General features: G+C 35.4%; 3 protein-coding genes, 1 long non-coding RNA gene, 2 other non-coding genes and 1 pseudogene across 7 annotated transcripts; 3 read left to right on the forward strand and 4 right to left on the reverse strand.

Annotated features, from left to right (window-relative positions):
• Positions 1 to 2914: 2914 nt before the first annotated feature.
• LOC112779878 (putative pectinesterase/pectinesterase inhibitor 28) lies at positions 2915 to 6071 on the forward strand. Its single transcript, XM_025824233.3, has 4 exons — positions 2915 to 3105; positions 3184 to 3691; positions 3940 to 4471; positions 5243 to 6071. The coding sequence occupies exons 2-4, from the start codon at positions 3209 to 3211 to the stop codon at positions 5974 to 5976; spliced, it is 1749 nt and encodes a 582-aa protein (XP_025680018.1). The 5' UTR covers positions 2915 to 3105; positions 3184 to 3208; the 3' UTR covers positions 5977 to 6071.
• An 18455-nt stretch (positions 6072 to 24526) lies between these two features.
• LOC112776368 (uncharacterized) lies at positions 24527 to 27860 on the forward strand. 2 transcript variants are annotated; one of them, XR_011877949.1, is made up of 3 exons: positions 24527 to 25132; positions 25214 to 25359; positions 27626 to 27860. It is a non-coding gene; the product is annotated as an uncharacterized lncRNA (long non-coding RNA). The 2 variants fall into 2 exon arrangements; XR_011877948.1 differs by having other exon boundaries at positions 24532 to 25132; positions 27640 to 27860.
• Positions 27861 to 28459: 599 nt separating this feature from the next.
• On the forward strand, positions 28460 to 37129 carry LOC112775404 (epoxide hydrolase 3). Its single transcript, XM_025818990.3, has 3 exons — positions 28460 to 29076; positions 36289 to 36533; positions 36650 to 37129. The coding sequence occupies exons 1-3, from the start codon at positions 28603 to 28605 to the stop codon at positions 36897 to 36899; spliced, it is 969 nt and encodes a 322-aa protein (XP_025674775.1). The 5' UTR covers positions 28460 to 28602; the 3' UTR covers positions 36900 to 37129.
• Positions 37130 to 38105: 976 nt separating this feature from the next.
• Positions 38106 to 40571, reverse strand: LOC112775405 (large ribosomal subunit protein eL18). Its single transcript, XM_025818991.3, has 5 exons — positions 40322 to 40571; positions 40129 to 40218; positions 38907 to 39035; positions 38617 to 38799; positions 38106 to 38500 (listed from the first exon to the last, which is right to left on the reverse strand). Exons 1-5 carry the CDS (start codon positions 40322 to 40324, stop codon positions 38342 to 38344), a joined length of 564 nt encoding a protein of 187 aa, XP_025674776.1. The 5' UTR covers positions 40325 to 40571; the 3' UTR covers positions 38106 to 38341.
• On the reverse strand, positions 39237 to 39320 carry LOC112781815 (small nucleolar RNA snoR53Y). Its single transcript, XR_003192572.1, has one exon. It is a non-coding gene; the product is annotated as a small nucleolar RNA snoR53Y (small nucleolar RNA).
• LOC112781816 (small nucleolar RNA snoR53Y) lies at positions 39694 to 39779 on the reverse strand (annotated as a pseudogene).
• LOC112781814 (small nucleolar RNA snoR69Y) lies at positions 39947 to 40050 on the reverse strand. Its single transcript, XR_003192571.1, has one exon. It is a non-coding gene; the product is annotated as a small nucleolar RNA snoR69Y (small nucleolar RNA).
• Positions 40572 to 72089: the final 31518 nt, after the last annotated feature.

Here is a 72089-nt window from a genome sequence, read left to right on the forward strand (position 1 = left end):
AGTTTTTAAGGACATCCACGCGTGTGCGTGGAGTACGCGTACGCGTGGCATTGTTTTCATGCCAAAGTTGATATTTGAGTTTTAAAAGCCAAATCTCATACTTCTAAGCCTCCGATCTCACCACTTATATCTTAAATCATTATGATATGCCTAGCTATTAGAAAAGGGCTAGTGAATGAGATAACTTGCGAGTGAAGCAAGGGGAAAATGAATAATCAATGAGGATCATTGAGGATTATGTGAGATGTGGAGGATGGTAGTGGAAGTGCTTGTTATGCCATTGGCCGAAGGGCCGTAATTGTTTATGAATTGGCTGGTTCTGGATTGAACCGTGAGCCGGAATAGCTGTGTATGCTATGAATATTGGCTGGTTATGGATTTAATCGTGAGCCGGATGGCTGAAATGGATGTTGATCCATGGATGAGGATTCATGCATGTTTATGCTGAATTATTGATAATTGTGAATTGCACTTCCACTATCTGAGATACGAGTTTTACCTGGGTAGTAGCAAGGGTTGTGGTACGTCCCGCTTGCTCCGGGTCAATGCTTGTGTTTTCTCTCTGGTTGCAAGGGTGACAGGGCACCGATACCCTCTAATGGCGACAGGGCGCAGATACCCTCTAATGGCGACAGGGCGCATATACCCTCTAATGGCGACAGGGCGCATATACCCTCTAATGGTGACAGGCATTTTAATTGATTTGGTTTTGGACAAGTGATTTGTTATTGAACCGTTTCTTTAAAGCTTTGGAAATGAGTTATATCGATTGATATTGAGTTGATTTTGAAATGGTATCTTTGAGATACGCCACTGAGGCGATTGTTGGATTTAGCTTGCTTTAAATTGATTTCTGGTTTTGAGCTGTTGAAAAGGAATGAGGGATGGTTTAGTTGGGACCCGAACCGGGTGGCAAAGGTCCAAGTTTTAGGGGAGGTGCTGCCGAAATTTCTACAAAATCCTAGTCTTATTTGAAAAGTTATTTAAAAAGGGTTGGATTTGAGAAATTGTATTATTTGATTTATTAAGAGAATATTTATGTTTTCAAGCTTAACTTATTTAATGAACTTTATGCGTTGAGTTCGGCTTATTTAGAAATGAACTATTTTTACCATTTGAATCACTGAAGGAAAGAAGGATGTTTTAATATTGATTTCAATATAAAATGGGGTTTTAGTGATTTTTAAAGGAACCTAGACTTTTGATTGAGTAATCAAGTTTGAGGCATTTTGGAAGAGTTGGAAAAATGGGTTCCAAAAAGAAACCTGAAAATGGTTTGATTCAAATGAACCGGTTCCGTTTCAAATGAGTTGATTTTTGGACCGGGTTGGAACTTGTGATTTTGTATGCTCGGTCTTATAATAAATTCAGTTTTATTTACTTGAACCGAGGATTTATGATTTTAAGAGTTTCAATGAATTTTAAGGAATTTATATAAGTTGACCTTCCCTAAAGACTTGGGACTCTGCCGAGAAACTTTTGTTATAAAATCCCATTGTTGGATGGGTGATTTTGAATGCTTTGAAATAAATCCTTAACTTGCCATGGTTTTGGAAGTTTTGGAAAGAGAATGCCAAGAGTGGCTCTGTTTTAAAAAGGGAACTCACTTTGAGTAAAATTTGGCTTATGAGCCTGAGATGATTTGAGAAAATGAGATCCTTTAAAGCCAAGGCTGAAAAGAGTTGAAATTTGATTTCAAAGTGAAATGGCTTGAGAAAAGTGAGTTATAGCTTAAATGCCGGTTTTATGAATTTGATGATGTTGAATGATGGAAGTACTGTTTTTGTTATGGGCCAGAATGGCTGTGTATGATTATGAATATTGGCTGGTTCTGGATTGAACCGTGAGCCGGAATGGCTGTGTGTGATATTGATTTATGGCGGATTGCCGAACGAGTTATAAGCCGTATGGCTGGCTATGAATTATGAATTTAAGCTGAAGGGCTGTATTTATTGATAAATTGGTTGGTTCTGAATTGAACCATGAGCCGGATGGCTGAGATGGATGGTGATCCATGATTGAATATAAATGCATGTATGCAATTGAATGATTTGTGAATTTAAGCCGAATGGCTGAGATGAAAGTTGTAAGCGAGTATGCTTGTGTTTTCTCTCTGTTGTTGGGCCAACCGTGGGGAGCTCTCGACAACCGGGGAGAATTCGGGGAGGAATCGAGTGAGAAAACATAAGATGAGATGACACCACATCCAACTCAAAACCTTAAGGTGTCAAGTTAATGGGTCTCTCATCTTATAAACTCCTCACTCTTCCATGCTTTCTTTGATGTGGGACTAACTTTAACACTCCTCACACTTGCAATACTAACAATCTCCCCCTCAAGTGTGAGCCTCCACATCAAGCACTAACTGTATTGTCCCTATTTGTTTTCGTAACATTTAAAAAGGGTGACGCATATGTTATACATGTAAAATGGACAATTACTTTACATGTCCACTTTTCAATTCCAACTTGTCCATAAAAAATAAACTTGTCATTTAATTTTAGAATTTTTAAAGTATTATTTGATTCCATGGCAGTTTACGTAATAAAGAGACCATGTAAGTATTAATAAATTGTTTATACGAGCGATGACATATATATACTTGCGGCCAGGGGAATTGATGCTTATTGATTAAGAGGAAAAGGTGAGGGGCATGGTCTAATATTAGTAACTGAGATGAACAATTCAAATAAGGCCTTGTCACTGTCAAATTAGAATAACCCGAAAAACCTTGCCAAAAATTAAAAAGGTTCTATATATCGTGTGGCTTCCTAGCCATCCATCCTTTCCTAACATGATAGCTAAACCATAGCTTTAGTCTTCAAATTAAAACAATACCTTTAGTACAACTAGCTTCTAAACCGTTCTTTCGTGTCTATATATATTTATATTTGAAAAATTTTCTATCAACCTGAAAAAGAATATTAAAACGAAAGGATTTTCTATTTTGCACATTCAATCACAAAGACGCACTCTCCAGAGGGCTTTGACGGAGGATCGCCACCGCGCCTCAGCAGGCCCTTTTTCCCATTCACTTCTCCCGGGGTGCAACTTCTTCTAATTTTACGTATATCCTAAAACAAAAAATTTAACATAAACAAAAAGGTACTTAATTTAATATGTTCTTTACAAAGTTGTAATTAATTGTGATATTTTACATGCATGACATTATTTGTAACCCAGGAGGAGGTTCTTAACAAATTCAAGAATGACGACCAACCTTGAAGAAAGTGCAGAGGCGAAGCGGAGAATCGCCGTCATAGGCATATCTACTGTCATACTTGTCGCTATGGTGGTGGCAGTTACCGTCGGTGTCAGTCAAGTCGACGGGGACGAAAAAAACACGAAAAACACAAACCATGTGGCTTCGACGGTGAAAGCAGTGAAAGCCCTTTGCCAACCAACAGATTATAAGGAAGAGTGTGAGGAAAGCCTAACTGCCGAAGCTGGCAACACCACGGACCCAAGAGAACTTATCAAGATTGCATTTAATGTAACCATTAACAAGATTGGTGATGGGCTCCAGAAATCACATCTCTTGCAAGAGGTTGAGAACGAACCTAGGGCCAAGATGGCGCTTGACACGTGTAAGCAGCTCATGAATCTCTCTATTAGCGAGTTTTCGAGGTCACTTGAGAGAATAGGACAGTTTAATCTCAACAACCTCGACGAAATCCTCACTAGCCTAAAGGTTTGTCATATTTTATTTGTCAAGGATGATAGTGTGTACGCCGAAAATCACCAACCAAAACAATCAACCAATATAGAATATAGTTAAAATATTAATTAAATGTTTAAATTAATTTTTAAAAGTGTTATCAAAAAATAATTTATGATACTTTATATAATCTAACTAACAGGGTCGTCTTATATCTTCAAGAGCAAATTGACGTAACATTTTTATGCGAATATAACACAATGTTTATATTTGGGATGAAGGTATGGCTCAGCGGAGCGGTGACATATCAAGAGACATGTTTGGATGGTTTTGAGAACACAACAAGCAAAGCTGGTGAAAAGATGAAGGAAGCGTTGACCAATGCGACGAAGATGAGCAGCAATGCCCTAAGCATAATCACGGAACTCGCAAATACTTTCTCAGAGTTGAACGAAACGCGGCAAGACAGCTCTCATCGTCGCCTCAAGGATGAGTTCCCATCGTGGGTTGACAATGGTGCTGGTGTACGTAGACTCCTTCTATCGAGTTCACGCAAGCTGAAGCCCAATGTGATTGTGGCCAAAGATGGCAGCGCAAAGTTCACTAGCATCAATCAGGCTTTGAAGAATGTTCCTCAGAAGAACATGAAGCCATTTGTGATATTCATCAAGAAAGGTGTTTACAAAGAGTATGTTGAGGTTACCAGGGAGATGAGACATGTCGTCTTTGTTGGTGAAGGTGGCGACAAGACACGAATCACTGGCAACAAAAACTTCATTGATGGGACCAACACTTATAAAACTGCTACAGTAGGTACGTGCCCTTTAAAAAGAATAAACAAGATTTCGTTTAAAATTATTTTATTTATCTTAAATTTTAAGTCTTAAATCATACTTTCTTAATTTTAAATTTTAAAATATAAATTTTAAACTCTAAATTTTCAAAAAAACAAAAACTAAAATTTTTAAAATTAAAAAAAATAATATTACATAGAACAATAAAATTTATCATTTTTGCTAATAATTAACCAATAAAAATAATTTTATACCAAATTCTAAATTCTAATAGTATAAATCTAAAGTGTTGGGCTATAATATTAGATGTTGACTAATATTGATAAGAAGTGTTGAACCCAAAAAATTTTTAAAACGTAGAGTAGTTATACAAATGAGTCATATTTTTTTTAAATATTTGTAGACCTATTATTATTATTATTATTATTATTATTATTATTATTATTATTAATTTGTTTCATTTGTTAAGTCGTGATGGACAATTAAAATGAAAAATTTTAAATTTTGTTAAAAGTTTAATTTTGATATACTAAAATAAATTTATAAGTACATCTAAATATATAATATTATATTAATAAAATAATTATCTTTTATATTGATTAAGTGAATAATTTTTTAAAAGAAATATAATTATAGAATTGTATAAAATTATACTCTTTTATTAAATCAAAACCAAAATTAAAAAGAAAACTTGGTAGAAACAGAAACAAAACTCCGTTGACTCTTATATCTATTAAATCTCATGTATATCATCAAGCTAATACCTAAGAATGGATGCAAATTATGGCAGCAATTCAAGGAGATTACTTTATCGCCATCAACATGGGGTTTGAGAACTCTGCAGGTGCCCATAAACATCAAGCAGTAGCAGTAAGGGTCCAAGCAGACAAGTCTATCTTTTACAAATGCTCGTTCGATGGCTACCAAGACACACTCTATGCTCACACCATGCGTCAATTCTACCGAGACTGCACCATCTCAGGTACCATCGATTTCATCTTCGGCGACGCCGTCACCGTCTTCCAAAACTGCACCTTCGTGGTCCGGAAGCCCATGCAGAACCAGCAATGCATCGTGACGGCGCAAGGCCGCAAGGAGAAGCACCAACCTTCAGGAATAGTAATCCACGGCGGCTCGATTGTGGCGGAGCCAGGAGAATCAAAGGACCACAAGAACGTGAAGTTCGATAGCAAGGCTTACTTAGCGCGTCCATGGAAGAATTACTCAAGGACGGTGTTCTTGCAAACATACATCGGAGATTTGATTGAACCCGAAGGGTACATGCCTTGGCAAGGGCCAGAAGGTAATACCGGCATGGATACTTGTTACTATGCAGAGTTCAATAACATTGGCCCTGGTTCAAATGCAACGAAGCGCGTGAAATGGCATGGTGTCAAGCACCTCACGGAAAAATCTGTAGGTGCTTTCTTCCCATCCAAGTTCTTCCATGGTGACGATTGGATTAGGTTTACTAAGGTTCCTTACTCCCCAGGCTTAACTAATTTCACGAAGCACAAAATTTAAAGGGCAATAGTGGTTAATTAATTATTACTTGTGCTTAGTCTTTTTGTATTTTTAATTAGTTTTTAGTCATCAGTGGAATGTAAAGGTTATTTTTATTTTCTAATTATTTGAGGGCCATATCCCTTAAATTGTAAATACTCATGTTATGTACGTAATATATTCTTGTAGGGTGTGTACTTTCACTTTTGGTGTGTGATCCCACTTTTAGGAATTTTATGCATGGTAGACTGATTACCAATCCCTCTTTAAATGTATTTTAAAGAAATGTGACAAAAATAGAAAATAATGTTAGGTAATCAATAATTTTTTGAAACAACATGAATAATTACTAATCAAATCAAAACACAATACATCTCTAAATTACCCACATAAATTTTAATAATAGAATAATTATCTGCACACCTAATAAAATAAATATCCGATACATCAATTATTCACATTGTTTAATATTTTTATTGTCTACCTATACTTTTTCTATGTTATTTAATTTCTTACTTGTTCTATGTCAAGCTCATGAATAACCGTAATCCTATACGAAGTTGGTCCCCATTCCAAATGCATATGTGAAGGATGTTGTGTCATAGAGAGTGAACTAAATTTGAAATATGACCTAAATCATGAGCAGCAGCATCCTATTATAGTTAGCAAAAGTGATATTTTCTAAATTCTAAACAAGAAAAAAAATCATAAATCCTTAACCTTACACCATAAATTAATTATAAAGTCTAAATTTTAAGATAAACTAATATTAACTAACTAAAAATGATTCTTTATATTTTCTTTACTTATACTATTTCTTCCTTTTTGTGGTTCACATTTATATAATTAGTTTCTAATTATGAATATTTTACAAAGAAAAAAGTTCAATAGCACTACCACAAAAAAGGAGTTTTATAAAAAATTATATTATTATATGACACGTGTGTAATGTGTCTTATTGTATTAATTTAATAAATATTTAATTAAACAATAAAATAAAAAAATTATATGATTATTTTTTAAATGTAACCAATTTGATAAAAGTTAATTTTTATGAAAAAAAATATCAAAATGCAGTCTTTTTTTCCTATTAATAAAGTCTTTTTTTTTATTGACCATCAATAACTTAATTGAAGAAAAAATTAAGAAAGTAAAAAAATGATAAAGTAAATTCTTTCTCATACCATTATCAATTTATCACCATGGATCAAGACTAGCTAGTAACTCTACTCTTTATTTCTATTTCTATTGTGAAAATCATAAATTTTAAAACTTTTTTCTTGTGATTAGTTTTATAATGTACACTAAAACTATATTAAACTAACATGTAGTATCAAAATTTTTAGATTGTGAAATTTATGATAGTCCATAAAAATGATATTTTTACTGCAAAATTGATATAGCATAACATCTGCAGTTATAAGAGTTTGTAACTATATTTTCAATTCATGTGATTTAGTGCATGATTGTTTAATGTATGGATATATATGATTATAATGGATAACCATGCTTGCACATATAAATGATCAACGCATGGCTATTATGTTGTGTTATTAGGGTGGTATATAAAATAACTAAATTATGATTAATCGGTTAAAAAATTATAACCATATTTTGGTCAACTATTTTAATAAAATAATTTTAAAAATTATATTCATAATATTAAAGAGTGATTAACTAAAACTAAATTTTAAAAGATGATTTTTAACTCGTTCACCAAAACTAAAATCAAATTTTATGTAATTCTTGTGTTCAAATTGGTTAACTGATTTTTTTATAAAAACTAGTTTTTAACCAGTTAAAATCGGTTTTTAATTTTTTTTTTTTGAAAAATCTAATTTTTTTATGTAAAAACTAATTTTTTAAAAAAATGGTTATTTTTTAAAATTGGTTTTTATTTTTATAACCAGTTAAAAACTGATTTTTAAATTTTATAACCGATTAATAACCAATTTTATCATATAAAATCAATTTGGTTTCCAAATTATAATTTTGGCTAATCCAAAAACGTCTGTTTTTGGATTAACCAAACCATGTACAGCCTACATGCTATTATGCTGTGCCCATATCGATATTGGTTTCGTGAAATTACGCGTTGTGCTATTATGCTTGCATATCCAATTTTCTCTCTTTTATTTTTGTAATAATAAAAGAAAGTTTTTGTACTAAAATTTTGAGATTTGTTAATTACTAAAGTGGTCAAATAAAAAAATTTAGTTAATATAATTTTGTATCAATTACATATAAAAAGATGCTAAATGATAATTATTTATATGTTAATTGAAGTTTATTGTTATGAGATATTTAAGGATCACTCAAAGGTTGATTAATTGATCTTATAATTAATGAACATGATTGTTAGCATATATATGTACTGTTACTAGTATCTAAATATCCAAATATATTAAATATTTTTAATTAGCGCATATATCTTTGCTAAATAAAGTTAAGTTTATTAGCATCATTGTGTTATTATATATTGATATATCATGCAAAGGAGAATATTAATATACTTTTGAATATTTTTATGAATGCTCTTTGTATTTGAATAATGTATTATCTTATGACTCAAAGTGGTAATTTTAAGTATGTGTTAATTGCAGCAATTCTTTCTGTCACATTGTATTCGCATACTATGTCTTTTCCAATGTTTAATGGGCAGAATTTTTTTTGTTGGTCTGAACAAGTCCATTTTTAGTGTCTTGCATCTTGATTTGACACTTCAAGTTAAAAAACCTGCTACTATTACTGTTTGTAGTAGCAATAAAGAAAAAATTTATTATAAAGCTTGGGTAAAATTAAACAGACTTAGTATTATCTTCATGCGATGAGCATAGGAAATAATATCAAGTCAGCTCTTCCCAAGTCTGACAATGCTAAAGAATTTATGAAGCTTGTGGAAGAGCGCTTCTAAGCTGCTGATAAGTCTCTTGCTGGGACATAATGGGTACTTTGATCACCATAAAATTTGATGGTTCTCGTACTATGCATGAGCATATCATTGAAATAACAAATATTGCAGCAAGATTTAAGTGATTGGGAATGAAAGTAAATGAAAATTTTCTTGAGCAGTTCATTTTAAACTCGCTACTGCTTGAGCATGATCATTTCTAAATGAACTATAATACCATGAAGGACAAATGAAATGTGCATGAGTTACATAGTATATTAGTTTAAGAAGAAACTAGACTTAAAAATAAAAAAAACCATTCTATCCATTACCTGAACCATCAAGCAATTGGAAAGAAGCATGAAAAAAGAAAGAAAAAATGACCATTAAAGACTACTAAGTCCTCTTCCAAATTCTAGAAGAAAGACAAGTGTCATTTCTGTAAGAAATTTGGACACTTTTAAATTGATTGTCCAAAGAGGAAGGCTTGGTTTGAAAAGAAAGGCAATAAACTTAATTATACTTATGTATGTATTGAATCAAACTTAATTGAAGTTACTCGTAATACATGGTGGATTGATTTTGGAGGTACAACTCATGTTTCTAAATCGATGCAGGAATTTCTTACAACTCGAACCCTAAGGTCAAATAAAAAAATTATCTACATGAAAAATAAAGATAAAGTTCCAGTAGAAGCTATTCGAACTTATCAGTTGGTTCTCGAAACTGGACATCATTTAGATTTTCTAGATACTTTTTATGTACCAAATATTTCTAGAAATTTAGTTTCTTTATCTAAACTTGATGTTGCATGATACTCTTTTAATTTCGGTAATAGTTATTTCAGTTTGTTTAAGCATAACTATATGATTGGATCTATCATACTTTTTAATAGTTTATATAAATTTAATCTTGATGATTTATATGTTGAATCACTTATGACTTTGCACATAAAGTTGGTACTAAACGTGGTTTAGTGAATGAACGTTCTGCTTACTTGTGGCATAAATGTTTAGGTTACATTTCTAAAAAAAGAATGGACAGGTTGATAAAGTATGACATCTTTCTAAATTTAGATTTCACTGATATTAATATTTGTGTGGATTGTATTAAAGAAAAGCAAACAAAACACACAAAGAAAGGAGCCACAAAAAGTATTTAACTTCTTAAAATTATACACACTGACATATGCAGACCCTTTGATGTAAATTCTTTCAATAAAAAAATATTTTATCACCTTTATTGATAATTATTCACGTTATAGCTATGTCTATCTACTTTATGATAAATCTCAAGCAATTAATATTTTAGAAATTTATATAAATGAAGTTGAAAGACAATTAGACAAAAAGGTAAAAATTGTTAGATCTAATAGAGATGGTGAATATTATGGAAGATACATTAAAAGAGGAAAAAATTCAGTCAGGTCCATTTGCTAAATTACTTGAAAAACTTGGCATATGGGCTCAATACACAATGCCAGGTACACCTCAACAAAATAGTATATCAAAAAGGCAAAATCGTACTTTAATAGAAATAGTTAGGACAATGATAAGTAATACATCTTTACCTATATAATTGTGAATGTATGCTTTAAAAACTACTATGTATTTGTTAAATAGGGTTCCTAGTAAGGCAATTTCTAAAACTCCTTTTGAGTTATGAACTGAGAGAAAATCTAGTTTAAGACATCTACATGTTTGGAGATGTCAAACAGAAATAAGAGTTTATAATCCGTAAGAAAAAAACTGGATGCAAGAATAATCAGTGGATATTTCATTGATTATCCAAAAAAATTAAAGGGGTATAGATTTTATTGTCCTACTCATAGTACAAGAATAATTGAAACTAGCAATGCACGGTTTATTAAGAATGGTGAGACTAATGGGAGTACAACTTCATAAAATGTTGATATTAAGGAAGTAAGAATACAAGTTCCTTCAACTTGTACTTCTTCTTCTAGAGTTAGTTGTTATTCCAAATGTTATTGAGCCTCAATCAACAGGAACAACAAATTATTGATCCTGTTATTATTGGACTAAATAACAATCAAACCTCATCCGTAGAATATTTAAATATTTGTCCGAGGGTAAATTAAACCTCACATAAGCATTAAGAATAAGGCAAAAGATCGATGCATCTGGCTTAACCACATCCGTAGATTGAACCTTTTTATCCTTCAAGCAAATGTAAGAGTCACAAACATAAGATAAATAATTACATGCAATATATGCTCCAATCTCTATCTTTACAAGGTGCAAGAAGACCAATTACAACAAATGCATAAGGGGCACACATCTGTTATCCAGAATTGTTCTTCTCTTTAACCACATGCAAAACCAAATCAAAAGCTTTTCTCGTCCAAAGATGATTAGATGAATAAAACAATTGAACAATGAGCTAGTTTAGCAAGTGAACCTCAGGGTACCCATACAATAAACCTTGAAAAAATTCACATCAATAACATCAAGGAATCAACCTTAAAAAAATAGAAAAAATAAATAAATTCTCACCTGTTGTTGCAGAGGCATAACGTAGATGACGAATAGCAGTTCAGGCAGTAAAACCACGAAAGAAAGGCAAAGGAGGGACAAGGCACAACGTGATGTCATGCAAGCACTCACCAAGAAGCGAGCACTCACCGCTGGCAATGAGCACGCGAGGGATGACGAGCAGAAGAGAGCACACAATGTGGTGGATCCATCGAGAGGCGCGGCGACAGAGGTGAACGTGCGGTGGTGGTTGTAAGAACCCGGTTTTTGGTAAACAGATTTTTCTGTCTATTTTAAAATTTATTTCGCAAAATCTAGAATCATGGCCCAATAAAAAATAGTGAAACTAACCCAATGGTAAAAAAAATGAAGAAAGAAAAAAAGAAAAAAATTAAAAATTAAAAAGAAAAAGGCCATTAATAAGGTCAAAATTGACTTTATGAGGATAATTAATTCTCCCTAAGTCAACTTTGACTAGTAAATAATAGATATTAGATTACCATTGGTTTATTTTCTCACTAGAGACTTTTTGAGCTGGAAATTCACTTTTAGTGACGATTTTGTGTGTGTCAAGAAAAACTCTAGTTACCGAAAACCTCGGAATCAGTGGTCAAAATAATTTTTACCCAAATAAATGTGGCTCAAAATTTATATTAGTTATTCATTCATAATTTACTCCTTTAAGAATAAATATTAGCCATTAATTATTTTATAGCACAGTAAAAGTTACCCGAACTTAATTTCTTACTAGTATTCCGTAAACGATTCCTAGAGCCACCAATTCTTCTTACTTGGCATCCAAGTAACTTGTATCTCCTTCTCAACCTTTGGGCCGAGATTATCTCAGACTTTCACCCCTCTCTGCTGTGTTTTTAACCTCGAGTAACTAACTGCGGTTAATTGCGGATAAGCTCGACACGCAAGGGCTGACCAAGCTTCCTCGTTTTCATGCCCCTTCTTCATCAAAATTCCATCCCTTGACCACGAAAATTCCAGCACATTTTACCATCATAAATTCACTAAGACTTTGATTTTTTTATTTAAGGAAGCATTTGCCACAAAATTCACAAAACATTATACATTTTTACACTCTTTTGACCAAATTCTTGAGAGAGAAAGAGAGAAAATTCTACACACTCTACCTGAGTTTTCAGCCTCTTATCTCACCATTCATACACTATTCTTCAAGTGTTCTTCAAGGACTCAAACCATACAAGCACAAACTCTTGTCCGTTTTCGCCAATCTTTGCATTTATACCAAATTCGGCTAGGTAAACTCGTGTTCTTTCTCCTTTTCTTATTCTTTTAAAAAGAAATAGTAATCATGATGAATTATTAATCTCCTCCATGTATAGAGAACTCCTCTTGAAGCACCCATGGAGCACGCTTAAGGAGTTAAGGAGTTTCGAGCTCACAGCGGTTAAATTTCGACATTTTTGCGACACTTTCGGCCAAAAACAAAACTGCACCATCACCATCTGTGCTTTTACCCTTGTGTGCACGTTTTCTAGTGTGTAAAAGGTTTAAGAACTGAATTCAATAAGAGGTAAGGGTTGGCATTAGTTAGAACATGTTTGTGCTTGTTCATATGAGCCACTTTGTGCTGATTTTGTGCTTGATTCTTAATTATAGAAAATCAGTGCTATTTTTGGACTATTATTTGAGTGATATATGAAGCTTATTTATCTCTGAAAATTGTATGAACTCACTGAAAATTATTTGGAGCACTTGGGATTTAAGTTTCAAGCTTTAAGAGTCACTAAAAATGGATAAAAATAAAAAGGTTTTCTTTTCTTCTTCCCCCCTTACTTTTCTATTATTCTTCTTATTTTTATATGTTATCTTCTTTTCTTTTCTTTTTACTTTCATTACCCATATTTTCTTTTTCTTTCTTTTTCCTTTTTACTTGATGTTGGAAATTTATTTGAGTCATTATTTCTCATTATATACTTGTGGATTGTTGTAAAATTGTTTGGCAATTATATATTACCTTTTTAAAGGGTTGTTTGCATGTTCACTTTAATACTTTCTATACCTTATTTACCATGCATGCTATGTGTTTGTGAAAAAGCCCATATGGCATCACGCATTTTTCTACATTATTCTATTCTACTATTCAATGCTTGCTTTTTACAAATTCCCTTTACTATTGTATTAATTGAATTCAATTGTCAATACAAACGTGATGGCTAGTTTGTTACGAGTGATAATACATTTGACTAATTAAATGCTTGATCTATGCTACTCATGCCTTTGCCTGCATGCCAATAAACCCCTTGCATTTAATTATCCTCCAATGCACTTGCTATATTTCCATTGATGAACTTTTCACATGCAGTCATGACCATGTGTTAACAACATTCTCTTTACCGTGCATTGTTTATCACTTATACAACCCTCTTCCTTGCTCTTTCTCTTTGAATTTACGTTACTTTCTTTTTTTCCTTTTCAGGATGGCCACCAAGAAAGGAAAAGAGAAAGCTACTCCCAAACCACCAGCAAGAAGAGGAACAAAAAGAGCATTAGTGGAAAAGCCCTCTTCAACTGCGGTTAAACCTTCAACAAAAAGAACTAAGAGGATTATAAAGGTTGATGATAAAGAAAAAGCCTTCCCAGCAAAGGACACTGCGCGATTTCCCAATCGCTACTGTGAGTAGATGTTCTCCATCCTGGCAGCAAGGAGTTACAACAACGAATACCTTCTTCTCCTCCCAAACCATATTGCTACCTTTGTTGAGCCGCAAATTGCACAAAGGGAATGAGGTTTCCTACAGAGATAGCCGAGGCAGGTCAATCTTTCTTGGGTGGTCGAGTTCTACTCCAACTTCCACCTGCCAACCCTGCAGTCTGTCTTTATCCGTCAGAAGCAAGTCCCCATTACAGAAGAGGCCATTCAAAAAGCTCTAGGTCTTCCCCCTGTTCCAGAAGGATTGGACGCCTTTCAAGAAGCCGCACTCAAGCGCCAAATGTATCAATTTGACTGGGACACCGTTCTCAGAGTTATCGCACTACCTGGCAGCCGTTGGATCTACGGATACCATCGTACCCGCCCTAAGGGAATATCGGCTTCAGCACTTACCTTGGAGGCTCACGTATGGGCACAGATCATGTCCCATTACATCTTTCCGAGCACTCACGAGTCCTCCTTCACTGCGGACATGGCCGTTCTACTATGGTGCATCCTTACAGACCAACCTTTGAACCTACCAAGACACAGCTGGAATGCCATGGGACACGTACAAATTGTGGGCAACTTACCTTTTCCCGCCTTGGTCTCAGACCTCGTCTCAACAGCCAGAATTTCCTACAGAGCTGGGGACACCAAAGCCATGCTCCCACGGGATGATCAGTATGTCCCTAACGGGAAATACATCAGACCTCCACCAGCTGCCACAAGCCATCCTACTGAATCGGTTGAAGATATTCCTTCTTCAACACCACAAGCACCTACAACAGACCAACTGCTCCATCAGATACTCGAAAGGTTGGATCGGCAGGAACACAAAGTTAAGATGAGAGAGCGCCGTAACAAGCGCTGATTCACATACCTCAAGGAGCTGATTATGGGAAAATTCAAGGACTCAGACACCCCGGACTCCACTTCCTTTACCAGCACAGGAAGCCATGATGGTCCTGACTGTGGAGATACTGCTACCAGCCCACCTTTGTTCCTGACAGATGGCACCGAGGATGGTACAAGGCCTTAAGTGTGGGGAGGTTGGTCAGTACCTGACTTCCGGAGGTAATTTCTCTTTTCTAAACACCAATAAATTAGGATATTTAGTTAGTTTTTCTTTTGTAGAATATGATAAATTACATAGTAATAGGTTAATTGCATGCATATTCTACTTGATTGAAAAGACAATAAGTTTTCCTCTAAGACCCTATTTTTGGAACAAAATTTCACTAACTTTAATTAAAACTTTTATGTTAAATTTGCTTGAAGTTGTATTTGGAACATGATTTTTAAGCTAAAGAATACACAACCTGTGAGATTTGAGCCTTTATGCATGGTTACATTATTTAACCATAATTATTCTATTCTTGTGTGTTTACTTCTCTATGATTGTAATCTATATTTTGTTTCATCCTATATGTCCAATGTTTATTATATTTGTATGCTTGCATATGATTGAGGCCATTATTTGTTTAAACTCACTTATCCAAATTAAACCTACCCTTCCAATTACCTTTGTTAGCCACTTTGAGCCTTTAAATCCCATTTGTTCTATATTTTACCACATTACTAGCCTTAGGCGGAAAAATAATTATATATCCCAAATTGAATCTTTGGTTAGCTTAAGATAGAATTGTGTGTGCTAATTAAGTATGAAAAATTGTGGGAACAAAAGATAATAAGGGAATGTGTCATGATAATACAATGAGAATTTGGATACCTACTCATGTGAAACTATAAGAATTAAAAATCTATGTGCATTGATAAGCTATGTTTATTTTTATGTTTATGTTAAAAAAAAACCTAAAAATATTCAATAAATAAATAAGGGGACAAAATTACCCCAATGCTAAGTTAAGAATTCAAAGATCAATGCATGTATGATAAAATTAAAATAAAAAGTTGATACACGAGTATGGAATGTGAAAGGAAAATTCTGGGTAGCTAGGTATGAATTCTAAAGTTATAAAGAATATATATAGGTTATGTTAAAGTTTGGGTTAATTAAAGATTCAGTTTATAAGCTTACTTAGCCACATATGTATCCTTACCATTACCTTGGCCCCATTACAACCTTGAAAAGACCTCATGATGTTTGCATTGGTATATTAAATGTTGTTGATTAGTTAGGAGAAGAACAAAAATTAGAGAGCATGATTAGAGAAGGATAGAGTGATTGCCCTATACACTAGAGATATTAGAGCGTACATACATCATCAGTGAGGGTTCAATGCTTAAAATTCTATGTTCCCTGCTTTCATGAGCTACCTTCTTGCATTTTTATCTATTCTTACTGTATAAGAATTGAATTAGTGAAATTTGATTTGTAATTATTTTGAAGAGCTTATTTACTATTGATCAAGTGGACAGGAATCATATAGTTGCATTCACATATATAGGTTGCATTGCATTGCATGAGTTTTACATGTTCCCACTCATTTATTTTATCTCCTTCAACTAAGCATGAGGACATGCTAATGTTTAAGTGTGGAGAGGTTGATAAACTACTATTTTATGGTTTATAATGTGTTTAATTGTGTGGTTTTATCATGATCTTTACCCACTTATTCATATGATTAGCATGCATTTATATTTCCTTCCTAAAATTATTACATGATTGAAAACTTGCTTCCTAGAGACTTTTAATTATGTATTTTAATTCTCCTTTATTCCATTCGATGTCGTGATCTGTGTGTTAAGTGTTTTAGGATTTATAGGGCATGAATGAGTTGGAGATTGAAAAGAAAGCTTGCAAAAATGGAAGAAACACAAGAAATTGAGGAGATCACCAGCGAGAAGTGACGCGGCCGCATGGCTCATGCGACCGCGCGAAAGAGAGGAAATCGCAGTGACGCGGCCGCATGGCTCACGCGACCGCGCGGATTGGAATAGCACAAGTGACGCGGAGGCGTGGACGGCGCGCTCGCGTGGCAGGGCAAAACGCCGAATGACACTGCCGCATGAATGACGCGATCGCGTGACGTGCGCGATCTGCATAATCTGCAGAATTCGCTGGGGGCAATTTTGGGCCCTGTTTTGACCCAGTTTTCGGCCCAGAAAAGCAGACTAAAGCCAGAGAACATGCAGAGACCGAAAAACAACATTTATTCTACACAATTTTTAGTTTTTAGATCTAGTTTTACTCCTCCTCTAGGTTTTCTCTCTACACATTCATAGTTCTTAGGATTTTTATTTCTATTGCTTTTTGCATTGGGATATTGAGAAGAGTTATTACCTCATCAAGACTTCGTCATTCTAGTTCGTTTTCTTTACTTGGCTCTTACTCTTCCATATCCTTTAATTTACTCAATTTTACTATTGAATTATTTTTAGAATTTATTAATACAAGAATTACTTTTATTTTTAATTGATTTCTTTGATTATTATTTATCATGACTTTCCTTAATTCCCTTTCCTATGTTATGAATTCTACATTCACAATGAGTGAGTAGTTCCCTAACTTGATGGGGAGTTGATTGAAAGGAACCCTTGAGTTGGAATGCTCAAAAGAAAAATTGTAATTGGGTTTATTGTTGGATTGCCCTCTAGTCACTGACACCAATTCCTTTTAATTGAGTGAGTTGGAACTTGTGAATAGAAGTAGCATTCTAACTTGTTTGACTTTCCCTTACCTAGTAAGGGATAACTAAACAGAACAACCTTCAATTATCAATTAATCTTGAGAGTACTCCAACAAGAATAGGGCTTTCAGCTAATCTACTCCCAGTCAAGGCTTTTATTTAAATTATCTAATTTCTCTAATTTAATTTCCTGTTTATTCAACTCAAACCCTTTTTGAAAACATATGATTAATAAAATAGCACACCTTTCTGCAACTCGTTGGGAGACGACCTGGGATTCATACTCCCAATATTTTTATTTTAATTTTTGTGACACCCTTCGAAATTGATAAGCAGATCTCTGGTTGGTTAAGAACGATACTTGCAACGCATATCTTATAACAATTCTTGACTCGCCAATTTCTGCCACGTCAAGTACCCTGCTGGAACCTTAGGTTCTCACCCCTTACTTTCCCATTCCGCAGATGCAAACCGGTGAGATCTTCTTTGAGTTTCTAGTTTTGGGACTAGCGAGCAGCAGTAGCATTACCGGAGGGTCAGAGCGACTTCTTTTACTTTCACACAGCACTTCCGTGTTTCTTCAACTACCAAGGATCGATGACCAGCAGTAGTTATAATAGTAGCAGTGGTAGTAGTTTTCTTTGCCCTCGCTTTGTATAGACTTTTAGAGGTCTAGGTGCTTCTGTAAATACCTATATAAACAAGTTAGAATGGGTCCCAGACTACAGTGACTCTTGTGAGTCAAGGCCTGTTAGTATAAATACAGAGTCTGTAAATATTTTCATGAATAAGCAACGACGCAAGTTGGTGTGAATTATGATGTACTAAATGAGCCTTCGGGCATATATGTATGATATTTCTATGCTTCATGTATATATTATCTATTTATCTATTATCTATTTCCTTATATCTATATATCTGACACGTGATCTCGATTAGCGCTACAGGCTCATATGTATATATTTAGTATAAGGTTTAGAGTCTCTAGGAACAGTCGTATAGTAGCGCCTATCGGCTAGCATTGTGCATGACGTGCTAGAAGCTGGATCGTTACAAATGGTATCAGAGCAGTTTGTCCTTGATAAAGCCTGGGGATGGACTGACCATGCTTCACCGCATGCTCTGCTTGTGTATTTCCATGCTGCTAGGGTATCTCTAATAATACATTTTGCATAATAGTCTGTGAGCATTCATTTTGGAAATGTTAGCACTTAAAATTGGATATGTTAAGACTGATCACCTTAATATTGATTGTTTAGTGTTAACAGGACCTCAATGTCTGCAAACTAGCGTAGCACTCGTCAATCAAGTCCGAGCTTCAAGCCGGTATTTGACCCGGCCGCCTTGTTAGAATCTATTAACACAATGGCTGCAGCTGTGCACTATTCTGTCGCTGCGACAAACAGAGTGGTGGAAAGAATGGAACGACAACAGGGGAACAGTAATGAGAATGGTCATGGAAATCAAAATAGATTGGAAAACAGCGTACCCGAAAGGGATAGGCTAATGACTTTAGCATCTTTCCTTAAAATTAATCCGTCCAATTTATCCGACCGGGGCAGATGATTGGTTTCGTGCTATAGAACGGGCTCTACAGGTGAAACATGTCCCTAAGGGACAACAAGTGGAGTTCACCACTTACATGCTGAAGGGGGATGCACAACATTGGTGGCAGGGAGTGAGCCAGTTGATAGGACAAGGAGGCGTTGAGATCACTTGGGTTGACTTTCGCACTGAGTTCTACAAGAAGTATTTTCCTCCATTCTCCCGCACTGCCAAAGAGTTGGAATTACTGCAGTTGAGGTAGGAAAGCATGACGGTGGCTGAGTACACCCGGATATTCGAGGACTTGTGTCGATTTTTGAAGGTTTGCCAGGGAAATCTTGTAGAATATGAGAGTGAAAGTGTATTAAATATGAGGGAGGTCTCAGGGAGGAGCTGTTAGCCTTAGTGGGTCCAATGGAGGTCAGAAACTTCGCTGAATTAGTCAATAAGAGTCAACTGGCAGAGGAATATTCAAAGAAGTTGGCAGTTGCATGAGCAAATCATCGAGGGGCTGCACAACTAAGTTTCGATCGAAGACTAGCCCCTTGGGGAAGAGATTTCAAATCTAATGGGCAGCAACAACACTAAAACTAACCTAGAGGTGACCTTCGTATTCGTTTCAATGGTAGTAAAAATAATCATGACCTAGGATGGATACAGGGAGAACAACCTCAGCAAACTCAGGATGGCTTCATATGCCCGAAGTATGGCAAAATTATTGCGGTAGGCTTTGCCGATTTGGTACAAATATATGTTACTACTGCAATAATGAGGGACATCTAGCAAGGAACTGCCGCAAGAGGATTACAGATAGGGCCTCTAGACCCCACCAACAGGATGGAGTTTTACCATGACTACTAATAAGCGCCACAAGACCCGGTCACTTCGCTTGAGGTGAGTGTTATGCTAATTAAGAACCTTAACCATGACACAAGACATGGATGTCCTTATAATTTTATGTGCATAGTTGAAATTTTGAGGACAATTTTCTTTAAGCAGGGTATAATGTAAGAACCCGGTTTTTGGTAAACAGACTTTTCTGGCTATTTTAAAATTTATTTTGTAAAATTTAGAATCATGGTCCAATAAGAAATAATGAGGCTAACCCAATGGTAAAAAAAATAAGAATAAAAAAATGAAGAAAGAAAAAAGAAAAAAATAAAAAAGAAAAAAGAAAAAGGCCATTAATAAGGTCAAAATTGACTTTATGAGTGTAATTAATTTCTCCTAAGCCAAGTTTGACTAGTAAATAATAGATATTAGATTACCATTGATTTATTTTTTCACTAGAGACTTTTTGAGCCGGAAATTCACTTTTAGTGACGGTTTTGCGTGCGCTGAGAAAAACTCTAGTAACCGAAAACCTCGGAATCAATGGTCAAACTAATTTTTATCCAACTAAATGTGCCTCAAAATTTATATTAGTCATCCATTCATGATTTACTCCTTTAAGAAAAAATATTATCTATTAATTATTTTATAGCACAGTAAAAGTTATCCGAACCGAATTTCTGACTACTATTCCGCAAACGACTCCTAGAGACCCCAAATCTTCGTACATGGCATCTAAGTAACTTGTATCTTCTTCTCAGCCTCTGGGCCGAGATTATCTCAGCCTTTCATCCCTCTCTGCTGTGTTTTTAACCTCGAATAACTAATTGCGGTTAATTGCGTATAAGCTCGACACGCGAGTGCTGACCAAGCTATCGTTTTCATGCCCCTTCTTCATCAAAATCCCATCCCTGGACCACGAAAATTCCAGCACATTTTACCATCATAAATTCACTAAGACTTTTATTTTTTTATTTAAGGAAGCATTTGCCACAAAATTTACAAAACACTTTACACATTTTTACACTCTTTTGACCAAATTCTTGAGAGAGAAAGAGAGAAAATTCTGCACATACTACCTGAGTTTTCAGCCTCTTATCTCACCATTCATACACTATTCTTCAAGTGTTCTTCAAGGACTCAAACCATACAAGCACAAACTCTTGTCCGTTTTCGCCAATCTTTGCATTTATACCGAATTCGGCTAGGTAAACTCTTGTTCTTTCTTCTTTTCTTTTTCTTTTAAAAATAAACAGTAACCATGATGAATCATTACTCTCCTCCATGTATAGATAACTCCTCTTGAAGCACCCATGGAACATGCTTAAGGAGTTAAGGAGTTTCGAGTTCACAGTGGTTGAATTTCGACGTTTTTGCGACATTGTTGACCAAAAATGAAACTGCACCATCACCATCTGTGCTTCTACCCTTGTGTGCATATTTTCTAGTGTGTGAAAGGTTTAAGAACTGACTTCAATAAGAGGTAAGGGTTAGGATTAGTTAGAATGTGTTTGTGGTTGTTCATATGAGCCACTTTGTGGTGATTTTGTACTTGATTCTTAATTTTAGAAATTCAGTGATACTTCTCTATTTTTGGACTATTATTTGAGTGATATATGAAGCTTATTTGTCTTTGAAAATTGTATGAAATCACTGAAAATTATTTGGAGCACATGGGGTTTAAGTTTCAAGCTTTAAGAGTCACTAAAAGTGGATAAAAATAAAAAGCTGCACTCCTAAAAATTTGGCCACTAAATGATCATGAAAGTCATGTGTATAAGGATTAGAAAGAGGTTAGAAAACTGATTTTAATCCAATGAAACAAAGGTGTAAAAATAAAAAAAGGTGTTATGGTCATTTTTAGATTAAAAAAGAGTGAAAAATGTAATTTAAATGAAAAATAAATAAAATTATGAACTTAGTATCATTAGGGGTAAAATAGTAATTATATAAATTAATTGAGTCAAAATTATAATTACAATAAAATTTTGGGCCTAAATAAAAGTTTTAGTAAAAGGTAGAAGTAAAACGGTAAAAAGTGGTAACTAGAATAAGTAAATAAATTAATAAAGGGTAAAATGATATTTTAGGTCCTAAGGGTATAATTAGCATTAGTTAAAAGTATTATGGATAATTTGGTCATAGAAAAATATTAGGATTAACGCGGTAACAATTTGACGGTAAATCAGGTTAAACGGTAAAATTAGAGTACTTAGGGGCATATTAGTAATTTTAGGCATAAAGTCAAATTAAAAATAATTTAATTAACTCAATGAAGGAGAAAAGGTCTATTAGAAAAAAATATGAGTGTAAAATGGTGAAGTAATAATACTAGTGGTAAAAGCGCCACTAAAAGCCTAAAGAAAACTAGAAAAAAAACGAAGTTATGTATAGAAAGGGTAAAATTAAAAATGTACAAAAATTCCATGAACAAATGGTAAAAATATGTGACAAGGCTGAGATATTTTAAGAAAGGGTCGGACATAAATTTTATTTAAAAAGAAGGACAGAGAAGTCCCTTAGAGCTAAAGTTTATTGAGATGTGCCGCAGAAAAAAGAACTATAAACCCCAAGGTGCTAGAGGTTGTTTGGAGGCGAGTATTTACCCACTGATTGCTAAAACTATGTTTCCCCTTTGTGCGTATATTATGGCATAAAGCTTTGCGACGATTGCCTGTTGTCACAGACTGGTGGTATGCTTAACCACATCGAGACATATACACGGACAGACGCAATTGGGAAACTATATCTAGGACTAGTTCCTAGGTAATGTCGGTTGCGGGTAGTCAACCGACGCATGAGCTCATGGCCTGCATAGGACCAGGCATGCATCATATTTGGTTGCTGCATTCTCTATATTTGTGATTGCTTACTTGTACCTATGTTTGTATTTTGTCTCTGCTTCTTGTATTCTGTGATTGATTACTATTCTGCTATATACTTGTGCTTGTACTTATTTGTGTGACTTACCGACCTAACTGCGCGAAGTCTTAGACTTAGGCTGCGGAACCCCTTAGGTTTTCTTGTGTAGTACCCTGCTGGAACCTTAGGTTCTCACCCTTTACTTTCCCATTCCGCAGATGCAAACCGGCAAGATCTTCTTTGAGTTTCCAGTCTTGGGACTAGCAAGCAGCAGTAGCATTACCGGAGGGTCAAAGCGACTTCTTTTACTTTCACACAGCACTTCCGTATTTCTTTAGTTACCAAGGATCGATGACCAACAGTAGTTATAATAGTAGCAGTGGTAGTAGTTGTCTTTGCCTTCGGTTTATATAGACTTTTAGAGGGTTAAGTGATTTGTAAATACCTATATAAACAAGTTAGAATGGGTCCCAGACTACAGTGACTCTTGTGAGTCAAGGCCTGTTAGTATAAATACGGAGTCTGTAAATATTTTCATGAATAAGCAACGACGTAAGTTGGTGTGAATTATGATGTACTAAATGAGCCTTCGAGCATATATGTATGATATTTCTATGCTTCATGTAGATATTATCTATTTAACTATTATCTATTTTCTTATATCTATATATCTGACATGCGATCTCGATTAGCGCTACAGGCTCATATGTATATATTTAATATAAAGTCTAGAGTTTCTAGGAAAAGCCGTATAGTAGCGCCTAGTGGCTAGCATTGGTCATAACGTGCTAGAAGTTAGGTCGTTACAGTGGTGAACCGATATGAGAGTGAGAAAGCAGGGAGGGGTGGCATTGTGCCTCTGTTTGTTCGAGTAAGAGTAAGGGAACTTGGGAGGTGGGTGAGGTGGGTTACTGAACACTTAAGACTAAGAATGTGAGTGTACGACAAAATGATAAGAATTTTTTTGTTATTTTCGAAATATGGAGGTGTCTTCAATTAGGTTTTCTACCTTAGTTATGAGAATATTCATCTTTTTAACGAAATTTTCTATTATTTCAAACGTTTTTGTCATAGTATAGACTAAAGTGAAAAAAATATTATATAGTATAAAAACTCAATTCTAAAAAAAAAACTTTAAAGAATTAAGTAAAAATTTAGTAAAATTATAGATCTACAAATAATTAAATGTACAAAATATTACATCAAAATATATTCTTTAATTTTTTTTTAAAAATATATATTAATTTTTTCATATTTTTTAGTTTTTAGAGACTTATTTATCATTAAAGTCATACCAAAATTTGGAAGCTTAATTATAAGACTCTAGATTTTTAAAAATTAAATAATATGTTATTTATGGTTTATTATATTTATTTAAGATTATATTTTTAAAAATTTTTATATTAATTGAGTATTTTCTTCTTTATGATTCAAAGCTTTTGTAATTGAGAAACGCTAAGGATTTTATAAGCTTTAATTTGAATATTTAGATTTTGAACTTTATTTTATGAATAAAAAAAAATTAGTTTGATAACCTCTCATTCTTAAATTAGAGTATTTATTAAAAAATAATAGTATTTTTATTGATAATTATTGTTGGATTAAAATTGATTTTTAATTACTATATTATTCTTAGTTTTATTAAAATTACAAAATTACCCTTATATATAAATTTACCCTAACCTGAACACACAACACACTCACCCTTCACTCACTGACCCTAGTCGCCACTCTCACTCCCTCAACACACCCACACACACAGAGAACAGAGAGGGGAAAAGAGAAGAGAGAGGAGAAGAAGAAGAGAAGAGAAAGGAGAGGGAGACGGCGTGGTGGGCGTCACTGCCACCATCGCCTCCACTGTGCCGTCAATAGGAGAGAGTTCACAGAGAGATCTCGCATTGAGGGAAGAGGAGCTGTCGAGCCACGCGTCGCCATCGTCCTTGCGTCGCCGTTGTTACCGCCGAGGAGGTAGAAGACGCTGAGAAAGAAGGGCACGACCTAGTGACAGGGAGGGAGGACTGCTGCCATTTTGCCTTGTCGCCATCAAGCTCCTTCATCTCGTCGTCACCGTCACGTCTGTCGTCACCGATGGGTGAGTCTGCCGTTGAGCTGGTCACCGGAAAGAGAGAAGGTGACGGTGGGGGTATTGTCGCTACGGTTATCGTTGTTGTGGAAGGAGGTTGCTGCTAAGCTGCATGCGGCTGTTGGAGCTACACCGTTGTCGTCGCCGTTACTGGGGATCCTCGGAGTCAGCTGCCAAAGCTGCGGTTGCTCTGTTCTTAATTTTTGTAATACAGTAAATGTCTCTACTCCGAAAACCCTTTTAGTCATTGTTTCGTTATATATTGTTGAAGTTTCTGCGGCGTTATTGCGATAGGGTTGAGTTGCGATTCTTGCATGCCGCGTTTGGAGTTGCTGTTGTTGTTGCAGAAGCGGTATGAAGTTGCGGTTGTGGTTGTCGCTGTTGTGGGCCGAGAAAAAGGGTTTTGCTGCGTTTATTAATTACCGAGATTGACAATCGAGGTGGGGGACTTTTTTTTAAAACTATTTTATTATAAAAAATTGTTAAAAATCGATATTGTCATGAAAAATATATTTTTATGATTTCGTAAGTCTTATGGATTAAATTGACCTATTTTGGATGAAATGCGTTGTTTGCTTAATGGATATATTGATTATTTGAGAAGGTTGTATAATCTGGTTAATTGATTGATTTTTGTTGAGTTGATGATTGTTGAATTGGTCTCTTAATTTACCGAAATTGATTGGTTGTTGAGATTTTGTTATGTTGATTCTTTGATTTGGCGTTGGATTGAAATTGGTTTGATAACGTGTGTTTTTGTAAGTTGATTAGAAAGTATCAAATGCTGGAAATCCTAAATGAAATTGATTTTCTTGATTTATTGGAAGTGAAGTGACTTTTGAAAATGATTGAGATTTGGGAATGAGTTGATATTGAAATTGGATTGAATTTTAAAATGATTTTATATGTGAAAATGGTTTGACATTAAAAATGATTTAGTTTTGAACTTATTGGAAAGGATTGAGAAAAGGTTTTGTTAGGATCCTTGAAGGGGGACAAAAGTCTGAGTTTTAGAAGGGATGCTGCCAAAATTTTATGAGAAATTGAAAGTTTTATTTTGGTTAAATTGATTAAAGAACTATTTTATTTTATTTTGATTTAACTAAAGGAAGGAGTACGTATTGAGGCGTTTTAACGAATTTTTAAGTATTATTGAAAAATAAGCAACTATGTTTCAATTAGGATTTATAATTGAAAATTTAAAATGGTTTTAAAACTTTTGGTAACAGCTTTTTAAAACTTAAAGTGAAGTTAAAGTTAGTTTTGAAAAAATCGGTTCTAAAAACTTGTTTTCAAACGAAAGTGAGTTTTACTCAATTAAATCTAATTTAAGAGTTATGTTTTTGGGGATTTCAAATGGATCTGAAGGGACGAATTATTGAAGTCTGTTAAACGATTTTTTTTAATCTTTTGAAAGGAGTTAAATTTGAAATGATTTTAAAGTTAGCTCGAGGATTTTGGTTAAGTGAGAAATGAGTTTTATGAAAGAAAAACTGGTTTTAAGCGAGATTGTTTTGAAGATTTTGGAAAAATGTCATAAAGAAGTGGTATTGGTTTTAAAAGTAAAGGATTTGAGAAAAATGTATTGAATGGTGTGTTGTAAGAAAAGTGGGAATGTTTTGAACTTCAGAATGAGATTGAAATCGGTTTAAGGAGTATTCTTGTGATTGAAAAGTATGGTAAACACTATATCCCAAAAGTGTGTTGGGCAGTATATCCCTGATGGATGGTGATTGTGATAATGATGAGGTTTTAATTGAGAAATGATAATATTAAGTTACGATTTTGCTTATGATCTTGACTATGCTTGATTTTGATTATGTTATAGATGAATTTGATGAAGATAATGGTTATGATTGAAAAGTGTGTCGGGCACTATATCCCTAGAGTGTGACATGCATTATATCCAGGTTCTGTATTCTCTTGGTGTGTGAAATGTGCCGAGTATTATATTCCAAGAGTGTGTTGGACACTATATTCCAAAAGTGTGTTGGGTATTATATCCCTAAAATGTGCCGGGCACTATATCCCAAGAGTGTGTCAGACACTATATTCCAAGTCATACAAGAGAGAAGATATTCGAGTTAGCTATCGGAGGTGTCAAGTTTTGGCAATATAACCGACGTATGAGCTCATGACCAATAGGATAGGCATGCATCATACTGCATTTATTTGCTATTGTTTGGTTGTGCTTAAGTGTTTTGGTTGCCTATCTGATGAATTCTGTCTAACTGTTAATTGTGGTACTTACTATAACTGTTTTCGGATTGTGTTTATGTTGTATTATTTGTGTCTGTGATTGGTTCTGTCTTGAGACTAAGTATTGGTGAATGAATTGATGCTTTCAATAATAGTGTGGTTGATATTATTTGGGTCGAAGGCCCTGATTTGGTTTTATTGGGCCAGAGGCCGTGGTTGGTTTTATGTGGACCAGAGACCGGAGTTAGTTTTATTTAGGCTAGAGGCCATGGTTGGTAAGATGGGTACGAATTGATTATGTTATGGGATATTATTTGAGTTTTGAAATTTTTTTAAATCGAATAGTGAAAATTCTGGATGATTATTTGTTATGATCTTTGAAAAAAATTCATAAGACGAACGATGATTATTGCTTTTGAAATTCATTCTTTTTATACACATCCTCTTATGACAATTTTTAAACCCTCTATTGAGAACCTGGAAAAACGATGTTCTCACTCCTTACAGACTTCTCTTTTCAGGACGGACGAGAAAGCTTACGGAATTTTAATTTGCTGAATTCTTAGCTATGCTGTTTCTGTTTATATACATATGTTATGCATTTCCCTCGCTTTTATTATTATATTCTTGTAAGAGGGATAGGAGTCGTGATTGTAATAATATGTATGTATATAATATTTGTAAGCTACTTGTGTAAGAAGTGTTTGTATATCTATATATGCATATTTGTTTTCAAGAAAAAGAACTTTCAATTTTTCAAAGAAAATAGCGATACGATTTCGAATCAAAGGCTCTATTTTATTATTGAGAAATAAGAATATTGAAGTCATCATAATATTCTTGCTATCAGAATGACGCAATCAAAAGCGTAATATTTCAGTAGCAAAGATATTACACTAGTTTACTTTTATTTCTTTTTTCCGTGTATATTTGGCATGGAAGATACTAGCTATTTTTTTTATTATGAAAGTAAAAATAGTGATATACTTTAATATTATAATTTTTTGTATTTTTTAAAATTATGAAAAATGCACAAATCCGAGGACCCAAATTTTGTAATTCAAATTTTTTAATTTTTTTAACACAAATCGAATGGTCTAATTTGTGTACCTCTCATAAATTAAACCGTCCAATTTATATAGTTCTTCTCATAAATTAAACCGTCCAATTTATATAGTTCCAAAAATCAGACGGTTCGATTTTCTATACCTCTAATAATCGCTCTAATTAAACAGTTTTGTTTTTAAAAATAAAACTCCAAAAAAAACACCGTTTCACTCCAATATCAAAAATATATCAAAAATAAAAAATTACGAAAATACCAGCAACATACTAACATCGAACAAATTTGCTGTCACGACTCACGAGTCTATTTTAGCGCTCTGTGGTTTCTGTACGTACTTATGACAAATTAAACCAACACAGAAGTTCGTCAAAAGTAAATACCAAACACACCGGAAAAAAAGAAAGAAACAAAACACAATATGGATACCATAAAGCACAGAACGGTGGAAGTCAACGGCATAAAGATGCACGTGGCGGAGAAAGGAGAAGGCCCGGTGGTTCTTTTCCTGCACGGCTTCCCGGAGCTGTGGTACTCGTGGCGCCACCAGATATTGGGCCTCAGCTCCCTAGGCTACCGCACTATAGCCCCAGACCTGCGGGGCTATGGTGATACGGAAGCACCGGGGTCGGTGACGAGCTACACGTGCTTCCACCTGGTGGGTGATGTGATAGCTCTGATTGATTCTCTTGGCGTAGAGAAAGTGTTTGTGGTCGGACATGATTGGGGGGCCATCATCGGTTGGTACCTCTGCTTGTTCCGACCGGACAGAGTTAAGGCTTATGTTTGCCTCAGTGTCCCTTTCCGACCGTTTCTTGGAAGAGACCCAAAAATCAAGACGGTTGACGGTTTCCGGGCCGCATGTGGAGATGATTTTTACATATGCAGGTTCCAGGTAATATACATGAGATGATGATTTTATTAATTTTAAATCTAAGAAGAGTAAATTGCATTGTTTATCACTGATATTTTTAATATTATTTCTAACTTCTAAATTATTGCAAGTTTGCATATATATTTGGAAAACATCTAGAAATCAATTTTTTTAACCTACAATTAATTTTTTTTTTTTTTTACTTCTCTCTGCAATAACAAGTACAACTCAGATCCTTTAATTTTTTTATTTTTATTTTATTCGTCGGTTATTTGTTTAAAGAAAATGTAGAACACATGTTCACTTAAATATTTGATAATTATTAAGGGATTTGAATCCTCTAAATTTTGAATTTAATTTTAGAGGATCAAATATAATCTATTACTATTTATTTTATGGAAGTCACTTAGATAAAGACGCCTAAAACGCCTAAAACGTCTTTTTTTAAAGATATTTTTTAATAATTAAAATGTTCTTATTTTATATATATATATATTAATTTTAAAAATATATATATATTAATTTTAAAAATTCTAAATCCTAATCCTACGATAGAAAAATAAAAGATTAAAATTTAGGATTCTCAAAATTAATATATATAATAGAAGTATTTTAGTTATTTTCTATAATAGGGTATTGTAGTCATTTTCTATAAAAAAAATATTAATTTAGACCAGTTCAAGATTTGATTCATTATTTTTTTGGTCAAATTAAATGTGTTAAATTTTAATTATTAAAAAATATTTAAAAAAAAAGACGTTTCAAACGTCTTTATCTGAGTGACTCCCTTATTTTATAGATGAATCAAAATCGAAAATACATGAGAAAAAAAATATTTAATAATAAAATATTTTATTTTATCCTCTAAAATAAAAATCTAAAATTTAAAAGATTCAAATTTATTAAGAGGACTTAAATTTAAAGTAGACAAAAAAAAATAAAGAAGATAATAGGAACATAATAAGGATAGTAAGAAACCTCGTTAGATTATTATAAGAAGGTTTAATTAATTTATTATTTTTTATAATTTTATTAAATTTATAATTAAATTTTTATATTTTTTTAATTAATTTTTTATAATTTTTAATTTTATAATTAAATTTTTAATTATAAATACTTTTAATTTATAAACAAATATATAATAAATTCTAATATTTTTATATTATAAAAAACTAATTAAAAAATTAAAAAATAAATATAAAAATTTAATTAAAAAATTAATAAAATTATATAAAAATCAATAAAATAATTAAACCATATAACAATTAACTAGACGTGAATGGATTGAAGTCTCTACTAAAAAGTAAATCAAACTAGCCCACCAACGTAAATTATGGAACATCCAGATTTTTTTATGATTTATATATTTATTTTGCCTCCTCAATTTGTCAGAAGAGCGGTGCCGCTTGTTTTTAAATACTGCTGCATGTGCATTTTTTTTTATATTCATATTATCAATAAATATATTTTTAGCCAAACATAAATTTATTATGAATAAAAATATGAATGGTTTATAAATGTTATGTAGTTTTACATATGTTTTTTCTTTTAATGAACATCGGGACAGAAACGTCCAAAAAATAAGAAAACTAAATAAAAATTACTCTAAAAAGAGTCATACCTATAGAATTAGCATGAAAAGCTAAGAAAATACAAAAAGGTAGATTGAAAAAAATATAATAGTCAAATGAGAGATTATGACTAAAATGAGATAACCTATCAGCACAAGTATTTACTTTCTGAAATTGGTGATGAATATTCCAGCAAGTAAACCTGTTGCATCTGTTTTTGATAGGTTTAAATAAAATATGAAAACATACAATTTTATAAATTATTAATTTAAATTATATCTATTTAAATTTTAAATTACAAACTAATATAAATTTTATAATTTAAAAATCTAATTATTTAAATAAAATTAAATTGATTAAAAATAAAAATATATTAATACAATTTAAATCGTATTAAAACATAAACAAATTTGCTGAGTCCATAAACAAATTTTACGTAAATAAATAAGTTTAGTTAATGTGATAGGTGAATTTTGTAGAAACTTTATGAAAACACGATAAAAAAATTAAATCCTAAAAAATAACATGATTTTTTTTAGAATTAATTTTTTTATATTTTATAATAGAAATAAAAATCTGATTAACATTGAGCTGGTCCAATATTTTAGATAATTTTATTTTTTTAGTGTAATTCGAATTGGATCCCTTATAATTCGAATGAGTGTAATTCGAACTACCCTGGGTCAACCTACATGCATAATTCGAATCAGGTAAGTTCGAATTACGTATCAATTTTGGCTGCATATTTATTACTATTGGTTTGTAATTCGAATTAGTTTGATTCGAATTATATAAAAACACGCTTCTGGTTGATCCATGTTACATTTTTTGCTTTGGTTGTTGAATCATGTAATTTCTCCTCAATTCTGATTTAATAGTGTGATTTGCCCTTATTATTTAAAAAACTCTCTTCCTCACTTGCCATTATAAAATACTTCTCTTCAATAGTTTGAATCTCACTCATATATATATATAATTTTTCTCTCCATAAACCGTGATATCCTCATAAACCGTGGTGACCGGCCACAGTTTCTACCAAACTTTTCTATGCATATTCTGTGGTAAGCAACTACGGTTTATTCTCAATATTTCCTACAAATAAACTATGTTTACCTTCCACGGTTTACGTTTAAATTGAAAACTGTGGTTACCTATCACAGTTTACATAATAATAAAACAGGACATTCATGTAAACGAATGGCAAATATTGTAAGAATCTTTTCAAATATTTTATTTGAATAAAATGTCATAAAAAATACTTGTGAGTTATTTTATTCCTCGTTTTTACCAATAAGTTTTCATTAATGTAACGTTACTATTTGTTTTCAGTCATACTCTATTAATATTACTCTAATCAATCATAGAGATTAGAGAGAATAAATAACAACAACAACAATAAAGCCTGGTCCCACTAAGTGGGGTCAGCTACATGAATCAAACGACGCCATTGTGCTCTGTCATGTATCATGTCTACAGAGAGACCGTTTACATGTAGATCTCGTTTGACCACTTCATGGATGGTCTTCTTAGGTCTTCCTCTGCCTTTCGCCCTTTATCCATCTTCCATCTCATCCACCCTCCTGACTGGATGTTCTATCGGTCTTCTTCTCACATGTCCAAACCACATGAGACGCGATTCAACCATCTTTTCCACAATGGGTGCTACTCCAACCCTCTCCCTTATATCTTCATTCCTTATTTTATCCAATCGCATATGACCACTCATCCATCTCAACATCTTCATCTCTGCCACACTCAGCTTATGTTCGTGCTCTCCTTTAGCAGCCCAACACTCCGTATCATACAGCATAGCCGGTCTTATAGCGGTGCGATAGAATTTATCTTTAAGTTTTAAAGGCACTTTTTTGTCGCATATAAAACCAGATGCACTCCGCCATTTTGACCAACCTGCTTGGATCCTATGATTTACATCATGTTCAATCTCTCCATTATCTTGTATGATGCACCCAAGATACTTAAAACTTTTAACTTTTCGTAGGATGTTTTCTCCAATCTTCACCTCTATATTGGGGTTTTTCCTTCTCAGACTGAACTTACATTCCATATATTCCGTCTTGCTACGGCTTATGCGCAGACCATACACTTCTAGAGCTTCTCTCCATAACTCCAACTTCTTATTTAGGTCTTCCCTTGACTCTCCCATAAGGACGATATCATCGGCAAAAAGCATGCACCATGGCACAGGCTCTTGGATATGCTCTGTGAGTACTTCCAAGACTAGTGTGAAAAGGTATGGACTTAAGGATGATCCCTGGTGTAATCCTATACCAATAGGGAATTCCTCTGTCACACCACCTTGAGTCTTCACACTAGTTGTGGCCCCATCATACATGTCTTTAATTGCTCGAATATATGTGATCCTTACTCTCCTCTTTTCTAAAACCTTCCATAAGACCTCCCTTGGTACCCTATCATATGCTTTTTCCAAATCAATAAACACCATATGTAGATCCCTTTTATTACTACGATACCTCTCCATCATCGTTCTTAATAGGTATATCGCTTCAGTGGTAGATCTGCCTGGCATAAATCCAAATTGGTTCTCTGTTATTTGTGTCTCTTTTCTCAACCTCCGTTCTATCACCATTTCCCATAACTTCATAGTATGACTCATAAGCTTAATCCCTCTATAGTTTTCGTAACTTTGTATATCCCCCTTATTCTTGTAGATAGGTACCAAGGTGCTCTTTCTCCACTCATCAGGCATCTTCTTTGACCTTAAAATCTCATTAAAAAGCATGGTTAACCAGTTGATACCTTTTTCTCCAAGACCCTTCCAAACCTCAATCGGAATATTATCAGGTCCTACTGCCCTGCCATTTTTCATCTGCTTTAGAGCCTCTTTTACCTTGAAGTCTCGAATCCTTCGATAGTAGTCAAAGTTTTGATCTTCTTCCCTTGTGCATAATCGACCAAGGTTCGGAAGAGTCTTTTGTCCCTCATTAAATAACTCGTAGAAGTAGCTCTTCTACCTTTCATTAATCTTCTCCTCTTGAGCCAATACCTCTCCATCCTTATCCTTTATGCACTTAACCTGATCCAAATCTCTCGTTCTTCTTTCCCGACTCTTTGCGATTCTATATATACCTTTTTCTCCTTCTTTCGTGCCCAAAGACTGGTAGAGACCCTCATATGCTCTTGTTCTTGCTTCACTTACAGCCACTTTTGTCTCTTTCTTAGCCGCCTTATATTTTTCCCAATTATCTGCATTGCGGCATAAAGACCACTCTTTAAAGCATTCCCTTTTTATCTTTATCTTTTCTTGTATACTCGCATTCCACCACCAGGACTCCTTGTCTCTTGGTCCTATTCCTTTAGATTCACCAAAATTTTCTTTTGCTGTTCTTCTAATAACTTCTGCCATCTCCCTCTACATCTTTTCCACGCTTCCATTCCCATCCCACTTTGCCTCTTCTCCTACCCGTCTTAGGAAGCTTCTTTGTTCCTCACCTTTCATTCGCCACCACCTTGTCCTTGGGTTCTTCGTATGATGTCTTTTCCTCAACTTTTGCTCAACGCGAAAATCCATGACGAGCACCCTATGTTGTGTTGTCAAACTCTCTCCCGGGATAATTTTACAGTTAATGCAAAATTTCTGGTCGACTCTCCTCAACAAGAAGAAGTCGATTTGAGAGCTTGTCATGCCACTCTTATAGGTTATAAGATGTTCGTCTCTCTTTTTAAAACATGTATTTGCGATGAGAAGATCAAAGGTTGAGGAAAAGTCCAAAATAGTTTTACCCTCGGCATTGATCACCCCGAAACCATGGCCTCCGTGAATACTCCCATATCCAGTCACTTTTCTCCCAACATGGCCATTTAAATCTCCTCCTAAGAAAATCTTATCTCCCAAAGGTATGCCTTGAACCAAACTCTCTAGATTCTCCCAAAACCTTATCTTGTGTTGTTCGTCCGAACCCACTTGCGGTGCATAGGCGCTAATCACATGGAAAGCACCTCCCTCCACCACAAGTTTGATAGAGATGATCCGATCTCCCACCCTCTTGACATTCACTACGTCCTTCTTCCACTGCTTATCCACAATTATTCCAACCCCATTCATATTCTTCACCTTTCCTGTATACCAAAGTTTGAAACCAGAAGTATCCAACTCCCTAACCTTTGCACCAACCCATTTCGTTTCTTGTAGGCACATAATGTTAATCTTCCTCCTTATCATGGTGTCCACCACCTCCATGGACTTTCCTGTTAGAGTGCCTATGTTCCATGTCCCAAATCTCAACCTTCTATCGCTTCGACATTTACCTTTTACCTTGTGAACTAGCTTATTTACCATCGTCCGTTCACGAAAACGCGAGAACCCTTGCTCATTTAACACTACATCCGGGCACCGATGCAGCGGCTCTTGCTTTGACACCGTACTCGAGCCATACGGCGCGTTGCTTCCGGGCAACGACCTAGCTTTTGCGCAATAATGTCTTTGATTCATGTCATGGGGGTTCGGCTATATTTTTATGTTGGTTGCCGAAGACCTAACACAACCCTCCTCCTTTATACGGGTTTGGGACCGGCTATGTACCGCAAGTGTAACATAGGCGGAGTGGGATAAAATAGTTAAAATAGTTACTCAATAGAGGGAATAAATGGATAAAATAATTTAAAATAGTTACTCAAATTAATTTATAAGATTTTAAAATTGGACTCTCAAATTTTAAAATATATAAATTAATCTTTAAAGTTTAATTCATTACTCAATAATAGAAAATACTAACATAGTATTAACTCGTGTGTTAAATGTTTTTGTGTTGCGAGTTTTACAAATCAATTCTTATAATGAGATAGGCGAATTAATTTCGAAAAGAGAACAATAAACAAATCAATCTCTAAAATGAAATGGACAGATCAGTTTCTCAATCACCACAAGCTTCATCTCCTTAGAGACGCTCTTCTTTGCCACAACCGTCATTGTCACCGCCGCCTCTTTCCCATTCCCAACTTCCTTTCTATACTCCTCCATCCCCTTGCTCCTCTTTTTCACTATCGCCTCCGTCCTCTCCTATATTGCTTCCTCCTATCCCTCTTTTACCACGACCATCTTATTTCCCTCTCCACTCTCTGCTTTTCTAAAGGATAGCTTTGCAAATGAGTTATGTTACGTGTACACTAAAATTAGCAACAAAAATTAGTTATCAGTATAAAATATATGCTGGGATACAAATATACATTAAAAATAAATTAAACTATACATATATTTATACACAAATACATTGATAATCGATTTTAATGACTGATTTTAGTGTATAAATAATATTTTTATTTGTAAATTTATTTTAAATATTTGTGGCTTTAACATTTTTTGATTATTTTTTTAATTCAAATAAAAGTTTAAAAGTAGAAATTTATTTGAGGATAAGGGGTAATTATTAATTTATTAGTTAAGTTAACGTGTATGTATCGTATAAATGTAAAAATAAGTTTTAACACATACAATCAATTACGTATTGTTATATAGTAAAAATAATTAATTTTTAAATTTACTACTTAAAAAGATTATTTAAACACATGAATTTGATTAGACAATCATGTGTATCAAAATTAAACTCATTATTAGATGTGAAAAATATTCTACAAAAAATAACCTTTTTTTCCCCTTCTATTTTGTTGAATATTGACCTTACAGGAACCAGGGAAGATGGAATCTGAGTTTGCTCGAGTTGACACAGCTTATCTGTTCAAGAACATACTTACAACTCGCTTAACTGAAGCCCCAATATTTCCAAAGGGAGAGTACGGAAATGGTTTTAATCCAAATCCTCAAGAGACATTGCCCTCTTGGCTCTCAGAACAAGATATTGCTTATTATGTCTCTAAATTTGAGAACACAGGCTTCACTGGAGCTATAAACTACTATAGAAATCTCAACATGTAAGTGTGTTCATCTCCTCTTTATTCTAGTATAATAGTTTAAGATCAGAGCTTCTATAAAAGCAAAAGAATTAGTCATGTATTTATGTTAAATAACAAATTCAATTTTGTTGCAGAAACTGGGAACTAACAGCACCATGGACCGGGGTAGGAATCAGCAATGTGCCAGTGAAGTTCATCATAGGTAGTGTGGATTTGGTGTACAATTTCCCAGGGGTGAAAGAGTATATTCACAACGGTGGTTTCAAGAAAGACGTGCCTAATTTAGAGGAAGTGGTTGTGCAAAACGGAGTGGCTCACTTCAATAATCAAGAAGCAGCAGAGGATGTGAACAACCACATTTACCAGTTTATTAACAAGTTCTAGTCTTGAACCATTCATCTGGTTCATACTTGATGTTTAGACTTTAGATACATTTTCTGATGCTTGCTTGAATAAGTTGTGATTGCCAGTTACGTTTGCATTGGCAACCTCTTTGCTTTTAGCTTCATCTGAACTCTTTTCTTTTTATTTCCTTTTTTTTTTTTTTTTCAATTTCTTGTTGTTGTACTCTTGTTTGACGAGCCAACGCCATAATGGAAACATGTTTTCATCAAGTTGTCTTCAACTATGGACCCTGATGATAGTTGGTATTTTCACAGTATCATCTAGGTTTATGTTATAGTTAGTCGTTGATATTATAAAAACTTAATAGGAACATAAGTAAAGTTTTATATTTATAAGAACTAAATAGATATTTTAAATGCTTTAATTTTATACTATTAATAAAGGGGTAAGATAATTACTTTTATTCACATTTCCTTGAGCTCATTAAGGGTTAATTTTGAGGATTAACCTCGTTATTTCACTATAAGTTTCTCCTATAAATAAAGAGGCAAGAAGCCTATAATAGAAACTAACTTGAGTTAGTCATATAGTTAACTCTCAGTCTCTCACTAGTCCAGTTTAAATAACTCAGTAACTAAAAATGAACTGGATCTCAATTTCACATATTAATCTGACTTATGGAATTAAAAAACATCATAAAAAATAAAATAAAAACAAAAAAACACCTAGAATAGAACAACTACTTTTAGTTGACACTAATTCATTATCAATTAAATTTTTATTATTATTACATGAATAAAGAAAATGCATAATTCGTCGGGTTCAAATGACTGAAATTAATAAATTTTAATAAAAAGCCGCCACCAAGACAGCTTTGATACTTTTATTAAACCAAGATAATTTTATGCAATTGCAAATTACTAAAAAATATTCCTAGCGAATCACTATTTGAAAGACGACCAAGAAACTCTAATAATAAATAATCTTAGAAAGTTTGATATCCTTTAATCAAATGATTTGTCAACCCATATTTCAAAACTTGATTTGGGCACTGAATAGCAAAGTATAAAATGATAAACTTATTGTCTTCATCTGTTCCTAGAGTAAAACCCATTTTTCGCTCTATACCCTTCGATGATTAAAGCAAAATTTGAATATAAAAAGTTTTACTACCTCCGTCACCTAATTCGCCAAAAAAATATGAATGAATGCTTTGTTTTCATGGGTTCCCAAACATGCTCCAAGTTAGTATGTCAACGTTTAGTTACGTCTGAATTCCAAACTCTCAACATCAAAACTTAGTTGATAGTAAGCATACGTTACACTTCAAGAGAGAGGAAGGCGAGAAACAAAAAAATCATCATAAGTTAAGAACGTAAACAACAACTTGAACACTCTTATCACTGTCTATGATATTGGAAAAATATGAATGTCAAAAATAATAGCACAAGTAGAGAAATAGGGATAGAAAGATCATCATATCAAACCCTAAACCCTCTGCTGTTCCTCCTTCCTCTAGCCTTCTCAAACTTCCTTCCCTTTGATCGCACATAAGGCTTGGTGTGGCTGTGTGGCACACCAGGTGCGGGACCAAAGTGCTTCACGGCTTCTCGAGCATTCTTCGGGCCTCTAAGAAGGACCTGCTTCCAAGAATTTTAGATTAAAAATTGACATTCATAAAAGTGATACGTGTTAGATATGCGACAAATTCGACAAAATATAATGACGATTGGCATAGAACAGTATCCACACATACCGTGTTCTGTCCAAGAGGGGCCCTAAGAGCCAACTGATCGAATGTAATGCATTCACCACCAGCCTTCTCTATTCTTGCACGAGCAGTCTCAGTAAACCTGAGTGCGGTAACTTTCAAGGGTGGAACATCATATACACGAATATCATCAGTTATAGTCCCAACCACCACTGCAATCTTACCTTCCTGCATGAATTAATTCGATAATTAAATCAATCCACAATAACACCACAAAAGTACGTATAAAACCAAATAATAATAATAATAATAATAATAATAATAATAATACACACCTTCCCCTTGGTATACTTAATCAGCCTTGACAAAGATAGTGGAGGCTTGTTAACCTTGCTCATGAACAAGCGCTTCAATATTACAGCATTGAAGTTGCTGTTAGTTCTCCTCACAAGGAACCGGTAAAGCTGATCATGTAACAACCACCATCAAAAATAAATCAATGCATTTAACAATATCAAGAAAGTACGAAAACCACAGATCCAAATAATAAATAATATTGTACTAAAGATATAAGAGCAAAATACACTAATATAGCACATAACATCTGGTTCTGAAACTAGTTATCTCCCAAATGCATGACTAACAGCGAAATAATGTAAAGGACTGGCTCCCTCAGTAAAATAAACTGAATGTCTTAATCATCTGATATCAGCATTAGCATGGTATTGGAAAAGGGCATCACAGGGAACCTATTTCTCCTTTACAAGAACAAAATTCTCATCGATAGCTTAGTTAACAGGTTCAAGTAACAACAAAGTGGCTTAGGGTCAGCCAAATATAGTTGAAACACAAGAAACAGACATATTTCGATCATGCAGAAAATCTGCCCTACCATTACCAAAACAATGCATACTACAAAGCGAAGTATTGCAGTTTCACCAAGATTAGAGTTACTGATAAGACATTTTTAAATAACCAGTGTTAAAATGGATTTAAAATTATTTAATCTCTGAAAAGTATGCATGGAACCATACCAATATTGCTTGTGAAAGAGTGTATCAAAAACGATTATTTTACTTTCACATTGCAAATGATACATACAATGAAATAGAGAGCAGAACTAGTTCCCTCAGTACAATAAACCAAATCTCAATCATATAGCTTCAGGTATACATTAGCATGATATAACAAAATGCATCATTGGGAACCTTTTCTCCTCTACAAGGACAACATTTTCATTAACATCCTACCTCAACAAAAAATCAAAGCGCACTTTAGGGATACAAACATAACTAAAACACACAAAAGGACTATAAAAAACATCAGTGCTAAATTGGATTTAAAATCATTCATCACCAATAAAAAAGACATGAGTTTTAGGGCTCAGACAAATGTGTGGAAAGATATATTCCCAGACCTAACGAATTTTCGAAGGTCTCATAATGAGCTGGGATCACATTTATCATCATCGTCACGAAAATAAAACACAATAGCAAATTGAAAATAAAAAATTAACAAAAGATAAAAGGCATATGCGAAAATGAACAGGTAAGTTACCTTGACCAAGAGCTTAAGGTAGATATCATTGGACTTTGGTGCTGTTCTTTTGGTCTTCTTGCTCTTACCTCCAGCCTTCAGATCGATCCCCTGTAAGTGTGTGTTCAATTCAAAATGAAGATTGGGTCAGAAAATGTGACAGATAAAACGGAAAAGAATAAACAAATTGCAGTAGAAGAGAAAGAGAAAGAACCATGGGTGCTTCGGGAGATGGAGGAGCTGCTGCTGCTGCGACTGAAGGATTTAAGATGGAGTTAGGGTTTTCGAGTTGCCTTTTGTGCTCTCTTGATGGAGGGATGAAATGGGCCAGGCTTCACTTTTGGATTCAATTTATTGGGCTATCCTCAAACTAAAGAAAAATGAAAGCATGACCTATTTGTGGTTTTGGGCAAGGGATGGCAACAGGGCTCTGTCCTCCCCGTTCGCAATAGCAAAGAAACGTCAATTCCTTTGATTAAAGTTAAACTAGGTGTTCATAGGTCGGGTGAAATTGAATTTGATGTGATTTAGATTTGGCCTAAAATATATATTGGGCTTATTTGTTAGATCCGAACTCGATTCTAGACCCAATGAAACCTACACATTTTCGGACCACGATTATATAGGATAAAAACCGGGCCGTTAACATTACTTTCTTGTAAGCTAGCATGTAAAAATATACAAATTTTTAAAACTCCAACCATTATTTGACATGGTAAAATTCATTTAGAATTAACAAGAACCAACCATTCCCTAAAATTAAAGCATAACCACAATCAATACTAATATTGTCTAATAACACAAAATATTTAAATCAATACAAATAATATAATATTATACATTAGTCTAAAGTCCTATGCATTTTAAACATAAAACATTAATTTATAGTCTTATAATGACTAATAACACAAAATATTAAGGTTTACAATATTTAAATTCCACATAAGAATAGTCATCATCCATCACCAATAATACAAAATATTAATTGTGTATGATGACCGGACCCGCGGGTCGAGTTCGGGTGACCCGAGCTATGGCCCGGACCTGACCCAAAATAATGATCGGGTCTATTTTTGAGATCCTTACCCGATTCTAGACCTAGTGAAATCACACCAAATTAACCCCTAAAAGGTTCGAGACCGGGTCGAGTCATGAACACCCCTAAATTAAACATATAATTAAGTGGAGACTGGAGAGTGATAATTTTTGTGAAATCTAAATCTATTTAATCATAAAAATATTATTTATAAAATAAAATTAATCATTTAAAATCAGCCACCAACCATCATATATTTTTGTATAAATATATATATAGTTTATTTTATTTTTAATATGTATTTTATATTTTCAATATGTATTCTATACTAATAACTAATTTAATAGTTAATTTTAGTATACACTTAGTATAGATTTATCTATCTATCTATTTTATATATAATAGAAAAATAGTGTATGGTTATATAGGGCTGCGTTTGTTTTCAAAGACAGGATACTGAGATAGGGACACAAAGACACAAAATTGTATTTGTCAGAGGAGATATGGACATAGACAATGTGTCCAGAGACACTGAATTAGTGTATTTTGTGTCCATCCTAACAGGAAGGACACGAAGACACTAACAAGAGACACAACTTATTTTGCATTTTTTCTATCATTATTCTTGTTATTTTTTATAATTATATTTTTTATTATTATATTTTTCGTCTTAATTTTTTGAATGAAAAAAATGAGAATAAATTAGATGTTCATAATTTGTTCTAATTTATCACCAAATAGGATACAAGAATACAAAATTTTGTATCTCTATCTTTTATGTCTTGTTCTCAGTATCTTGTCTTGTCTTATTTTCAAAAATAAATGCAGCCTAGTTGACCAGTATAATATCTCTATATTTGGCAAAAATTAAAATTCAATGCATAACAAGTAACACTTAAAAAAAATTTAAAAAAAAATCACTTTTTAAACTTTACATATAGTCCCTCTTGATAAAAGAAGGAGCTCTAGAATTGTGTCTACAGTCTTTTTTTTTTTTTGTTTTATATTCAAATAAAATTTATTATATGAGAATTTTTTTTTGAAAAAAAAAATTGAGAAAGTTTTAATCTTTTTCTCAAGATTTCAAATCTATCATTTGAATCTCTCATTTATCCTCATTTCTCTTATTTTATTTTAACTAACAACTAAAAAAAGTCACAACTTCTCATTATAAATTTTAACTATTGTACATTTTTTTCTTGTATCTTATGATCTTCATTCTTTTATCTCTCAAGCAACCTAGAGAGTGAATCACTCCACTTCTCGCATAATAAATTAGTAACTAATAAATTATTATTCGGCAATGATCCTTCTATGCAGAAAAGCGTTGATTTAGGTAGTTGGAGCTCCAAGAAAAATGACAAAAGGAACCATTTAGAACAATTCATGATAATTTTCTTGTTATTTATCTATTTGTCTATCTATTAATATATAATAGGAGTGTAGTAGTGATTTTTGCTTGACAGGTGGGTCATCTTTGCTCGACAAGTGTATCTCCCAATTAAATGACAATTGGCAACCTAAGAAAACAAAATAAAATGGGCCAATGCATAGAGTAATAGACCAACCCAGCAGATACTCAAAGAAATAGATTTTTGTGATTCAAATAATTGAAATAATAGTATAAAAGGTAGTGGAACTTTTTCTCACTAATTTCTTGATACACTCATTGTTGGATAGAGTAGAGGCTGGAATAAACAAAAAATAGTCCATTTTTATCAGACCTGTATAAAGATGTCTAAAGGATATGATATGCTAATGGATGTGAATGCCAAGAAACTTGAAAGAAAATTTAAGGTGTGTATTGTTCATATATGGAAAAATCCAAACAGGTACAACCAAAAGGAACTTAATAGTATAGAGATGGTGCTTCAAGATATTAAGACAAGCTCTTTCATTTTATTTACTTTCATTTTTTTTATTGATAAATGAGAAATTTATACAAAATGATTTTTTTTTTCAGGGAGGGAGGATCTAAGCTTCAATCCATAAAGGTTTTCAAGAAGTGGAGGAATTGTTTTTAGGAGTTTAAAATGTACACTATGAGTAACTTCATAGTTGTGGACAAGATGGAGAAAATTAAAATAACACTACATCGGTGGACTTTAAATTTCTCCCACAGAAAGTTGTTGTTTGACACGAGCCCCAAGGGTGTATTGGTAAAGATTTTTTTTCCAATAAGGTCGCGTTGCAAGTATAGCTCTACCAACAACAATCATCGGGGGTCAAATTTAGAAGAGAGATCTGGTTGTCACAAGTTCAACCCCAATAGAAATAACCGAAGTATTCAAACCTCGGGTCGTCTCACAAGCAATGGGCAAACATGTGCTTCAATATTGGTTAGAAATCCGGGGTTGTGAGTTATGAGCATGAAAATAAATGGGAATCTTAACAAGCAAGTAATCTTAAAATGCAACAACTAGTTCAATTAACTAAGCAAAACATGAGCAACTTCAATGAATAAACAACATTCCACTTAATTCTATTATAACCCAAACAAGTAACTACAACTAAAGCAATTAGTTGAGAAAATTGAATTTTAAATATGAATAATAAAAGCAACTCTTGGCTAGGCTTGGGAATTGGGGCCACCATCCTTGTCTAACAACTATATCTTGACAATTATGAGGAACCAAGCTCATTAAGTCTACTCTCAAAGTCTTAAGTACGTGATATCTACTCCTAGACTTGAAGTACGTCAAATGGCCTTGATCACATCAACCCATAAGTCCCAACCTACCTACTAATTAGATTAGTAGTGGGTTGGCGTCAATGAGTATCAAATTGACCACCTAGAGCTCCAAAATCATCAAATCCATTAGACCCAATGACTCAAGTTTACCCAATTCCCTTAACCTAGGCCAAGAGTAAAGAAGACTACTCCATAATCAAAATAAACAATTCATCAAACACTTGGTAAGCATCAACAAAAGACATGTTCAAAATAGCAATTAAATTGAAATCTACAAGTACCCACTAAGAATTATCAACATATGATCATCCAAACAACAAAGCTAAACATAGAAATCATCAATGTAACATCAACAAGTCAAGATTCACAACATTCATGAAATGGGTATAAAATGACAATTGACAAGAATTCATAAACTATCACAAGATATAAGTAAAATTGTAACAAGGAATTCAAATTGAATAATTAAAACTAGTAATTAACAAGATTCAAGTCACAAATCAACAAGGGAAGATCAAATTAAAACTAGATCTAGAGAGGAACAAGGGTTTCTCCCTCTAGAATAACACAAGAACCAAAAACTAACTAAAAATTATGTCCTAGTGTAAAATGAGTATTCCCCCTTTCTCCCTAGCATCCTTGGGTCTTTTCCATGCAGAAACAGCTTGAAATTGGGCCTAATGAGCCTCAGAAATCGCCAGGCACGATTTTCTTTAATGAGGTCACGTGCAGCTTTCCACGCGTGCGCGCCAAGTACGCGTGCGCGTCGATAGAGATTTTCTGGTCCGCGCGGATGCGTCCATCCTTGCACGCCGCTTCCAGCCAATCCCGTCCACGCGTGCGCGTGGAGTGTGCAAGCGCGCCGATGCTGCTTTTCCCAAGATTTCAATTCTTCATGTTCCTCCCTTTTTGTACATGCTTCCTCCCTCTCTTCTAAGTCATTCCTACCTTATAATCCCTGAAATTACTCAACAAATACATCACGGCATCGAATGACAATAGAAGAGAATTAAAATATGACAATTTTAAGGCAAAATAAGCATGTTTTCCATCATGGAGCAATATTGGGAGTTGAACACAAAATCATGCATTTCTTGTGAATAAGTGTGAGAAATATTGATAAAATCTCCCAAAATAAGCACAAGATAAACCACAAAATTGGGGTTTATCAAATCTCCCCACACTTAAACCAAGCATGTCCTCATACTTAAAATAAAAAGACCAAAGATCATGATGACAAAGGGTTTATGAAATGCAAACTACCTAAGTGGATGCATGCAACTAATGTAAAATCATCTACCTACTTGGTCAAGAGTAAATCTATCCTCCGAGAATACCACTAAATTGAATACCACTAAAGAGTGCATATGACTTGCTAAACGAACGCTTGTGAAAGCCGGGAACAAGCATTGAGCATCGAACCCTCACCGGAAGTGTATCCGCTCTATTCGCTCAAGTGTATAGGGTTCGTCACTCAATCTTCTCCTAATCATGCTTTCCAAGATTTGTCTTTCATCTAACAATCAACAGTTACTCGATGCATGCTTACAAGTATCATGAGGTCTTATTCATGGGTTATAACGGGGCTAGGGTGAAGGTAAGGATGTATATGGTCAAGTGGGCTTAAAATTTGAGTCCTTGATCAACCTAGGATCTACTAGACACATAGAACAACCTATAAAACTACAATACATTACCTAGCTACCCTTGAGTTTTCTCTTTTTGCACACTCATATGTTCTTTTCAATTCACACCCATATGCATTGTTTTTATTACTTTATCTTGGGGCATTTTTATCCCCTTTCATTGCTTTCTTTCTTTCTCTTTTTTTTTTTAATATTCCCTTTTCTTGAGATTTCTTTGTGAACCAAAATTTCAATGCATACAGTTTAATCATTCAACACATGAGTATGTTCCCAAATCCTAGAATTTTCAATTATACTACAATTACACACCTATATATCTGCCCGAATTTTCCAAGTATACCCTCCTATTTGAATGATACACATCCTAACTTACCTAAGCTAATCAAGGATTCAAATTTAGGAACATTCATGGTCTTTCACTTAGGGTTGTTGATGTGCTCTTTTCAAGAACAAAAGGAGTTTATCATAGGCTCAAAATTGGTTAGCAATGGTAGATAAAAGGGTTAAGGCCATTTGGGAAAAGTGACTATTGAAATGATGGCCTCAATCATGTAAATGCATTCATACACAAAGCAATGGACATATAGAATCAGACAAAGTAAGGATCACAATCATAGAGAGAGAGATATGCACACAAGAATGGAAATAATGGTTAGAAGATGTAACCATGCAATAGGCTCAAAACTTTCATGCTTGTGTTCTTAGCTCAATCACTATGTTCCAAAATAAATTCTTAAAGCAAGTTTACTGCAAAATTTTTTTTCAGAATTTTGGTTTGGTAGGTCACCCAAAACACAGTTTCTTGGAAAGGAAGTTATTGTTTTGACCAAGTAACTCTATAGAAACTAACTATCATGCAAATGGTATTTACAAGCAAAACTAACTACACATGCAATATATTAACTTCTAAGCAAAAGATAAATCCATGGGTATTGAGGGGAAGAGAGTGTTACCCATGGAGATCGGTCGAACGACCTCCCCACACTTTAGAAATTAGCACGGTCCTCTGTGCTACGAATAATACGCAAGGGACGGTCGGGACCGGAACTTTCACTATCCCCTTCATCAGAGTTTCCATCACTTGGGTTTGAGGTGGATGTGAACATTTCGGGTTCCTCCATGCTAGGGGTAACACAACGCAGAAGCTTCTTGATGTAAGTATATCGGCGGTGGTTGCGCCGCTCATATCTATCAAGCTTCCGGTGAAGATCTTCTATCCTTTGATGTGTGGATCTCAGTGGTGGTGATGATGAGCTAGAAGGAAAAAGAAGTGGCGGGGCCATGTCGAGGCTTGGTTTGTTCATGGGAAGGTGTAGGTATTTTCCGCTTGGGACCACATCGCCCTTAGCTGGAACTATAATCTTCTTATCCTTGGCTTCCCAAGAAACACCCGCAGTAGCAACTAAGTCAGATACCAATGCTGGAAATGACAAATTACCCTGGTTATGAACTTGACTCATCGCTTTCTTGACAAGAGGTAGAATGTTCACCGGCTTCTCCGTGAGAACACACCAAACAAGTAAGGCGAGGTCTGCCATGAGAGACGACTTGTGGGTGCTAGGTAGCACATAATGAGATAGGATCTGGGCCCAAGCTCTAGCTTCCACAGTGAGGAAGCGAGCGTCAATAGACTTTGGCCTCATCCGTAGTCGACCATGAATCCAAGATGCCTCTGGTTCAGCAATGACTCGGAGAATCGAGTCCCAATTGAATCCATACTTCTCTCGCTGACGTAAGACTTCTTGGTAGCCATCCATGTCACTTGGCACTGGTAGAACATTAAGCACTTGTTGAATAGCCTCTTCTGAAACTGAGACTTGCTTCCGGCGCATGTACACCGATTGAAGAGAGGGAAGATGGTAGTTGGTGTAGAATTCCTCCACCCAAGAGAGGTTGATTTCCCTTGGTTTCCTCAAAAGAAACTCCCATCCTCGCTGTTCAATGTGGGGTAAAATATAAGGAGCAACCTTGTCCGGCGGAGCGAGTAGATGCTTAGGATGATAGTTCCTTACAGCTATAGAAGGAAACATAAGTTCACAGAAGCGGTTGGGGAACCTTGAAGAATCTTTCGCCGGTTTGCCCTTGTCATTCTCATCAAGAGGAGCGGGTGTCTTCCCTTTCTTAGATAGGGGTTTGGCTCCTAATGAAGAGCGCGTCTTAGAGTTTGACTTTTGGGGTGCCCTTTTTGCGGCTGTTTTCCTTGGAGCTATCTCCTTGCCTTTTCTGGTGGCCATCCTAAAAAGGAGGAGAAGGAAGGAAAACATTAAACCCAAGAATCAATTTAGCGAAAACATGCAAGTGACTTGTGGTGCCCATGATGAATGTAAAAGCAAGGGTCATAACACTTGGCATGGGATGCAAGAGGAAGTAAAGCATGCAATGGCATGAGAAGAGTGGTCTTAAGCATCCATAATAAAGAGCAAGTCATGTTCAATTAATACCTAATTGGCAAGTATCAACTTTAAGCACACAAATTAGACTCAATGCATTTAAGAGAAAGCAAGTGAATGAGGAAGGAGCACCAATTAAAAAGTATATGGCTAAATGGAGCCAAAATGGTATATGTGCATTTCCTCGAACACTTGACGTGCAATAATCAAGCAATGAGCAATTATGAGATACTAAACCAGTTCAAAGCCCAAAATAGAACATCAATCATCACATAAACATCACACAACGGCAAAGGTTAGAGAAAGAATGACAAAAGATCTACTAATGAAAATTAAGCTCAAATTCAACATCCATGGAGAAATAAGGAAAAAGAAAAAATAAGCAGACAAAGAGTAAGAAACATCATCATGCAAGTAAAAGAGAAACTAAGTAAAGCAATAAGAAGCATCTAATTAAAAGAAACAATGCAAGGAAAAATGGAAGTAAAGGAATGAAAGAAGCAAAACCTTGATGAGTATGAAAGAACAAGGTTGAATCTTCTTTTGTGAAGATGAGAGAGAAAATAGGAGAAGTGTAGTGCTACCGGAAAAGAGTGGTTGTCACCGGTGAGTGGCCAGAGACAGTGGTGGTGGATTGTGGAAGAAGAAGAAGAGAAGGGAAATGATGGATGAAAAGAAAAATAAACTAAAGGGAAGAAATGGTTGAGAGAAAGAAAAACAGGGCAGGGCGCGAAGGTATTAAACTGACTCGCGCAACCGGCACGCACGCGCAAGGTGCGCTGACGCGTCGGTGAGGGTGCTAGCAGATGGCGCGTGCGCGTCAGTAGCGCGCGCGCGCGAGAGAGGTTGTGCCTCAGGCACAAAAGTGGCACAAAGTTGGCTCAAGTCTCTGGTTTTTGTACCAGAGTGAATCAGTGAAGCAGGCGCGCGAGCACGCACCTTGCGCGGACGCGTGCTGGAGGTGTTTTGCAACTGGTGCGGACGCGTATTACGCGCGGACACGTGGGTTTTGGCACAAGGTTGGCCCAATTGTGGCACAACTCTCTGGTTTTTGTACCAGAGAGTCCACATATCTCCCTCGGCGCGCGCGCGCACCGTGCGCTGGCGCGTCGATGGTTGAATTGCCAGGGTGCGCGCAGGCGGCATGTACGCAGACGCATGGATGCCTGGCACAAGTTGGGCATGAAGTGGGCATAACTCTCGGGTTTTTGGCCCAAGAGTGGAATTTCGCTACCGGCACGTGCGTGCATTGTGCGCTGGCGCGTCGGTGCTCTTCTTCAAAGAAAAATTTTGTTTTCTTTATCCTTTTCACATCCTATCTACATGAACATCCTATCTATCCAACAAAAGCAACAAAGCTAGCATTCCTATGCACTCTATCAATCATCAAAAGATCACAAAATTCATAAGAAACTAAGAATACAAATAAGATGGTATAAACAAGGAAGATCTTACCACGGTGGGGTGCCTCCCACCAAGCACTTTTCTTTAACGTCCTTAAGTTGGACGGTCATTTTCTTAAGCTTCCTCTCTCCTTGGTGCATCCTCCAATATGTATACCTCTAGCTCTCTTGGGGGCTTGCAACCATGATACTTCTTCACTCTATGTCCATTCACCTTGAAAGTTGCTTCACTCTTGGGATCAAACAATTCCACCACTCCGTAGGGCTTTATCTCCTTCACCTTGAAAGGTCCTTCCCATCTAGAGCGGAGCTTGCCAGGCATAAATCGGAGCCTTGAGTTGTAGAGGAGGACCTCATCACCTTCTTGAAAGTCCTTCTTCCAGATGTGATGGTCATGGAATGCTTTGGTCTTTTCCTTGTAGATTCGGGCATTCTCATACGACTCGTTTCTCAAACATTCAAGCTCCTCTAGTTGTAGCTTCCTAGCTTCACCCGCCTTGGCTAGATCCATGTTGCACTGCTTTACCGCCCAATAGGCTCGATGCTCAATCTCTACCGGAAGGTGGCATGCCTTACCATAGACGATCCGGAAAGGACTCATTCCTATCAGAGTCTTGTAGGCCGTTCTATACGCCCATAATGCATCTCCTAACCGGAGGCTCCAATCCTTTCTTTACGGATTGACCACTTTCTCCAAGATACTCTTGATTCCCTGGTTGGACACTTCCGCTTGTCCATTTGTTTGCGGATGATAAGTAGTGGCAACCTTATGAGATACTTCATAGCGCTTGAGCAATGCTTCTACCTTCCTGTTACAAAAGTGGGATCCTTGGTCGCTCACGATTGCTCGTGGCGACCCATAACGGCATACAATGTGATTCCTTATGAAAGAAACAACGGCATTGGCATCATCAAGGCGGGTAGGTATGGCCTTTACCCACTTTGACACGTAGTCAACCGCTAACAGAATATACAGATACCCACTAGAGTTGGGAAACGGTCCCATAAAGTCAATGCCCTATACATCAAATATCTCACAGAACAACATAGGTTGCTGAGGCATTTCATCCCTTTGGGATGCGTTTCCTAACTTCTGACACTGATGGCAAGACACACATATCCGGTTAGCATCCTTGAATAAGGTTGGCCACCAGAATCCACAATCCAACACTTTTTTAGCGGTCCTTTATGGGCCAAAGTGGCCACCATATTCGGACGAATGACAAGCTTCAAGAATTGGTTGGAATTCGGATTCCGGGACGCATCTTCGAATTACTTGGTCCACGCCCCTCTTCCACAAGTGAGGGTCATCCCAAATATAGTATTTGAAATCACTCCTTAACTTGTCCCTTTGGTTTTTCGAAAAGTTGGGAGGGAAGATTCTTGCAACCAAGTAGTTCGCCATTGGGGCAAACCAAGGAGAGCTATTCGACACAGCATGCAAACTATCCAATGGGAATGAGTCATTGATCGGAAATGGATCAGTTTTTAAATTCTCAATGTGGCTTAAATGATCCGCAACTAGGTTTTGAGATCCACTCCGGTCCCTAATCTCAATGTCAAATTCTTGCAAAAGCAAGATCCAACGTATGAGTCTAGGTTTTGACTCATTCTTTGTCAATAAGTACTTTAAAGCTGCATGATCCGTGTATACCACTATCTTTGAACCTAGCAAATAAGATCTGAACTTATCTAAAGTATGAACAATAGCTAGAAGTTCTTTTTTAGTAGTGGTATAGTTGGATTGTGCTGCATCTAGTGTCTTAGAAGAGTAAGCAATGACATAAGGGAGTTTACCATCGCGCTGTGCAAGCGCGGCACCCACAGCATGGTTTGACGCATCGCACATTATCTCAAATGGCAATATCCAGTTGGGGCCTCGCACAATTGGTGTCGTGGTAAGGACTCTCTTTAGCTCTTCAAAAGCTTTTACACATTCACTGTCAAACTCAAAATCCACATCTTTTTGGAGTAGGCGCGACAATGGCAAAGCAATCTTGCTGAAGTCCTTGATAAAGCGCCTATAGAATCCTGCATGTCCCAAAAACGAGCGGACCTCCCTCACGGATGAGGGGTGAGGCAAAGTAGTAATAACATCGACCTTGGCCGGGTCCACAGAAATGCCTTCATGAGATACTACATGTCCTAACACTATACCTTGTTGTATCATAAAGTGACATTTTTCAAAATTTAAGACAAGGTTAGTGTCAACACATCTAGCCAGGACCTTGGCCAGGCTCTCTAAACAAAAATCGAATGAAGTACCATAAACGCTGAAGTCGTCTATAAAAACTTCCAGGCAATTCTCCATTAGATCGGAGAAGACACTCGTCATGCACCGCTGAAAAGTGGCGGGTGCATTACATAGCCCAAATGGCATCCTTTTATAGGAAAAGGTGCCAAATGGACAAGTAAATGTGGTCTTCTCCTGATCTTCAGGAGTAATATGTATTTGGAAATAGCCAGTAAATCCATCAAGAAAACAGTAGTGAGATTTACCTGCCAAACGGTCTAGCATCTGATCGATGAAGGGTAAGGGGTAATGGTCTTTTTGTGTGGCGGCGTTCAATCTTCTGTAGTCAATACATACTCGCCACGTATTTTAGACTCTTTTAGTGACCAATTCACCGTAATCCTTCTTGACCGTTGTGATGCCCGACTTCTTGGGAACAACTTGAACCGGGCTCACTCACTCATTGTCAGAAATTGGGTATATTATATCCGCATCCAGTAATCGGGTGACCTTTTTCTTCACTACATAAAGGATGGTTGGGTTGAGCCTCCTTTGCGGTTGCCTAACCGGCTTGGCTCCATCTTGGAGAAATATCCTATGCATGCACTTGTGGGGGTCAATTCCCACAATATCCGCTAGGCTCCATCCTATTGCTTTCTTGTACTTTCTTAGAAAATCTAGGAGCTTTCCCTCTTCTTCACTTGAGAGCTCACTAGCAATAATGACCGGAAACCTTTGGTTGTCCTCTAAGAAAGCATATTTCAAATGAGATGGAAGGGGCTTCAGTTCACTTTTTATCTCAAGATGAGGTTCCTTTTCATCAAGCTCATGGGATTCATTCTTGACAACTTCCTCATGTTCATCTTCTTGATCATCCGTCTCTTCAACAATGGGGTAGCACAACTTGTCATGGTCTTCTTCTTGCACTTTCGCTACCACTTCATCAATTACATCACATCGGAGCATGGAATGTTCTTCGGGAGGATGTTTCATGGCTTCCTCTAAATTGAACTTGATAGTCTTGTCTCCAACCCCAAAGGAATATACACCGGTGAAGGCATCTAACTTGAATTTGGAGGTTTTGAGAAAGGGTCTACCAAGTAGAACGGAGGATGAGCTTCTACTTTCTGCTGGAGGCATTTCAAGGATGTAAAAGTCAACCGGAAAAACCAAATCCTTAATTGCCACGAGTACATCTTCCGCTATCCCCATCACTGTGATCACACTTTTATCAGCTAAGGCAAACCTCGCCGCCGACTTCTTCAATGGAGCTAAATTCAACCGCACATAAATAGAAAGCGGCATGATGCTAACACAGGCTCCCAAGTCACACATACAATCATGAAAGGTGTATCCGCCAATACAACAAGACACTAAGCACGGTCCAGGGTCACCACATTTTCTTGGAATAGGTTCCATCAAGGAAGAAATTGAACTACCCAAGGATAATGTTTCCAATTCTCCTATCCTATCCTTGTGTGTACACAAGTCTTTCAAAAATTTTGCATACTTTAGAATTTGTTGAATAGCATCAAGGAGTGGTATGGTTACCTCAACCTTTTGGAACACTTGAAGCATGTTCAAATCAAACTCCGGTGTTTTCTTTGCCTTTTCACCATGGAAGGAAATGGAATAGGAACGGACTCATCCACTATGGCTTTCCTCTTGGGTTCCTTGAGGTTTACTCCTTCTTCCTCATGCCTTTTGTCTACCACCTCTTCTTCATGTGGAGCTTCAACAACTACCTCTTCCTCATGAATTTCTCCCATGACCCTTGGAGGTATCTCTTCTAATGTAGTCCCCGACCGTAGAGTGATGGCGTTAAGACCGCCTCTTGGATTTGGTTAGGGTAGGGATGGAAGGTTAGAAGAACTTGAGGGTTGGTTAGTGTTGTTATTGGGGTTTGGTGGTTGGTTTGACATGTTCATCTTTGAAAGCAAGTTGGTGAGGTTAGCCAATTGGGTGCTCAAGGCATCAAATTGAGCCTTGTTGCTCTCATCTCGTTTTTCCATAGCGGCTCTAAGCTCTTCAACTTGATTGTTGGAAGATGGAGGAGTTTGGTTTTGGTTTTGTTGTCTATGGTGTGGTGCTTGGTACTTGGTGTAGTTGTTTTGGTTTTGGTTGGAGTGGCTTTGGTTGGCTTGGTAGTTGGTGTTGTTGTGGTGGTATTGGGATGAAGATTGGTGTTGTGATGAGAAGGAGAGTTGTTCCATCTTTGGTTTTGATTGCTTCCTTACGCATTATCCCTCCACCCTTGATGTTGATTACCACCTTGATGGTAATTGTTTTGACCTTGAGAAGGGTAGGGTGGACGGTTGTTGTAATTCACATTGGCTACCACAAGGGCATGTTCCTCTTGAATTTGATGGCATTGGTCGGTGTAATGTGTGGTGCTAGAGCACAAACCACAAATTCTAGGAGGGCCTTCAAGTTGAGCAACCGGAGGTGGGGCTTGGACGGCTTTGATGGAGTAGTATTCCTTTTGATCCCTTTGGATTTGTGTAAGGATGGTGGTCATATCCCCAAGTGCTTTGTTTAGACTTGATTCGGAAGGGGATGGTTCAACTACACCCTTGAGAGGATTACTTCTCACTCTTGTGTGTTGTGTAGATTCGGCAATATCCTTTATCAAATTCCAAGCTTCTCCCTCCGTCTTGTTTTTCGAAAAGGAACCACCATTAGAAGCGGTGAGCAATCTTCTATCCTCCGTACAAAGACCTCCGGTAAAGTAGCTAATGAGCAAGTTAGTGGGCATTCCGTGGTGTGGACATGACTCCAATAGCCTCTTGAACCGAGACCAATACTCGTACAAACTCTCTTGGTCTCTTTGCATTATGCCCGAAATCTCTTTCCGGATGTAGTCGGTCTTCTCCGATGGAAAGAATTTATCAAGAAACTCTCTTCTCAAGAAATCCCAATTAGTCACAATCTCATCCGGTAGCGAATAGAACCATGTTTTTGCTTGCGCTTCAAGAGAGAATGGGAAGGCAAAAACCATGATAGCTACCTCATCGGCTCCATGCCTTCGAGCCGTAGAACAAGCAACTTGAAAATCCTTCAAATGTCGGATGGGGTCTTGACCCGGCAACCCATGATACTTAGAAAGTAGATGTATCAAGCTACTCTTCAACTCAAAGTTCGGATCAAGGTTAGGATACCTTGCTTGCAACGGTTGAAGTATGATATCCGGAGCTCCTTGCTCATGCAAAATGATCCGGCGTTGCTCCGCCATGTGTGGCTCACCTGTAGGATGCAAAGATGTATTAGTAGTGCCAACAGAAGAATAGGAAGTAACGGACTCCAAGTCACTCTCGGTAACGTCTAGTGATTCGGTATTTTCCTCAAGAGAGACCGAAGTACTAGGCGTGTAATTCAACTGCCGTCTACCTTGCCGAGTGTGTAACAAAGTTCTTTCGATCTCGGGATCAAAATTGGCTAAGCTAGAATTCGGTTGAGACCGAGTCATTAAACTTGAAAGTCATAGCACAAATGTAAAAGAAATCTAAACTTTGGCTAAGTATTGAAAGAAGTAAACTATCTACAATATTCACATAACCAATATCAAGGCATATGTTGCAACTATTCCCCGGCAACGGCGCCAAAAATTTGACACGAGCCCCAAGGGTGTATTGGTAAAGAATTTTTTTCCAATAAGGTCGCGTTGCAAGTATAGCTCTACCAACAACAATCCTCGGGGGTCAAATTTAGAAGAGAGATCTGGTTGTCACAAGTTCAACCCCAATAGAAATAACCGAAGTATTCAAACCTCGGGTCGTCTCACAAGGAATGGGCAAACATGTGCTTCAACATTGGTTAGAAATCGGGGTTGTGAGTTATGAGCATGAAAATAAATGGGAATCTTAACAAGCAAGTAATCTTAAAATGCAACAACTAGTTCAATTAACTAAGCAAAACATGAGCAACTTCAATGAATAAACAACATTCCACTTAATTCTATTATAACCCAAACAAGTAACTACAACTAAAGCAATTAGTTGAGGAAATTGAATTTTAAATATGAATAATAAAAGCAACTCTTGGCTAGGCTTGGGAATTGGGGCCACCATCCTTGTCTAACAACTATATCTTGACAATTATGAGGAACCAAGCTCATTAAGTCTACTCTCAAAGTCTTAAGTACGTGATATCTACTCCTAGACTTGAAGTACGTCAAATGGCCTTGATCACATCAACCCATAAGTCCCAACCTACCTACTAATTAGATTAGTAGTGGGTTGGCGTCAATGAGTATCAAATTGACCACCTAGGGCTCCCAAATCATCAAATCCATTAGACCCAATGACTCAAGTTTATCCAATTCCCTTGACCTAGGCCAAGAGTAAAGAAGACTACTCCATAATCAAAGTAAACAATTCATCAAACACTTGGTAAGCATTAACAAAAGACATATTCAAAATAGCAATTAAATTGAAATCTACAAGTACCCACTAAGAATTATCAACATATGATCATCCAAACAACAAAGCTAAACATAGAAATCATCAATGTAACATCAACAAGTCAAGATTCACAACATTCATGAAATGGGTATAAAATGACAATTGACAAGAATTCATAAACAATCACAAGATATAAGCAAAATTGTAACAAGGAATTCAAATTGAATAATTAAAACTAGTAATTAACAAGATCCAAGTCACAAATCAACAAGAGAAGATCAAATTAAAACTAGATCTAGAGAGGAACAAGGGTTTCTCCCTCTAGAATAACACAAGAATCAAAAACTAACTAATAATTATGTCCTAGTGTAAAATGAGTGATCCCCCTTTCTCCCTAGCATCTTTGGGTCTTTTCCATGCAGAAACAACTTGAAATTGGGCCTAATGAGCCTTAGAAATCGCCAGGCACGATTTTCTTTAATGAGGTCACGTGCAGCTTTTCACGCGTGCGCGCCATGCGTGCGTGCGCGCCGATTGCTTTTGTGATCCACGCGTGTGCGCCAAGTGCGCATGCGCGTCGATAGAGATTTTCTGATCCGTGCGGATGCGTCCATCCTTGCGCGCCGCTTCCAGCCAATCCCGTCCACGCGTGCGCGAGCGCGTCGATGCTGCTTTTCCCAAGATTTTAATTCTTCATGTTCCTCCCTTTTTGTACATGCTTTCTCCTTCTCTTCTAAGTCATTCCTACCCTATAATCCCTGAAATTACTTAACAAATAGATCACGACATCGAATGGCAATAGAAGAGAATTAAAATATGGCAATTTTAAGGCAAAATAAGCTTGTTTTCCATCATGGAGCAATATTGGGAGTTGAACACAAAATCATGCATTTCTTGTGAATAAGTATGAGAAATATTGATAAAATCCCCCAAAATAAGCACAAGATAAACCATAAAATTGGGGTTTATCATTGTTCGTGTGAAAAATTCAAGCTATCCTCTCAAACCCTTCTGCTTGAAGCCAATTTCGGAGCTGCTTGCTACTGAAAAGCTTGATGATTCTCAGCTATTAGGTACACAACCACTTAGTCTGTTATTTTATATTGTAACCAGCCTTTCAAGTATCTTTCAAATTGTGACTAAGTAGGTATTATTAATTGTTAATTAGACATCTTAGGTGAGGTTAATGAGAAGGAGGATCCAAGGGATATAATCACTAATAAAGGAAAAGAGACAAAGCGTATGATTGTTGTGATAGCAGACCTAAAGTAAGCCTTTTGAAAAAAAATTAACAAGTTATGTGTCGTTTGAAACCGTATACATCATTTTAATGTAGATTTGTATGGATGTTGTGTAATGCAGTAACAACAATCTTGATTGTGTGCTGTTTGGTGACATCGTCGACTAAATACTACCCTATTTTGAAGATGGCAGGGTTGAACCACTGATAGTGGTATTGCAGTTCTTTAAACCCAGCTGATGGAATGGTATGCGTCAACATGTTAAAGTTTCTAAACCATTTCATTTATATAAGTGGTTGGTTGAGTAAAATTTGCATGTGATATAATTATATTTACTAACAATGGTTTGATTCTTATTGTTTCTATTTTCAGAGAAGACATCGATTCAGAGCCACTTTGATATCTCAAAAATAACGGATTAATTCAGACATGAAATAAGTACATTATTTTTGGAATAGGTTTGTGTGAAACTCAATGACAAGCATTTTTTTAGTGTTGTGTTCTCATTAACGACTAATGCGTGCAGAAATTGGCGAATTAAAAATTGTTAAAATATATACGTTGCAAGTATAGTTCCTAACTCGCCAGAAATCCACTTATCAATTTAGAAAGATGTCACAGAAATATAAAATTAAAATACTGGGAGTATGAATCCCAGGTCGTCTCCCAACGAGTTGCAGAAAAGTGTGCTATTTTATTAATCAGAGGTTTTCAAAAAGGTTTGAGTTGAGTAAACAGGAAATTAAATTGGTGAATTTGAATAATGTAAATAAAAGCCTTGGCTGGGAGTTGATTAGTTGGAATCCCTATTATTGTTGGAATACTCTCAAGATTAATTGACAATTAAAGGTTGTCCTGTTTAGTTATCCTTTACTAGGTAAGGGAAAGTCAAACAAGTTGGAATGCTGCGTCTGTTCACAAGTTGCAATCCACTTAATTAAAAGAGATTGGTGTTAGTGACTAGAAGGCAATCCAACCATAAACCCAATTACAATTTTTCTTTCAAGCTTTCCAACTCAAAGGTTCCTTTCAATCAACTCCCCATCAAGTTAGGAAACTACTCGCTCATTGTGAATATAAAATTCATAGCATATGAAAAGGAATTAAGGAAAGACATTGTAAATAAAAATTGAAATAGTCAATTAAAAATAAAAGTGATCCTTATATTAAATAATCCTAAAAATATTCCAATGGTAAAATTAAACAAAGCAAAGGACATGGAAGAGTAAAGCCAAGTAAAGAAAACGAACTAGAATGACGAAGTCTTGATGAGGTAATAGCTCTTCTCAATATCCCAATGCAAAAGCAAGAGAAAATTAAAATCCTAAGAACTATGAATGTGCAGAGAGAAAACCTAAGGGAGGAATAAAAACTAGATCTAAAACTAAAACTATGTAGAATGAATGTTGTCGTTGGTTTCCGCATGTTCTCTGGCTCTAGTCTGCTGTTCTGGGCCGAAAACTGGGTCAAAATAGGGTCCAAAATCGCCCCCAGTGAATTCTGCAGATTATGCAGATCGCGCACGTCACGCAATCGCGTCGCTCATGCAGACGCGTCATTCGCGCTGTTCCATGCCGCGCGGTCGCGTCGTCCACGCCTCCGCGTCGCTTGTGCTTTTCCATTCCGCGCGGTCGCGTGAGCCATACGGCCGCGTCACTTCTCGCTGGTTGTCTCCTTAATTTCTTGTGTTTCTTCCATTTTTGCTAGCTTCCTTTCCAATCTCCAACTCATTCATGCCCTATAAAGTCCGAAACTCTTAACACACAGATCACGGCATCGAATAGAATAAAGGAGAAGTAAAATGTATAATTAAAAGTCTCTAGGAAGCAGTTTTCAATCATGTAATAATTTCAGGAAGGAAATATAAATGCATGCTATTTTAATGAATAAGTGGGTAAGGATCATGATAAAACCACACAATTAAACACAATATAAACCATAAAATAGTGGTTTATCAACGACATACTTTAATGGAGTTAATATGCAGCTTGCGAGGCAGTGCAAGGCCTAATTCGGTCAGGATTAGTCGTGTCTCCGGTTATGGTGTCCAATCTGGTGCCACAGAACTGAATCCAGGAGGTGTCGTGGTAAAATCAATCTAGGACTGATAAACCCCAATTTTGTGGTTTATCTTGTGCTTAATTTGGGAGATTTTATCACCTTTTCCCACATTTATTCAATGAAATAGCATGGTTTTGCATTTCTCCCTTGATTTGTGCTTAAATGTGAAAACATGCTTTTTAGGCCTTAAAATAGCTAAATTCAATTCACTTTAATTCCATTCGATACCTTGATGTATTTGTTGAGTGATTTCAGGTTCATAGGGAAAGTGTTGAATGGAAGAAGTGAGGAGAAAAGCATGCAAAGTGGGAGAACTCATGAAGAAATGAAGGAACCGTAAAGTTGTCAAGTCCGACCTCTTCACACTCAATTGACCATAACTTGAGCTACAAAGGTCCAAATGAGGCGGTTCCAGTTGCATTGGAAAGCTAACATCTGGGGCTTCAAAATGATATAAAATTTGCTATATATTGCTTTGTGTATAGGGGCACGCACGCGCCATGTACGCGTGCGCACCGATTGAACACGTGGTCCACTAAAGTGAAATCGCCCCCAACGATTTCTGAAGCACTTTGGACCCAACCCAACTCATTTCTAATGCTATTTCATGCAGAATTCAAGCTTGGGCAAAGGGAGAGCAATTAGTTTAGCCAACATGAGCTTTTAGGTAGTTTTCTAGAGAGAGAAGCTCCCTCTTCTCTCTAGAATTAGGTTAGGTTTAGGTTAGATTATCATAGATCCATGTTTAATTTCTTGCTTTCATCTTGTTTCTTCTATATTTCCATGCTCTAGTGATGTAATCTTCTTGATTCTCTTGTTAATTCCTCTTTTGAGAATCTTTTTGTGATTGATGAACACTTGTTGGATTTGGATTTTTCTTTAATGAGATTTGATGTTTGATGTTCTTTTGATGTTGATTTGAGTTGTGATTTACTTTTCTTACAATTAGTAGTTGGTAGATTTATATTTCTTCCACTTTTACTATGCTTTCATTGTATACCTTCCAAGTGTTTGATAAAATGCTTAGAAGGAAGTTATAGTAGATTTTGAGCATTCTTGGCTTGGAAAGAGTAATTAGGCAATCTTGAGTCATAAAAACCCAACTCATGTTGGTGATCTAGAGTTGTTAGCTAATATTGTTTCCATTGACGCTAATCTTTTGCTAATATAATTAGTAAGTTGATTAGGACTTTTGGATTGAGATTAGCTAGTCTTGTTAGACTTTCTCCGAGTATGAAGATAACATGATACCTTCCTCTATCTTCGGGGATGACGTAATAAGATAAATTCTTGTTTATATTTGTGACATGATTAATTAGTCTTGTTTGACATTCTCCCTATTTGTTGGAGTTGACTAAATGAGATGAATTAATCATTATATGACTAGGATAGAAAGCCTATATTCTCAATCCTTACCATGAATGTCTCTCTTTATTAATTGCTTTCTTTAATTGCTCTCTTTACTTTTCTTGTCATTTAATTTCTTGCCCTCTTATCAATCAAACCCCCTTTACCCCCTTCATAGCCAATAATCATTCACTTCATTGCAATTTCTCGTGAGACGACCCGGAGTCTAAATACTCTGGTTAATTCTTATTTGGGGTTTGTACATGTGACAACCAAATTTTTGTATGAAAGGACTATTGTTTGGTTTAGAAACTATACTTTACAACGAGAATTCATTAGTGGAATTCTAGACCACGCAAAAGTCTCATTCATCAAAATGGCGCCGTTGCCGGGGAGTTGCAATGGTGTTATGTTATTGGTTATTGTATATATGTGAATATTGTGAATATGTTTGCTTTTGTTAGTTCTTGCTAGTTTTAGGATTTGGTTTTCTTTGTTTCTTATTTGATTTTATTTTCTTTTTCTCTTGCTATCATGAATTCTTACTTTGGCTATGAGTGTGATTACAACTATGTTGTAGGAAATGGGAACTTCAATGAAGATGTGCATCAAGGATGGGATAATCAAAGGTGGGAGGAGCCATATGCATATGATCAATCCTCATGGCAACAACCTCCACCAATGCACTATGAAGAGGATCCATTCTATGATGCATATCAATCCAATGGCTATGGTGAATCCTCTTGTGACTTTCAAAAAACCACCACCATATACCTATGAGCCATATCCCCAACATAACCCTCAACCATACTCACAAGCCCCTTCTTACCAACCATCTTCATATGACCCTAATCTATATCCATCCTACCAACAATCATATGAGCCATATGAACCACACATAGAGCCACCACTACTCCAACATCAACATTTTCAAGAGCCGCCCCCTCCATATTATTACCAAGATGGACCACCTCCAATACATGAAAACTTTCAACCACAACTCTACCTAAAAGAACCACCTTTCGACTATAATACCTTTCCCTCAAACAATGAACACTCTCTTCCACCATCACTCCCCGATGAAGCCTTTATGCTAGAATTAAGGGATCTTGAATCTCACATCTTAAGGCAACATGAGGAGGATGAAAAGAAATTTGAGGAGTTAAAAGCAAAAACGGCTATCATGGTAGAAGCCATTGGCAACATAGTCTCATCCTGCCTAAGCCTATGTGATCAAGACACTTCTATTGTGGAATGTGGAGAAGCAACGAAGAAGCTTAGTGAGGGAGTGAACTTGAAGCTCCAAAGTGAAGAAGAGGAGTTAAAGCAAGAAATGCAACAAGAGGAGGAGGTAGAGATTATTGAAGAAGAGGAAGAAGCGGTTGAAGACTTAGGAGATGTGGAACCACCTTGGGAGTCTAGGATTAAAGAAAACCCCTCCAAGATGATTGAATTTGATGCTAAGGAGGAATGTGCACAACCTCCAAGGCATATCTCTTATAAAGAATTAGATGGGATAGAGCAAGAATTGAGTTCCCTTGGTGATGGAGATCAAGCATCAAGTCTTAGTGGTGAAGAATCCTTTGAGCATGAAGAACCTTCACCCAAGGAGACGGAAAGCAATATGAAGGTAAATCTCTCTTGTCCCCCCATTTGTGATTTGAGTAAGGGAAAAGGTTTAGATAAAATTGTTGAATAAAGGATTGAGATTAAGAGATCTTGTGAGGAGGTGGAGATCTTTAGAAAAAGGAAGATGTGAATTGAATACGCCTTGTCAAGACCTTTGGAATCACCTTTGCCTAGGTTGCCATCTACTCCTTCATTTGAGTGGGTGAAACTCATTTCCATTAGCTTTATTATCCCACTTGAATATGGTTTGTTTGAAACGGATGGCCAACTTAGGATGCTTTGTGGGATGAAGCGTAAAAGAAAAATATTTTGTGGTTGGCGTTGCAAATCAAGGCTCATTATGGTTGAAGCTTCAAAGAGCAAGGGTTGGACTAGCGCTCAATTGGATGGGTCTAGGAGAATAGATTGGTGCTCCCATAAGAATTAATCTCTCTTGCCACCCGGAGGAAATCACCATGATCAACTCAAGGATGGGTGTGAAAACAAAGTGTGGGATCCCGGATCGCACAAGGAAGATCAACTTTGGGAGCCTATGGTTTGTGAAGAACTCCATTAAAGCTTGGAGTTACTAACTTTGAATGATGAAGCACAATGGAAGTCCAAGCATTGGTGGATGTTCAAGGATGGATTCAAGCACAAGCCACCTTGACGAGGAGCTCCCATAAGTCCAACTTAAGGACAATAAACAAAAGTGCTAGGTGGGAGACACCCCACCATGGTAATATCCTTTCATTTTTCTCTTTTGTACATATTGGTAAAATAGGTTTAATTTCATGTTTTGATTGATTTGTTAAGTTTGTTTGGTAGTTTAGTGTGTTAAATAAGGTTTTGTGGTGTTTTGGTAGTTGTTTGGAGGTTTGGAATGCTTGGTTTGGTACAAACACATAGAATTTTTTTTTGAAAAACAGAGCACCACCCACGTGCATGCGCACTTCACGTGTACGCGTGAATCAAGCAATTTCGGCCATCCACGCGGACGCGCCATGTACGCGTACGCGTGGATTAAATTTTTCCACTTCCCATACATTCACCCGAGAGCTGTGCCTGAAGTGTGCCAACTTTGTGCCCCAGGGCACGCGAACGCGTACCTTGTGCGTCCGCGTCGACTCTCTGCTTTGCCATGCACGCGTACGCGCACTGTACGCGTACGCGTCACTTCCATTTCATCAATCTACGCTTACGCGCACACGTGGATTACCCTGTTTCACCTTCTTTTCTTCTCTTCTTTCCATTTCTTTCCTTCTTCTCTTTTCTCTTCTTTTCTTTCCACCCTTCAATCATCATCCAACACTACCAAGCATCATATAACACCATTTTTTAGTTAGTTAGTTAGTTTAATTTTTGTTTTCCATTGTAAGTGTTGGATTACTAATCTTGTTTACCATTTACTGCTGCTTATTACTAATGGGATGTTAGTTTAACATCATTGTCGTTATTGTCATTGTTGGATTCCTTTGTTGAGGTTGCAATTTATTACTTAGTTTGGAATTTTTCATGTTTAACACTTTTGAATACCAAGTACTTGTTACATTGCCTTCATGCATCTTAACTCTTTGAATTGCATGTTTTGGCCACCATGCATTCATCATCTATTGTTAGGCAATTGTATATTATCATTGCATTTTTTTTAGGTAATGCTTGTTTATGGTTTACCCTTATTCACATCACTTATTTCATGCATTGAGATTGTAGAATCGTGAAATTGGATCAAAGCTTACCTAGTGACATATTTTTGAGCTTTGTAAAGCTTTGTGGGGCCATGCTTGCTATGTGATTGATTTTCACTTCTATCTTCTTTTTCCTAAGTTCCATAGCATCCATGTGTTTCACCTCTATGTCACTTAGGTGTTGCAACAACTTTAATATGTGTCATTGATTGTTGTGTGAGTTTCATATACCATTTTGTTCACTAAGTCTACCTACACATCAATCAATGTCCATGCATTATCCAATTTCACAATTGCTTGATTAATTGCTTGAATGATTTCATGCCTTTTCACTACTTGTGTGGTTGACTTAACCTACAAGTCTTTTAAAGTATCTCAAGCACACTAGAACGAGTGAAATGCATGTCTTCTTTTGTATAATTGTGACATGGTCTCTAAATACTAGAGTTTGAGTTCTGAACCGCATGCAAGTTAGGACCCACACACTTATTTTTCATTAATGTCACACTAATTCACTCACTCAATTCTAGTGATTTACCTCATTCCAACAATCTATGCTTCCTTGCTTATGCATTTACTTGTCTTATTATCTCCTGTTTTCTATGTTCAGGATGAATCATCATAAGCAAAATCAGAAGCGGGAGAAGAACACGCAGCATCAGTTGACCTACCAACTGAAGGTAGCAACTAGGAAAGTCGTCGTACCCCCTTGTTCATCTTTGTATGCACCGAGGATGGTGCAAACTTTTAAGTGTGGGGAGGTCATCCAACCACCCGGCATTTTTGGGTAACAAGTTTCTAATCCCAACACTTTTGCATTTCATTTTAGGATTCTTAGTTACACTTTCTTATTTTGCATATGTATATAATAAGCTTAGTCAAAATCATGATAGTTTCCAAGAATTTTATCTATAGGGCACCCCAATTGAAAAATTTTTTTTTTAGAACTTGCTTGAATTATATACTTTGTGGAACATGATTTTTGAGCTAAGAACACAAGCATGTGAGGTTTGAGCCTAATTGTGTGGTTACATCATATATAACCACTTATTTTCATTCTTGTGTGTATTATTCTCTTCCTATGATTGTAATCTTTGATTTGTTTAATTCTATATGTCCATTATTTTGTGTATACATGCATTTATATGATTGAGGCCATTGTTCAAATAGCTCACTTACCCAAATAAGCCTACCTTTTATCTTCCATTGATAACCAATTTGAGCCTATGCTTAACCTATTTGTTCTTAATTATAGCACATTACAAGCCTAAGTGAAAAACAATAAATATCCCTTAATTTGAATCTTTGATTAGCTTAGGCTAGTGAGAGTGTTTATCATTTGATTTTGGGAGAGTTGGGAACATTGGATAGAGATAAAAGTGTGTTTTTGTATTTGTGTTGAGAATCTTGGGAATTGGGTACATACTCATGTATTAATCATGTGTAAACCATATACATTGATGTTCTTGTATATATATTTCAGTTTGAAAAAAAAGGAGAAAATAAATAATAGAAATAGAAAAAAAAGACAAAGAATTACAATAAAAAGGGAACAAAATGCCCCAAAGTAAGGTTCAATAAAAGTCAATGCATATGGGTGGTGATCAAAAAGAGAATGCATGAGTGTGTGAAAAAGTGAAGAATGGATAGTTAGGTTTATTTAAAATTGTATAGGTTGTCATAGGTTATGTGGGAAGTTTAAGTTAATCAAAGATTCAAATTTCAAGCCCACTTGACCATATGCATCCTACCTTGACCCTAACCCTATTACAACCTATGGGAAGTCCTCATGATATTTGTATGCATGCATAAAGTAATTGTAGATTGTTAGATGAAAAACAAATCTTGAAAAGCATGATTAGGGGAGAATTGAGTAAATCAACCCCATACACTTGAGTGCCTAGAGCGGATACACATCCGGTGAGGGTTCGATCGCTCAATTACATGTTTCCACCCATGATCATCTCTTTTCTTGCAAGTTTGTAAAATCTTTTTAATAATTCAATTCAATTGTGGGTTGAGTGATTGTTATTGTCTTAGCCCTTGTGTCTGTATATGTATTCTTGGGAATTGATTTATTTTGACTAAGTGGATGCATTCATGTAGATAGATTGCATATAGATAGGTTGCATGTAGTTAGTTTGCATTGAATAAATGTTAATGTCCCTTTGCTTCTTTCTTGATTTTAGCATGAGGACATGTTTAGTTTAAGTGTGGGGAGATTTGATAAACTCCAATTTTGTGGTTTATCTTGTGCTTAATTTGGGGGATTTCATCACCTTTTCCCATATTTATTCAATGAAATAGCATGGTTTTGCAATTCTCCCTTGATTTGTGCTTAAATGTGAAAACATGCTTTTTAGGCCTTAAAATAGCTAAATTCAATTCACTTTAATTCCATTCGATGCCTTAATGTATTTGTTGAGTGATTTCAGGTTCATAAGAAAAGTGTTGAATGGAAGAAGTGAGGAGAAAAGCATACAAAGTGGGAGAACTCATGAAGAAATGAAGGAACCGTAAAGCTGTCAAGTCCGACCTCTTCGCACTCAATCGACCATAACTTGAGCCATAGAGGTCCAAATGAGGCGGTTTCAGTTGCGTTGGAAAGATAACATCTGGGGATTCGAAATGATATAAAATTTTTCATATGTTGCTTCGTGTATAGGGGCGCGCACGTGTCATGTACGCGTGCGCGCCGATTGAGCACGTGGTCCACTAAAGTGAAATCGCCCCCAGCGATTTCTGAAGCACTTTGGGCCCAACCCAACTCATTTCTAATGCTATTTCATGTAGAATTAAGCTTGGGCAAAGGGGGAGCAATTAGTTTAGCCAACATGAGCCTTTAGTTAGTTTTCTAGAGAGAGAAGCTCCCCCTTTTCTCTAGAATTAGGTTAGGTTTAGGTTAGATTATCATAGATCCATGTTTAATTTCTTGCTTTCATCTTGTTTCTTCTACATTTCCATGCTCTAGTGATGTAATCTTCTTGATTCTCTTGTTAATTCCTCTTTTGAGCATCTTTTTGTGATTGATGAACACTTGTTGGATTTGGATTTTTCTTTAATAAGATTTGATGTTTGATGTTCTTTTGATGTTGATTTGAGTTGTGATTTACTTTTCTTGCAATTAGTAGTTGGTAGATTTATATTTCTTATACTTTTACTATGCTTTCATTGTATGCCTTCCAAGTGTTTGATAAAATACTTGGAAGGAAGTTAGAGTAGATTTTGAGCATTCTTGGCTTGGAAAGAGTAATTAGGCAATCTTGAGTCATAAAAACCCAACTCATGTTGGTGATCTAGAGTTGTTAGCTAATATTGTTTCCATTGACGCTAATCTTTTGCTAATGTAATTAGTAAGCTGATTAGGACTTTTGGATTGAGATTAGCTAGTCTTGTTAGACTTTCTCCGAGTATGAGGATAACATGATACCTTCCTCTATCTTCGGGGATGACGTAATAAGATAAATTCTTATTTATATTTGTGACATGATTAATTAGTCTTGTTTGACATTCTCCCTATTTGTTGAAGTTGACTAAATGAGATGAATTAATCATTATATGACTAGGATAGAAAGCCTATATTCTCAATTCTTGCCATGAATGTCTCTCTTTATTAATTGCTTTCTTTAATTGCTCTCTTTACTTTTCTTGTCATTTAATTTCTTACCCTCTTATCAATCAAACCCCCTTTACCCCTTCATAGCCAATAATCATTCACTTCATTACAATTCCTCGTGAGACGACCCGGAGTCTAAATACTCCGGTTAATTCTTATTTGGGGGTTTTGTACATGTGACAACCAAATTTTTGTATGAAAGGACTATTGTTTGGTTTAGAAACTATACTTTACAATGAGAATTCATTAGTGGAATTCTAGACCACGAATAAGTCTCGTTCATCAAGGACGCAATCAATTCAACAGAGGTCCAGTTAGATAACACTCTTAAAACTAATTGTAGTTGGCATTCACCGAATTCAACCATAGTGGTTTGATACTTTCACTTGGAGTTGGTGCAGAAAGGTCCTATGTGGATTAGCGGAACCATTGTCTCTATCAATGCTGGCAAGAGCGACTATTTTTACAAATTGTGTAGGAAGTGTCCAAAGAAAGTAGAAACACTCATTGAAAATTGATATGAATGTTCCAAGTGTGGTCACACACATGGCAGTGTATCCCTTAAGTGTAACACATGGAGTTAATTATCATATCATTAAAAATAATTTCAAAGAATAATGTATTTCAAAACATTTCAGATGCAGTTTAATAGAAAATTAAATTATTGGCATGAATTGTAAAATATAGAAGATATTTTGTTGGTTTGTTGAACTATTGGCAGTGGACTTTATTATGAAGAATTCCTTTTTTGACTAAGGTTTTTGCATGTTTTATAATAGGCACAGGGTTGAAGTTATGACCTATGATGGAACAGAAAGTATTACTCTGCTAATGTGGGATAGGGAAACAACACAATTTATAGGGAGGTAAGCTAAACAAATCAAGGATGAAGAAAATTTGTTCAACATATGTCCCTTTTAGATATCAAATTTTTTGGGTATTTTTTTGCATATACACTAATTATGATTTGATAATTCTTTAACATTTGTAGTATGTGGAAGGGGAAGGTTACCCCCAACCCTTGATAACATGATGGACAAGAAGTTACTCTTTAAAATTAATGTTAAAACTGCCAACATCAACAAGTATGACCAAGTTTACACTATTATGAAAATATGTGATGATGAAGAGATTGTAAAAAAAAAAAAATTGTCTTACTTCTAATGTCTTAACTGTATGTATCTTATATATCTATAGTTGTATAACCTACTAATCAAGAAATTAAGATATTGCCTACAATATCTAGGAAGGATTATTATGTGCCTCTCTGTAGGAGCTAGGTTCAGTAATTTAATGGATGTTTCAACTCCTATGGTTAATGTTAAGTCTGATAATAATTCTCAATGCTCTATGATGTGTATCTCAAGTACATACGGATTATAAGCAAACACAACTAGAAATGATTGGTTTATCGTCAACTAACATAATATACACTTATATATTGGGCAGGATGTTGTGGAGGATTCTGTCATAAGCTTCAAGTGCAAGACCCCAACAAAGAGAGCTCCCAATGGGGTTAAACAAACAATGTCATTGAACATTGACAATGAAAAAGATTTCCAACTTTTCACTAACAAGTTAAACCATAAGGGGAAGCAAGAGACAAAAGATGCAGATCATTGAATGTGATTATTGACACTAATTAATATCTGGATATAGTTTGGATATTAGACATGATGATTTGCCTTTTGGTTATGTAATATATAAATTAGTATTGATTTATACCTGCTAGCATTTTGAGTACTAATGTATGTCTTAATGGATAATTTATTTCTATTTTCTATTGGTATTTCAATTTGTATTGATATGGATTAACCCCATCAATTAAGACTTTGTCAGTACTAATAGCAAGTCCAAATTTTTAACAATGTCTATATATTTATATGATCCAGACTTCATACTATAATTAGCCTTTGAAAATATAAACTAACAAGGCTTCTATCTCATATTGAATATGCACAAGCTGGATTTCATCTATATAGAGCAATTTATTATAACAATGATTTGATACTAACCACAATTTATAATATAGATATTTTCTTGGATATCTAAATGAAGGAGACTCTAATTGATATTAACCACAGTTTACAATAGTGAAATAACAATATTCATTTTGGTGGTAATAATTTGTTTGACTTTGGCTAATACATGACTTCCATCTAACTGACTTTGAAGCAAAGATTTTGGTCATTTGTCATGTCTGATATAAAATAGAATCTGAATATTAATTAAATACCAAATGAATTTAAACTAATTGAATAAGTCAAAATACTGAATCATGTTATCAGAAAAGTTTAAAAGATTAGAGTCTAATCAGTTTTATAGAAAATCAAACTGTGGTGAATAACACTAAGTTAAATTCAATTGGTCAATTCATGTAAGACAGATATAAATGTTTTGCATAGATGTCAATTTATTACTGAAGCAGAATTTAGGGCTATTAATAAATAATAATCATATTATGTAAAAGCATAATCAAGATGTACCTTCTAATAATTTGAAGTGTAGAATATTTTTTATTCTTTTTTTTGAACAAATAATTTTGTTAGTTTCTGAAATATTCATTGCTATATAAATATGCCAATTATCTAAGGTTGCTTTGTCTAGAATAAGTTGATCATAAACTCTGCTATTGTATACTAAAAAGTAAAAGACAACCAACTTTCTGACTTGGCAATTTGTGAGAAGACTTCAAAAAGGCATTTTCTACAATCCCCTGATTTTGAACAGCTGAGCAAGAGATTTGTATCAGATTGACTGTGTGCTTAGACCAATGAGTATCTCAACATCTAAAATCATGATCAATAGATACCTTATACAGATTAGTGAATGACACAGATGCATATGTCAGTGGATATGTAAATCATTAGTTGTCATATATAGGAACATGTAATTAGGACTTCTATCTCATTTGGATTGTGCACAGGACGAACTTTATGTATATAAAAAATTAATTTTATATAAGTTTGAAGTTATTTGTACGTGTAGTGTCCTGGATATGTAACTTAATTACTTTTTGCTAGATTCATTAGTATATACACCAGCTGTTTAACTAAGATTGGATTTCCTTGATCACGTTAACCATAAAGTCAATTGTTGTATACTAATAAAATTAGACACTGATGTCTTGCATTAATTATGCATATTTATACAACCAACTTTTGGTTTAGTTAGGCTATTAGGTGACACAGTATCAGTGGTTTCGATAATCTATATAACAAGACATGATAGCAATGTTAACCATTGAATGAGGAAATCTGAGAAAATCAAAACAACCTAAACGAATATCATAGACCTTCTGATATGGATTGAAAGCAAAATCGAATCCTATTCATCTAACTTAATTACTTTTTGGTTGATTCATTAGTATATACACCAGCCGTTTAGCTAAGATGGGATCTCCTTGATCACGTTAACTATAAAGTCGATTGTTGCATATTAATAAAATTAAATACTAATGTCTTGCGTTAATTGTGCATATTTATGCAACCAACTTTTTGTTTAGTCAGTCTATCAAGTGATATAGTATCAGTGTTTTCGGCAATCTATATAATAAGATATTGATAGAAGTGTTAACCATTGAATTAGGAAATATGAGTAAGAGATCTGTTTCAGATCGGCAATGTGCATAGCATCGAATGCCTAAACATATGGCATCGTCATAAGAGTGTTCCTTATACTAAATAGTGAATGATATGGATGCATAGGCCACTGGATAGAGAGATCATGTGTTTAAAGATGTTAACATAGTTGTTTTGACCAAATCTTCACATATGAATTTAACGATCATCTGATTCACATGTTCAGTTTAGTCTTTTTACAGTTTCTGTGTAAATCAATGTGTTTGTTTAACTGCAGAAAAAAATAGTTAATTGAAAGAAAGAAGCCAGTAACAACAAATGTCCCAAACAATGTATAAAGCAAGGCCAAACCTAATATGAATAATAGATATCGAGGTATACCATATTCATTTTAAGCATTGAAAAATGTAGAAAAGATTCTTTATATAGTCAAAAGATATTACAAGAAAAAAACTAATAAGTAACCAAGTGTGTTCATGTCACCTTAGTGTGTATGTATCGTAACAAGATATCTGTTAACTGGACCAATACTTAAATTAATGTTACGAATGACCAGCACAAATGGTAATTGGTGGTTCAGATTTCATCACAGAATTACTTATGTGAGAGTTAGTGTGTAACTAAAATCAAATAATTATGTGATGTGTCAGTCAAATAAAATCCTGTTTCTTTCACAGATACATGAACTATATACAAGAATTTCTAGCATGGGACAATGCATCAAAAAATTAATATATAATTGTTACTTTCAAATGATTTGTCATTCACAACAATACACTGCTTTATAATGGTTTTGATGGTGGTGGATATCACTAAAAAAAATAGACCAATAGAATCAAAATACTAAAATTTGATTATTTTCATATCAAACAAATCTACATCACAATATTATTAATGGATAAACGGTATAAATTTAATATAAAATGGCAAAAAAACATGATAAATGTATAAGTTAATCTAGATTTCCTATTATGTTCAGTTTAGTATAGGGACGTTAAAAAGTTTATAATACCATAATTATATATTATATGGAACTCCAA

The sequence above is a fragment of the Arachis hypogaea genome, chromosome 19 (genome assembly GCF_003086295.3).
Source record: "Arachis hypogaea cultivar Tifrunner chromosome 19, arahy.Tifrunner.gnm2.J5K5, whole genome shotgun sequence".
Classification (NCBI taxonomy): domain Eukaryota; kingdom Viridiplantae; phylum Streptophyta; class Magnoliopsida; order Fabales; family Fabaceae; genus Arachis; species Arachis hypogaea.

Excerpts from the sequence above, each read along its gene's own strand:
- LOC112779878 (XM_025824233.3), top strand. The coding sequence starts at position 3,209 with ATGACGACCAACCTTGAAGAAAGTGCAGAGGCGAAGCGGAGAATCGCC. Across the intron at positions 3,692-3,939 it reads AAATCCTCACTAGCCTAAAG|GTATGGCTCAGCGGAGCGGT; the intron begins GTTTGTCATATT and ends TTTGGGATGAAG. Across the intron at positions 4,472-5,242 it reads TTATAAAACTGCTACAGTAG|CAATTCAAGGAGATTACTTT; the intron begins GTACGTGCCCTT and ends AAATTATGGCAG.
- LOC112775404 (XM_025818990.3), top strand. The coding sequence starts at position 28,603 with ATGGATACCATAAAGCACAGAACGGTGGAAGTCAACGGCATAAAGATG. Across the intron at positions 29,077-36,288 it reads TTTACATATGCAGGTTCCAG|GAACCAGGGAAGATGGAATC; the intron begins GTAATATACATG and ends TTGACCTTACAG. Across the intron at positions 36,534-36,649 it reads TACTATAGAAATCTCAACAT|AAACTGGGAACTAACAGCAC; the intron begins GTAAGTGTGTTC and ends ATTTTGTTGCAG.
- LOC112775405 (XM_025818991.3), bottom strand. Across the intron at positions 38,800-38,906 it reads TTAAGTATACCAAGGGGAAG|GAAGGTAAGATTGCAGTGGT; the intron begins GTGTGTATTATT and ends TAATTCATGCAG. Across the intron at positions 38,501-38,616 it reads CCCCTCTTGGACAGAACACG|GTCCTTCTTAGAGGCCCGAA; the intron begins GTATGTGTGGAT and ends TCTTGGAAGCAG.